The sequence below is a fragment of the Heterodontus francisci genome, chromosome 39, assembly GCF_036365525.1.
Source record: "Heterodontus francisci isolate sHetFra1 chromosome 39, sHetFra1.hap1, whole genome shotgun sequence".
NCBI lineage: Eukaryota > Metazoa > Chordata > Chondrichthyes > Heterodontiformes > Heterodontidae > Heterodontus > Heterodontus francisci.
The window spans coordinates 42,298,490-42,365,339 of NC_090409.1; the positions used below are offsets into that span (position 1 = coordinate 42,298,490).

Consider the following 66,850-nt stretch of genomic DNA (forward strand, 5'->3'; position numbering starts at 1 on the left):
CAGTACCAGACAGGAGTGAATCATTACCCTTTACCCACTGTGTGTACTGTACATGTACAGGAGCTGACACTGAGACACACACACACAGACCGTACAGTACCAGACGGGAGTGAATCATTACCCTTTACCCACTGTGTGTACTGTACATGTACAGGAGCTGACACTGAGACACACACACACAGACCGTACAGTACCAGACAGGAGTGAATCATTACCCTTTGCCCACTGTGTGTACTGTACATGTACAGGAGCTGACACTGAGACACACACACACACACAGACCGTACAGTACCAGACAGGAGTGAATCATTACCCTTTACCCACTGTGTGTACTGTACATGTACAGGAGCTGACACTGAGACACACACACACAGACCGTACAGTACCAGACGGGAGTGAATCATTACCCTTTACCCACTGTGTGTACTGTACATGTACAGGAGCTGACACTGAGACACACACACACACACAGACCGTACAGTACCAGACAGGAGTGAATCATTACCCTTTACCCACTGTGTGTACTGTACATGTACGGGAGCTGACACTGAGACACACACACACAGACCGTACAGTACCAGACGGGAGTGAATCATTACCCTTTACCCACTGTGTGCATTGCACATGTACAGGAGCTGACACTGAGACACACACACACACACAGACCGTACAGTACCAGACAGGAGTGAATCATTACCCTTTACCCACTGTGTGTACTGTACATGTACAGGAGCTGACACTGAGACACACAGACACACACAGACCGTACAGTACCAGACAGGAGTGAATCATTACCCTTTACCCACTGTGTGCACTGTACATGTACAGGAGCTGACACTGAGACACACACACACACACAGATCGTACAGTACCAGACAGGAGTGAATCATTACCCTTTACCCACTGTGTGTACTGTACATGTACAGGAGCTGACACTGAGACACACACACACACACAGACCGTACAGTACCAGACAGGAGTGAATCATTACCCTTTACCCACTGTGTGTACTGTACATGTACAGGAGCTGACACTGAGACACACACACACAGACCGTACAGTACCAGACGGGAGTGAATCATTACCCTTTACCCACTGTGTGTACTGTACATGTACAGGAGCTGACACTGAGACACACACACACAGACCGTACAGTACCAGACAGGAGTGAATCATTACCCTTTGCCCACTGTGTGTACTGTACATGTACAGGAGCTGACACTGAGACACACACACACACACAGACCGTACAGTACCAGACAGGAGTGAATCATTACCCTTTACCCACTGTGTGTACTGTACATGTACAGGAGCTGACACTGAGACACACACACACAGACCGTACAGTACCAGACGGGAGTGAATCATTACCCTTTACCCACTGTGTGTACTGTACATGTACAGGAGCTGACACTGAGACACACACACACACAGACCGTACAGTACCAGACAGGAGTGAATCATTACCCTTTACCCACTGTGTGTACTGTACATGTACAGGAGCTGACACTGAGACACACACACACACGGACCGTACAGTACCAGACGGGAGTGAATCATTACCTTTTACCCACTGTGTGTACTGTACATGTACAGGAGCTGACACTGAGACACACACACACAGACCGTACAGTACCAGACAGGAGTGAATCATTACCCTTTACCCACTGTGTGTCCTGTACATGTACAGGAGCTGACACTGAGACACACACACACAGACCGTACAGTACCAGACAGGATTGAATCATTACCCTTTACCCACTGTGTGTACTGTACATGTACAGGAGCTGACACTGAGACACACACACACAGACCGTACAGTACCAGACGGGAGTGAATCATTACCCTTTACCCACTGTGTGTACTGTACATGTACAGGAGCTGACACTGAGACACACACACACAGACCGTACAGTACCAGACGGGAGTGAATCATTACCCTTTACCCACTGTGTGTACTGTACATGTACAGGAGCTGACACTGAGACACACACACACAGACCGTACAGTACCAGACAGGAGTGAATCATTACCCTTTACCCACTGTGTGTCCTGTACATGTACAGGAGCTGACACTGAGACACACACACACAGACCGTACAGTACCAGACGGGAGTGAATCATTACTCTTTACCCACTGTGTGTACTGTACATGTACAGGAGCTGACACTGAGACACACACACACAGACCGTACAGTACCAGACAGGAGTGAATCATTACCCTTTACCCACTGTGTGTACTGCACATGTACAGGAGCTGACACTGAGACACGCACGCACACGGACCGTACAGTACCAGACAGGAGTGAATCATTACCCTTTACCCACTGTGTGTACTGTACATGTACAGGAGCTGACACTGAGACACACACACACACAGACCGTACAGTACCAGACGGGAGTGAATCATTACCCTTTACCCACTGTGTGCATTGCACATGTACAGGAGCTGACACTGAGACACACACACACACACGGACCGTACAGTACCAGACGGGAGTGAATCATTACCCTTTACCCACTGTGTGCACTGTACATGTACAGGAGCTGACACTGAGACACACATACACACAGACCGTACAGTACCAGACGGGAGTGAATCATTACCCTTTACCCACTGTGTGCATTGCACATGTACAGGAGCTGACACTGAGACACACACACACACACACGGACCGTACAGTACCAGACGGGATTGAATCATTACCCTTTACCCATTGTGTGTACTGTACATGGACAGGAGCTGACACTGAGACACACACACACAGACCGTACAGTACCAGACGGGAGTGAATCATTACTCTTTACCCACTGTGTGTACTGTACATGGACAGGAGCTGACACTGAGACACACACACACAGACCGTACAGTACCAGACGGGAGTGAATCATTCCCTTTACCCACTGTGTGTACTGTACATGTACAGGAGCTGACACTGAGACACAGACACACAGACCGTACAGTACCAGACGGGAGTGAATCATTCCCTTTTACCCACTGTGTGTACTGTACATGTACAGGATCTGTCACTGAGACACACACACACAGACCGTACAGTACAAGACAGGAGTGAATCATTCCCCATTACCCACTGTGTGTACTGTACATGTACAGGAGCTGACACTGAGACACACACACACACACACACAGACTGTACAGTACCAGACAGGAGTGAATCATTACCCTTTTACCCATTGCGTGTACTGTACATGTACAGGAGCTGACACTGAGACACACACACACACACAAACTGTACAGTACCAGACAGGAGTGAATCATTCCCTTTACCCACTGTGTGTACTGTACATGTACAGGAGCTGACACTGAGACACACACACGGACCGTACAGTACCAGACGAGAGTGAATCATTACCCTTTACCCACTGTGTGTACTGTACATGTACAGGAGCTGACACTGAGACACACACACGGACCGTACAGTACCAGACGGGAGTGAATCATTGCCCTTTACCCACTGTGTGTACTGTACATGTACAGGAGCTGACACTGAGACACACACACACACACACGGACCGTACAGTACCAGACGGGAGTGAATCATTACCCTTTACCCACTGTGTGTACTGTACATGTACAGGAGCTGACACTGAGACACACACACACACACAGACTGTGCAGTACCAGACAGGAGTGAATCATTACCGTTTACCCACTGTGTGTACTGTGCATGTACAGGAGCTGACACTGAGACACACACACACACAGACCGTACAGTACCAGACGGGAGTGAATCATTACCCTTTACCCACTGTGTGTACTGTACATGTCCAGGAGCTGACACTGAGACACACACACACACGGACCGTACAGTATCAGACAGGAGTGAATCATTACCCTTTACCCACTGTGTGTACTGTACATGTACAGGAGCTGACACTGAGACACACACACACACGGACCGTACAGTACCAGACGGGAATGAATCATTACCCTTTACCCACTGTGTGTACTGTGCATGTACAGGAGCTGATACTGAGACACACACACACAGACACACACAGACACACAGACACACACACCATAGTATTTCTCATTAAGCCACCCTTATGGGCGGCACAGTGGCGCAGTGGTTAGCACTGCAGCCTCACAGCTCCAGGGACCCGGGTTCAATTCCGGGTACTGCCTGTGTGGAGTTTGCAAGTTCTCCCTGTGTCTGCGTGGGTTTTCTCCGGGTGCTCCGGTTTCCTCCCACAAGCCAAAAGACTTGCAGGTTGATAGGTAAATTGGCCATTGTAAATTGCCCCGAGTGTAGGTAGGTGGTAGGGGAATATAGGGACAGGTGGGGATGTGGTAGGAATATGGGATTAATGTAGGATTAGTATAAATGGTTGGTTGATGGTCGGCACAGACTGGGTGGGCCGAAGGGCCTGTTTCAGTGCTGTATCTCTCTATGACTCATGGTGTGTGGTCGCAGGCATGTGATGGGCAGTTAGATTTTGATGAGAATGTGGTCTGTTTTTTTTTTTTTGGCTCTTTTGCCCCAAGACCAGCTGCTCTGGACTGCCTGTGGTTACTGCAGTGAAAACATGCTACTCGGTAATAAAGCTGAATTCACAGAAAAATTAAACATTGGATGCGTGTCTGAAATTAGGTCACAAAACAACACTCTGGGTGTGATTTTCTCCTTCCTGTAAACTGGTGTCCAGTCACACCACAGGAAGTGGCAGCAGTTCACAGACCAAGCACAGTTACTCTCTCAGATGGGCAAGTCAGTTCCCAACAGGCCAGGCACAGAGAGGGAGTGCGAGGGCGGCAGAGAGAGAGACACAGAGGGTGAGAAGGGAGGGCGGGCGGAGAGACAGAGAGGAAGGAGGGGGTTGGAGAGAGAGATAGAGAGAGAGAGAGAGAGGGAGGGGTGGAGAGAGAGAGAGGGGGCAGGAGGGCGTGGAAAGAGAGATAGAAAGGGAGCGATGAAGTGGGTGGAGAGATAGGGGGGATAGAGAGAGGGAGGATACAGAGCTGGGCGCCAGAGAGATAGGGCAGAGAGAGAGACAGATGGGGAGAGGGGAACTGAGACAGATAGAGAAGATAGAGGGATGGGAGAGAGAGAGAATGACAGTCAGATAGATTGATAGAGAGGGGAGAGAGAAGGACAGAGAGTCAGATAGAGACGGGAAGAGACAGAGAGGGAGAGACTGAGAGAGGAAGGAGATAGAGATTGGGGAGAGAAAGACGGGAGATGGGAGACAGAGAGAGGGCACAGAAAAAGAGAACATAAAAACATCCGAGATAAGACGAGGCCATTCAGCCCCTTGAGCCTGCTCACCCCCCCATCCAATAAGATCATGGCTGATTGTCCACCTCAACTCCACTTCCCCACCCTATCCCTCGATTCCCTCAATCTCTCAATCTCAGTCTTTAATATACTCAATGACTGAGTATCCACAGCTCTCTGGGGTAGAGAATCGCAAAGATTCCCAACCCTCTGAGTGAAGACATTTCTCCTCATCTCAGTCCCAAACTCCAGAGAATATCAGTTCATTCCAGGAAGTGAAGAAGGGAGGGTCGAGATAGAGGGAGAGAGAGAGAGGGAGAGGACGGGGAAGTGAAGACAATTCTCAAATAAAGATTCCAGTGAAACATATGGGATCCAGCAGTGTTTAACTTAAAACGAAGGATGGTAAAAGAGTTTAATGATCAGGAATGCAAGCATTAATCCGCAGAGACCACCAACAAGGTAACAACAAAGAAAATTAACAATATCATTTGCATAAGATAACGCATCACCAGGAGTGAGTTACACACAGGAAACGCATCACCAGGAGAGCGTTACACACAGGATAACGCATCACCAGGAGTGAGTTACACACAGGAAACGCATCACCAGGAGTGAGTTACAGACAGGAAACGCATCACCAGGAGTGAGTTACACACAGGATAATGCATCACCAGGAGTGAGTTACACACAGGATAACGCATCACCAGGAGTGAGTTACACACAGGATAACGCATCACCAGGAGTGAGTTACACACAGGAAACGCATCACCACGAGTGAGTTACACACAGGATAACGCATCACCAGGAGTGAGTTACACACAGGAAACGCATCACCACGAGTGAGTTACACACAGGATAACGCATCACCAGGAGTGAGTTACACACAGGATAACGCATCACCAGGATTGAGTTACACACAGGATAACGCATCACCAGGAGTGAGTTACACACAGGAAACGCATCACCACGAGTGAGTTACTCACAGGATAACGCATCACCAGGGGTGAGATACACACAGGAAACGCATCACCAGGAGTGAGTTACACACAGGATAACGCATCACCAGGAGTGAGTTACACACAGGAACCACATCACCAGGAGTGAGTTACACACAGGATAACGCATCACCAGGAGTGAGTTACTCACAGGATAACGCATCACCAGGAGTGAGTTACTCACAGGATAACGCATCACCAGGAGTGAGTTACACACAGGATAACGCATCACCAGGAGTGAGTTACACACAGGATAACGCATCACCAGGAGTGAGTTACACACAGGATAACGCATCACCAGGAGTGAGTTACACGCAGGATAACGCATCACCAGGAGTGAGTTACACACAGGATAACGCATCACCAGAATTGAGTTACACACAGGATAACGCATCACCAGGATTGAGTTACACACAGGATAACGCATCACCAGGAGTGAGTTACACACAGGATAACGCATCACCAGGAGTGAGTTACACACAGGATAACGCATCACCAGGAGTGAGTTACACACAGGATAACGCATCACCAGGATTGAGTTACACACAGGATAACGCATCACCAGGAGTGAGTTACACACAGGAAACACATCACCACGAGTGAGTTACACACAGGATAACGCATCACCAGGAGTGAGTTACACACAGGAAACACATCACCACGAGTGAGTTACACACAGGATAACGCATCACCAGGATTGAGTTACACACAGGAAACACATCACCACGAGTGAGTTACACACAGGATAACGCATCACCAGGAGTGAGTTACACACAGGATAACGCATCACCACGAGTGAGTTACACACAGGATAACACATCACCACGAGTGAGTTACACACAGGATAACGCATCACCAGGAGTGAGTTACACACAGGATAATGCATCACCAGGAGTGAGTTACACACAGGATAATGCATCACCAGGATTGAGTTACACACAGGATAACGCATCACCAGGAGTGAGTTACACACAGGAAACACATCACCACGAGTGAGTTACACACAGGATAACGCATCACCACGAGTGAGTTACACACAGGATAATGCATCACCAGGATTGAGTTACACACAGGATAACGCATCACCAGGAGTGAGTTACACACAGGAAACACATCACCACGAGTGAGTTACACACAGGATAACGCATCACCAGGATTGAGTTACACACAGGAAACACATCACCACAAGTGAGTTACACACAGGATAACGCATCACCAGGAGTGAGTTACACACAGGATAACACATCACCACGAGTGAGTTACACACAGGATAACGCATCACCACGAGTGAGTTACACACAGGATAACGCATCACCACGAGTGAGTTACACACAGGATAATGCATCACCAGGAGTGAGTTACACACAGGAAACACATCACCAGGAGGGAGTTACACACAGGAAACGCATCACCAGGAGTGAGATACACACAGGATAGATAACGCATCACCAGGAGTGAGTTACATACAGGAAACGCATCACCAGGGGTGAGATACACACAGGAAACGCATCACCAGGAGTGAGATACACACAGGATAATGCATCACCAGGAGTGAGTTACACACAGGAAACGCATCACCAGGAGTGAGTTACATACAGGAAACGCATCACCAGGAGTGAGATACACACAGGAAACGCATCACCAGGAGTGAGTTACACACAGGAAACGCATCACCAGGGGTGAGATACACACAGGATAGATAACGCATCACCAGGGGTGAGATACACACAGGATAGATAACGCATCACCAGGAGTGAGTTACACACAGGAAACGCATCACCAGGAGTGAGTTGCACACAGGATAGATAACGCATCACCAGGGGTGAGTTACACACAGGAAACGCATCACCAGGAGTGAGTTGCACACAGGAAATGCATCACCAGGAGTGAGTTGCACACAGGATAGATAACGCATCACCAGGGGTGAGTTACACACAGGAAACGCATCACCAGGAGTGAGTTGCACACAGGAAACGCATCACCAGGAGTGAGTTACACACAGGATAGATAACGCATCACCAGGGGTGAGTTACACACAGGAAACGCATCACCAGGAGTGAGTTGCACACAGGAAACGCATCACCAGGATTGAGTTACACACAGGAAACGCATCACCAGGATTGAGTTACACACAGGATAGATAACGCATCACCAGGGGTGAGTTACACACAGGAAACGCATCACAAGGGGTGAGTTACACACAGGATAACGCATCACCAGGATTGAGTTACACACAGGAAACGCATCACCAGGAGTGAGTTGCACACAGGAAACGCATCACCAGGATTGAGTTACACACAGGATAGATAACGCATCACCAGGGGTGAGCTACACACAGGAAACGCATCACCAGGATTGAGTTACACACAGGAAACGCAACACCAGGATTGAGTTACACACAGGATAGATAGCGCATCACAAGGGGTGAGTTACACACAGGATAGATAACGCATCACCAGGATTGAGTTACACACAGGAAACGCATCACCAGGATTGAGTTACACACAGGAAACGCATCACCAGGATTGAGTTACACACAGGAAACGCATCACCAGGAATGAGTTACACACAGGATAGATAACGCATCACCAGGGGTGAGTTACATACAGGAAACGCATCACCAGGGGTGAGTTACACACAGGAAACGCATCACCAGGAGTGAGTTGCACACAGGATAGATAACGCATCACCGGGGGTGAGTTATACGCAGGAAATGCATCACCAGGGGTGAGTTATACGCAGGAAATGCATCACCGGGGGTGAGTTATACGCAGGATGTAGTTACGGACCTGGTGAAATTTGTATCTTCACCATCCTGCTGCAGATATTGGGGTCAAGGAGGGAGGACATGATCTTAAAGGAGACTAAAATACCAGGAACAGGTGAAAGCAGCAGCAATGTAAACTGCTGGATGGGCTGACAGGGGGGGACAGACAGTTGGGAGATCAGTGTCCAGACAAGGTGATGGAGAGAATCCCAGTCGGCCTGAGAGTATCGCCTTATTTCTGGCCGGGCCTCAGCTCACTGTAGACCCCACGCTCGGGCCCACGTAGTTCCTGCGAGGAAGGAAACACAGGTCACAGAAACGCAACATACGTACGAACATACAAACATATGAATTAGGAGCAGGAACAGGCCATTCGACCCCTCGAGCCTGCTGCACCTTTGAATAGGTTCATGGCTGATCTGATTGGAACATCAACTCCACATTCCCGCTTACCCCCGATAACCTTTCACCCCCTTGTTATCAAGATTCAAAGATCACACCCACACACAGCATGTCACAATCAGCCTGCATTTCCCAGAGTTATTCCCCCCGCCCTCGGATCACAGCAAGATCCCACAAACAGCAATGTGATAATGACCCAGATCATCTGTTTTTTTTTAACTGATGTCGGTTGAGGGATAAATATTGTCCCCAGGACACCGGGGAGAACTCCCCCCCACCGCTCTTCTTCCAAATAGTAGCCGTGGGATCTTTTACACCCACTGGAGAGGGCAGACGGGGGCCTCGGTTTAATGTCTCATCTGAAAGACGGCACCTCCGACAGTGCAGCACTCCCTCAGTACTGACCCTCCGTCCGACAGTGCAGCACTCCCTCAGTACTGACCCTCTGACAGTGCGGCACTCCCTCAGTACAGACCCTCCGACAGTGCGGCGCTCCCTCAGTACTGACCCTCCGACAATGCAGCACTCCCTCAGTACAGACCCTCCGACAGTGCGGCGCTCCCTCAGTACTGACCCTCCGACAGTGCGGCACTCCCTCAGTACTGACCCTCCGCCAGTGCGGCATTCCCTCAGCACTGACCCTACGACAGTGCAGCACTCCCTCAGTACTGACCCTCCGACAGTGCAGCACTCCCTCAGTACTGACCCTCCGACAATGCAGCACTCCCTCAGTACAGACCCTCCGACAGTGCAGCACTCCCTCAGTACTGACTCTCCGACAATGCAGCACTCTCTCAGTACAGACCCTCCGACAGTGCGGCACTCCCTCAGTACTGACCCTCCAACAATGCAGCACTCCCTCAGTACAGACCCTCCGACAGTGCGGCACTCCCTCAGTACTGACCCTTCAACAGTGCGGCACTCCCTCAGTACTGATCCTCCGACAGTGCGGCACTCCCTCAGTACTGACCCTCCGACAATGCAGCACTCCCTCAGTACTGACCCTCCAACAGTGCAGCATTCCCTCAGTACTGACCCATTTCGGAGACATGGGTAGAGCAGGGACAGGAATGGATGTTGCAGGTTCCGGGATTTAGATGTTTCAGTAAGAACAGAGAAGATGGTAAAAGAGGGGGGGGGTGTGGCATTGTTAATCAAGGAGAGCATTACAGCGGCAGAAAGGACGTTTGAGGACTCGTCTATTGAGGTAGTATGGGCCGAGGTTAGAAACAGGAGAGGAGAGGCCACGCTGTTGGGAGGTTTCTTTCGACCTCCGAATAGTTCCAGAGAATAGTTCCAGAGATGTAGAGGAAAGGATAGCGAAGATGATTCTCGACAGGAGCGAGAGTAACAGGGTAGTGGTTATGGGGGACTTTAACTTTCCAAATATTGACTGGAAATACTATGGTTCGAGTACTTTAGATGGGTCAGTTTTTGTCCAGTGTGTGCAGGAGGGTTTTCTGACACAGTATGTGGACAGGCCAACCAGGGGCGATGCCACATTGGATTTGGTACTGGGAAATGAACCCGGCCAGGTGTTAGATTTAGATGTAGGTGAGCACTTTGGTGATAGTGATCACAATTCGGTTAGGTTTACCTCAGCGTTGGGCAGGGACAGGTATATACCGCAGGGCAAGAATTATAGCTGGGGGAAAGGAAATTATGATGCGATTAGGCAAGATTTAGGATGCGTAGGATGGGGAAGGAAACTGCAGGGGATGGGCACAATCGAAATGTGGAGCTTATTCAAGGAGCAGCTACTGCGTGTCCTTGATAAGTATGTACCTGTCAGGCAGGGAGGAAGTTGTCGAGCGAGGGAGCCGTGGTTTACTAAAGAAGTTGAAGCGCTTGTCAAGAGGAAGAAGAAGGCTTATGTTTGGATGAGACGTGAAGGCTCAGTTAGGGCGCTTGAGAGTTACAAGCTAGCCAGGAAGGATCTAAAGGAAGAGCTAAGAAGAGCGAGGAGAGGACACGAGAAGTCATTGGCGGATAGGATCAAGGAAAACCCTAAGGCTTTCTATAGGTATATCAGGAATAAAAGAATCAAGGATAGTAGTGGGAAGTTGTGTGTGGAATCAGAGGAGATAGGGGAAGCGTTAAATGAATATTTTTCGTCAGTATTTACAGTAGAGAAAGAAAATGTTGTTGAGAATACTGAGATTCAGGCTACTAGGCTTGATGGGATTGAGGTTCACAAGGAGGAGGTGTTAGCAATTTTGGAAAGTGTGAAAATAGATAAGACCCCTGGGCCAGATGGGATTTATCCTAGGATTCTCTGGGAAGCTAGGGAGGAGATTGCAGAGCCTTTGTCCTTGATCTTTATGTCGTCATTGTCGACAGGAATAGTGCCGGAAGACTGGAGTATAGCAAATGTTGTCCCCTTGTTCAAGAAGGGGAGTAGAGACAGCCCTGGTAATTATAGACCTGTGAGCCTCACTTCGGTTGTGGGTAAAATGTTGGAAAAGGTTATAAGAGACAGGATTTATAATCATCTTGAAAAGAATAAGTTCATTAGCGATAGTCAGCACGGTTTTGTGTCGGGTAGGTCGTGCCTCACAAACCTTATTGAGTTTTTTGAGAAGGTGACCAAACAGGTGGATGAGGGTAAAGCCGTGGATGTGGTGTATATGGATTTCAGTAAGGCGTTTGATAAGGTTCCCCACGGTAGGCTATTGCAGAAAATACGGAAGTATGGGGTTGAAGGTGATTTAGTGCTTTGGATCAGAAATTGGCTAGCTGAAAGAAGACAGAGGGTGGTGGTTGATGGCAAATGTTCATCCTGGAGTTTAGTTACTAGTGGTGTACCGCAAGGATCTGTTTTGGGGCCACTGCTGTTTGTCATTTTTATAAATGACCTGGAAGAGGGTGTAGAAGGGTGGGTTAGTAAATTTGCGGATGACACGAAGGTCGGTGGAGTTGTGGATAGTGCCGAAGGATGTTGTAGGTTACAGAGGGACATAGATAGGCTGCAGAGCTGGGCCGAGAGATGACAAATGGAGTTTAATGCGGAAAAGTGTGAGGTGATTCACTTTGGAAGGAGTAACAGGATTGCAGAATACTGGGTTAATGGGAAGATTCTTGGTAGTGTAGATGAACAGAGAGATCTTGGTGTCCAGGTACATAAATCCCTGAAAGTTGCTACCCAGGTTAATAGGGCTGTTAAGAAGGCATATGGTGTGTTAGCTTTTATTAGTAGGGGGATCGAGTTTCGGAGCCACGAGGTCATGCTGCAACTGTACAAAACTCTGGTGAGGCCGCACCTTGAGTATTGCGTGCAGTTCTGGTCACCGCATTATAGGAAAGATGTGGAAGCTTTGGAAAGGGTGCAGAGGAGATTTACTAGGATGTTGCCTGGTATGGAGGGAAGGTCTTACGAGGAAAGGCTGAAGGACTTGAGGTTGTTTTCGTTAGAGAGAAGGAGGAGGAGAGGTGACTTAATAGAGACATATAAGATAATCAGAGGGTTAGATAGGGTGGATAGTGAGAGTCTTTTTCCTCGGATGGAGATGGCAAACACGAGGGGACATAGCTTTAAGTTGAGGGGTGATAGATATAGGACAGATGTTAGAGGTTGTTTCTTTACTCAGAGAGTAGTAGGGGCGTGGAACGCCCTGCCTGCAACAGTAGTAGACTCGCCAACTTTAAGGGCATTTAAGTGGTCATTGGATAGACCTATGGATGAAAATGGAATAGTGTAGGTCAGATGGTTTTACAGGTCGGCGCAACATCGAGGGCCGAAGGGCCTGTACTGCGCTGTAATGTTCTATGTTCTATGACCCTGTGACAGTGCGGCACTCCCTCAGTACTGACCCTCCAACAGTGTGGCACTCCCTCAGTACTGACCCTCCGACTGTGCGGCACTCCCTCAGTACTGACCCTCCGACTGTGCGGCACTCCCTCAGTACTGACCCTCCGACAGTGCGGCACTCCCTCAGTACTGACCCTGTGACAGTGCAGCACTCGCTCAGTACTGACCCTGTGACAGTGCAGCACTCGCTCAGTACTGACCCTGTGACAGTGCAGCACTTGCTCAGTACTGACCCTGTGACAGTGCAGCACTCGCTCAGTACTGACCCTGTGACAGTGCAGCACTCCCTCAGTACTGACCCTGTGACAGTGCAGCACTACCTCAGTCCTGACCCTGTGACAGTGCAGCACTCCCTCAGTACTGACCCTGTGACAGTGCAGCACTCCCTCAGTACTGACCCTGTGACAGTGCAGCACTACCTCAGTCCTGAGCCTGTGACAGTGCAGCACTCCCTCAGTAATGACCCTGTGACAGTGCAGCACTACCTCAGTCCTGAGCCTGTGACAGTGCAGCACTCGCTCAGTACTGACCCTCTGACAAAGCGGCACTCCCTCAGTACTGACCCTGTGACAGTGCAGCACTCTCTCAGTACTGACCCCATGAAAGTGCAGCACTCCCTCAGTACTGACCCTGTGACAGTGCAGCACTACCTCAGTCCTGACCCTGTGACAGTGCAGCACTCCCTCAGTACTGACCCTGTGACAGTGCGGCACTCCCTCAGTACTGACCGTGTGACAGTGCAGCACTCCCTCAGTACTGACCCCATGAAAGTGCAGCACTCCCTCAGTACTGACCCCCTGAAAGTGTTGGGGCAGGAGGAGGTTTCAGAGATAGGGAGGTTTGTAGGGACTGGAGGAGGTTACAGAGATAGGGAGGGTTGTTGGGGCAGGAGGAGGTTACAGAGATAGGGAGGTTTGTAGGGACTGGAGGAGGTTACAGAGATAGGGAGGGTTGTTGGGGCTGGAGGAGGTTACAGAGATAGGGAGGTTTGTAGGGAATGGAGGAGGTTACATAGATAGGGAGGGTTGTTTGGGCTGGAGGAGGTTACAGAGATAGGGAGGATTGTAGGGACTGGAGGAGGTTACAGAGATAGGGAGGGTTGTAGGGGCAGGAGGAGGTTACAGAGATAGGGAGGTTTGTAGGGACTGGAGGAGGTTACAGAGATGGGGAGGGTTGTTGGGGCAGGAGGAGGTTACAGAGATAGGGAGGTTTGTAGGGACTGGAGGAATTTGCAGAGATAGGGAGGTTTGCAGGGAATGGAGGCGGTTACATAGATAGGGAGGGTTGTTGGGGCTGGAGGAGGTTTCAGAGATAGGGAGAGTTGTAGTGGCTGGAGGAGGTTACAGAGATAGGGTTGGTTGTAGGGGCTGGAGGATGTTACAGAGATAGGGAGGGTTGTATGGACTGGAGTACGTTACAGAGCTAGGGAGGTTTGGAGGGACTGGAGGAGGTTACAGAGATAGGGAGGTTAGTAGGGGCTGGAGGAGGTTACAGAGATAGGGAGGGCTGTCGGGGCTGGAGGGAGGTAAAAGAGATAGGGAGGGTTGTAGGGGCTGGAGGAGGTTACAGAGATAGGGAGGGTTAAAGAGGCTGGAGGAGGTTACAGAGTTAGGGAGGGTTGTAGGGGTTGGTGGAGGTTACAGAGATAGGGAGGGTTGTAGGAGCTGGAGGGGGTTACCTAGATAGGGATGTTTGTCGGGAATGGAGGAGGTTACATAGATAGGGAGGGTTGTATGGACTGGAGTACGTTATAGAGATAGGGAGGTTTGTAGGGACTGGAGGAGGCTACAGAGATAGGGAGGTTTGTAGGGGCTGGAGGAGGTTACAGAGATAGGGAGGGCTGTAGGGGCTGGAGAAGGTTACAGAGATAGGGAGTGTTGTAGGGACTGGAGGGAGGTTACAGAGATAGGGAGGGATGTAGGGGCTGGAGGAGGTTGCAGAGATAGGGAGGGTGATAGGGGCTGGAGGAGGTTATAGAGATAGGGAGGGTTGTCGGGGTTGGTGGAGGTTACAGAGATAGGGAGGGTTGTAGGAGCTGGAGGGGGTTACATAGATAGGGAGGGTTCCTGGGTCTGGAGGAGTTTACAGAGATAGGGAGGTTTGTAGGGACTGGAGGAGGTTACAGAGATAGGGAGGTTTGTAGGGGCTGGAGGAGGTTACAGAGATAGGGAGTGCTGTTGGGGCTGGAGGAGTTTACAGAGATAGGGAGGTTTGTAGGGACTGGAGGAGGTTACTGAGAGAGGGAGGGTTGTTGTGGCTGGAGGAGGTTTCAGAGAAAGGGAGGGTTGTAGTGGCTGGAGGAGGTTACAGAGATCGGGAGGGTTCTAGTGGCTGGAGGAGGTTACAGAGATAGGGATGGTTGTAGGGGCTGGAGGAGGTTACAGAGATAGGGAGGGTTGTAGGGGCTGGAGTATGTTACAGAAATATGGAGGGTTGTAGGGGTTGGAGGAGGTTACAGAGATAGGGAGGGTTGTTGGGGCTGGAGGAGGTTACAGAGATAGGGAGGGTTGTAGGGACTGGAGGAGGTTACAGAGATAGGGAGGGTTGTTGGGGCTGGAGGAGTTTTCAGAGATAGGCTGGGTTGTAGTGGCTGGAGGAGGTTACAGAAGTAGGGAGGGTTGTAGAGGCTGGAGGAGTTTTCAGAGATTGGGAGGGTTGTCGGGGCTGGAGGATGTTACAGAGACAGGGAGGGTGTAGGGGCTGGAGGATGTTACAGAGATAGGGAGGTTTGTAGGGGCAGGGGGAGGTTACAGAGATAGGGAGGGTGTAGGGGCTGAAGGATGTTACATAGATAGGGAGGGTTGTCGGGGCAGGGGTAGGTTACAGAGATAGGGAGGGTTGTAGGGGCTGGAGAAGGTTACTGAGATAGGGAGGGTTGTAGGGGCTGCGGGAGGTTGCAGAGATAGGGAGGGCTGTTGGGACTGGAGGAGGTTACAGAGATAGGGAGGGCAGTAGGGGCTGGGGGAGGTTACAGAGATAGGGAGGGTAATAGGGGCTGGAGGAGGTTACAGAGATAGGGAGGGTTGTTGGGGCTGGAGGAGGTGACAGTGATAGGGAGGTTTGTCGGGGCTGGAGGAGGTTACAGAGATAGGGAGGGTTGTAGGGGCTGGAGGGGGTTACATATAAATAGAGGGTTGTAGGGGCTGGAGGAGTTGACAGAGATAGGGAGGTTTGTAGGGGCTTGTGGAGGTTACAGAGATAGTGAGGGTTGTAGGAGCTGGAGGCGGTTACATAGATAGGGAAGGTTGCAGGGGCTGGAGGAGTTTACAGAGATAGGGAGGTTTGTAGGGACTGGAGTTCGTTACAGAGATAGGGAGGGTTGTAGGGACTGGAGGAGGTTACAGAGATATGGAGGTTTGTCGGGGCTGGAGGAGGTTACAGAGATAGGGAGGGTTGTCAGGGCTGGAGAAGGTTACAGAGATAGGGAGGGTTGTCGGGGCTGGAGGTGGTTACAGAGATAGGGAGGTTTGTAGTGACTGGAGTTCGTTAGAGAGATAAGGAGGGTTGTAGGGACTGGAGGAGGTTACAGAGATATGGAGGTTTGTCGGGGCTGGAGGAGGTTACAGAGATAGGGAGGGTTGTCAGGGCTGGAGAAGGTTACAGAGATAGGGAGGGTTGTCGGGGCTGGAGGTGGTTACAGAGATAGGGAGGGTTGTAGTGGCTGGAGGAGGTTACAGAGATAGGGAGGGATGTCGGGGCTGGAGGAGGTTACAGAGATAGGGAGGGTTGTCGGGGCTGGGGGAGGTTACAGAGATAGGGAGGGTTGTAGGAGCTGGAGGAGGTTACAGAGATAGGGAGGGCTGTAGGGGCTGGAGGGGGTGACAGAGATAGGGAGTGTTGTAGGGACTGGAGGAGTTTAGAGAGATAGGGAGGTTTATCGGGACTGGAGGAGGTTACTGAGATAGGGAGGGTTGTTGCGGCTGGAGGAGGTTTCAGAGATAGGGAGGGTTGTAGGGGCTGGAGGAGGTTACAGAGATAGGGAGGGTTCTAGTGCCTGGAGGAGGTTACAGAGATAGGGAGGGTTGTAGGAGCTGGAGGGGGTGACATGGATAGGGAGGGTTGCAGGGGCTGGAGGATTTTGCAGAGATGAGGAGGTTTGTTGGGACTGGAGGAGGTTACAGAGATAGGGAGGGTTGTAAGGGCTGGAGGAGGTCACAGAGACAGGGAGGTTTGTAGGGACTGGAGCATGTTAAAGAGATAGGGAGGGTTGTTGGGGTTGGAGGAGGTTACAGAGGGAGGGTTGTAGGGACTGGAGGAGGTTACAGAGATAGGGAAGGTTGTTGGGGCTGGAGGAGGTTTCAGATATAGGGAGGGTTGTCAGGACTGGAGGAGGTTACAGAGATAGGGAGGGTTGTAGTGGCTGGAGGAGGTTACAGAGATAGGGATGATGTAGGGGCTGGAGGAGGTTACAGAGATAGGGAGGGTTGTCGGGGCTAGGGGAGATTACAGAGATAAGGAGTGTTGCAGGGGCTGGAGGAGGTTACTGAGATAGGGAGGGTTGTAGTGGCTGGAGGAGGCTACAGAGATAGGGAGGGTTGTAGGGACTGGAGGAGGTTAAGGAGATAGGGAGGGTTGTTGGGGCTGGAGGAGGTTACAGAGATAGGGAGGGTGTAGTGGCTGAAGGATGTTACATAGATAGGGAGGTTTGTAGGGGCAGGGGGAGGTTACAGAGATAGGGAGGTTTGTCGGGTCTGCGGGAGTTTACAGAGATAGGGAGGGCTGTTGGGACTGGAGGAGGTTACAGAGATAGGGAGGGCTGTAGGGGCTGGGGGAGGTTACAGAGATAGGGAGGGTTGTAGGGGCAGGGGTAGGTTACAGAGATAGGGAGGGTTGTAGGGGCTGGAGGAGGTTACAGAGATAGGGAGGTTTGTAGGGACTGGAGGAGGCTACAGAGATAGGGAGGGATGTTGGGGCTGGAGGAGGTTTCAGAGATAGGGAGGTTTGTCCGGGCTGGAGGAGGTTACAGAGATACGGAGGGTTGTAGGGGCTGGAGGAGCTTACAGAGATAGTGAGGGTTGTAGGGGCTGGAGGGGGTTACATATAAATAGAGGGTTGTAGGGGCTGGAGGAGTTTGCAGAGATAGGGAGGTTTGTAGGGACTGGTGTTCGTTACAGAGATAGGGAGGGTTTTAGGAGCTGGAGGGGGTTACATAGATAGGGAAGGTTGCAGGGGCTGGAGGAGTTTACAGAGATAGGGAGGTTTGTAGGGACTGGAGTTCGTTACAGAGATAGGGAGGGATGTAGGGGCTGGAGGAGGTTACAGAGATAGGGAGGGTTGTTGGGACTGGAGGAGGTTACAGAGATAGGGAGGGTTGTCGGGACTGGAGGAGGTTACAGAGATAGGGAGGGTTGTCGGGGCTGGAGGAGGTTACAGAGATAGGGAGGGTTGTAGTGGCTGGAGGCGGTTACATAGATAGGGAGGGATGTAGGGGCTGGAGGAGGTTACAGAGATAGGGAGGGTTGTCGGGGCTGTGGGAGGTTACAGAGATAGGGAGGGTTGTGGTGGCTGGAGGAGATTACAGAGATAGGGAGGGATGTACGGGCTGGAGGAGGTTACAGAGATAGGGAGGGATGTAGGGGCTGGAGGAGGTTACAGAGATAGGGAGGGTTGTCGGGGCTGTGGGAGGTTACAGAGATAGGGAGGGTTGTGGTGGCTGGAGGCGATTACAGAGATAGGGAGGGATGTACGGGCTGGAGGAGGTTACAGAGATAGGGAGTGTTGCAGGGGCTGGAGGAGGTTACTGAGATAGGGATGGTTGTAGTGGCTGGAGGAGGTTACAGAGATAGGGAGGTTTGTAGGGGCTGGAGGAGGTTACAGAGATAGGGAGGGTTATAGGGACTGGAGGAGGTTACAGAGATAGGGAGGGTTGTCGGGGCTGGAGGAGGTTACAGAAATAGGGAGGGTTGTAGTGGCTGAAGGAGGTTACAGAAATAGGGAGGGTTGTCGGGGCTGGAGGAGGTTACAGAGATAGGGAGGGTTGGAGGGGCTGGCGGAGGTTACAGAGATAGGGAGGGTTGTTGGGGCTGGAGGAGGTTACAGAGATAGGGAGGGTTGGGGGGGCTGGCGGAGGTTACAGAGATAGGGAGGGTTGTTGGGGCTGGAAGCGGTTACAGAGATACGGAGGGTTGTAGGGGCTGGAGGAGGTTACAGAGATAGGGAGGGTTGTAAGGGCTGGAGGAGGTCACAGAGATAGGGAGGTTTGTAGGGACTGGAGCATGTTACAGAGATAGGGAGGGTTGTTGGGGTTGGAGGAGGTTACAGAGGGAGGGTTGTAGGGACTGGAGGAGGTTACAGAGATAGGGAAGGTTGTTGGGGCTGGAGGAGGTTTCAGATATAGGGAGGGTTGTCAGGACTGGAGGAGGTTACAGAGATAGGGAGGGTTGTAGTGGCTGGAGGAGGTTACAGAGATAGGGATGATGTAGGGGCTGGAGGAGGTTACAGAGATAGGGAGGGTTGTCGGGGCTAGGGGAGATTACAGAGATAGCGAGGGATGTACGGGCTGGAGGAGGTTACAGAGATAAGGAGTGTTGCAGGGGCTGGAGGAGGTTACTGAGATAGGGAGGGTTGTAGTGGCTGGAGGAGGCTACAGAGATAGGGAGGGTTGTAGGGACTGGAGGTGGTTAAGGAGATAGGGAGGGTTGTTGGGGCTGGAGGAGGTTACAGAGATAGGGAGGGTTGGAGGGGCTGGAGGAGGTTACAGAGATAGGGAGGGTGTAGTGGCTGAAGGATGTTACATCGATAGGGAGGGTTGTAGGGGCAGGGGGAGGTTACAGAGATAGGGAGGTTTGTCGGGTCTGCGGGAGTTTACAGAGATAGGGAGGGCTGTTGGGACTGGAGGAGGTTACAGAGATAGGGAGGGCTGTAGGGGCTGGGGGAGGTTACAGAGATAGGGAGGGTTGTAGGGGCAGGGGTAGGTTACAGAGATAGGGAGGGTTGTAGGGGCTGGAGGAGGTTACAGAGATAGGGAGGTTTGTAGGGACTGGAGGAGGCTACAGAGATAGGGAGGGATGTTGGGGCTGGAGGAGGTTTCAGAGATACGGAGGGTTGTAGGGACTGGAGTTCGTTGCAGAGATAGGGAGGGATGTAGGGGCTGGAGGAGGTTACAGAGATAGGGAGGGTTGTCGGGACTGGAGGAGGTTACTGAGATAGTGAGGGTTGTAGGGGCTGGAGGGGGTTACATATAAATAGAGGGTTGTAGGGGCTGGAGGAGTTTGCAGAGATAGGGAGGTTTGTAGGGACTGGTGTTCGTTACAGAGATAGGGAGGGTTTTAGGAGCTGGAGGGGGTTACATAGATAGGGAAGGTTGCAGGGGCTGGAGGAGTTTACAGAGATAGGGAGGTTTGTAGGGACTGGAGTTCGTTACAGAGATAGGGAGGGATGTAGGGGCTGGAGGAGGTTACAGAGATATGGAGGTTTGTCGGGGCTGGAGGAGGTTACAGAGATAGGGAGGGTTGTCGGGACTGGAGGAGGTTACAGAGATAGGGAGGGTTGTCGGGGATGGAGGAGGTTACAGAGATAGGGAGGGTTGTAGTGGCTGGAGGCGGTTACATAGATAGGGAGGGGTGTAGGGGCTGGAGGAGGTTACAGAGATAGGGAGGGTTGTCGGGGCTGTGGGAGGTTACAGAGATAGGGAGGGTTGTGGTGGCTGGAGGAGATTACAGAGATAGGGAGGGATGTACGGGCTGGAGGAGGTTACAGAGATAGGGAGGGATGTAGGGGCTGGAGGAGGTTACAGAGATAGGGAGGGTTGTAGGGGCTGGAGGAGGTTACAGAGATAGGGAGGGTTGTCGGGGCTGTGGGAGGTTACAGAGATAGGGAGGGTTGTGGTGGCTGGAGGCGATTACAGAGATAGGGAGGGATGTACGGGCTGGAGGTGTTTACAGAGATAGGGAGGTTTGTAGGGGCTGGAGGTGGTTACAGAGATAGGGAGGGCTGTTGGGGCTGGAGGTGTTTACAGAGATAGGGAGGATTGTAGGGGCTGGAGGTGGTTACAGAGATAGGGAGGGCTGTTGGGGCTGGAGGAGGTTACAGAGATAGGGCGGTTTGTAGGGGCTGGACGTGGTTACAGAGATAGGGAGGGCTGTTGGGGCTGGAGGTGTTTCCAGAGATAGGGAGGTTTGTAGGGACTGGAGGAGGTTACTGAGATAGGGTCGGTTGTTGCGGCTGGAGGAGGTTTCAGAGATAGGGAGGGTTGTAGTGGCTGGAGGAGGTTACATAGATAGGGAGGGTTGCAGGGGCTGGAGGATTTTACAGAGATGAGGAGGTTTGTAGGGACTGGAGGAGGTTACAGAGATAGGGAGGGTTGTAAGGGCTGGAGGAGGTCTCAGAGATAGGGAGGTTTATAGGGACTGGAGCATGTTACAGAGATAGGGAGGCCTGTTGAGGCTGGAGGAGTTTACAGAGATAGGGAGGTTAGTAGGGACTGGAGCAGGTTACTGAGATAGGGAGGGTTGTTGGGGCTGGGGGAGGTTACAGAGGGAGGGTTGTAGGGACTGGTGGAGGTTACAGAGATAGGGAGGGTTGTTGGGTTTGGAGGAGGTTTCAGATATAGGGAGGGTTGTAGGGACTGGAGGAGGTTACAGATATATGGAGGGTTGTCGGGGCTGGAGGAGGTTACAGAGATAGGGAGGGTTGTCGGGACTGGAGTAGGTTACAGAGATAGGGAGGGTTGTAGTGGCTGGAGGCGGTTACATAGATAGGGAGGGATGTAGGGGCTGGAGGAGGTTACAGAGATAGGGAGGGTTGTCGGGGCTACGGGAGATTACAGAGATAGGGAGGGATGTACGGGCTGGAGGAGGTTACAGAGATAAGGAGTGTTGCAGGGGCTGGAGGAGGTTACTGAGATAGGGAGGGTTGTAGTGGCTGGAGGAGGCTACAGAGATAGGGAGGGTTGTAGGGACTGGAGGTGGTTAAGGAGATAGGGAGGGTTGTAGGGGCTGGAGGAGTTTACTGAAATAGGGAGGTTTGTTGCGGCTGGCGGAGGTTGCAGAGATAGAGAGGGTTGTTGGGGTTGGAGGAGGTTACAGAGATAGGGAGGGTTGGAGGGGCTGGAGGAGGTTACAGAGATAGGGAGGGTGTAGTGGCTGAAGGATGTTACATCGATAGGGAGGGTTGTAGGGGCAGGGGGAGGTTACAGAGATAGGGAGGTTTGTCGGGTCTGCGGGAGTTTACAGAGATAGGGAGGGCTGTTGGGACTGGAGGAGGTTACAGAGATAGGGAGGGCTGTAGGAGCTGGGGGAGGTTACAGAGATAGGGAGGGTTGTAGGGGCAGGGGTAGGTTACAGAGATAGGGAGGGTTGTAGGGGCTGGAGGAGGTTACAGAGATAGGGAGGTTTGTAGGGACTGGAGGAGGCTACAGAGATAGGGAGGGATGTTGGGGCTGGAGGAGGTTTCAGAGATACGGAGGGTTGTAGGGACTGGAGTTCGTTACAGAGATAGGGAGGGATGTAGGGGCTGGAGGAGGTTACAGAGATAGGGAGGGTTGTTGGGACTGGAGGAGGTTACAGAGATATGGAGGTTTGTCGGGGCTGGAGGAGGTTACAGAGATAGGGAGGGTTGTCGGGACTGGAGGAGGTTACAGAGATAGTGAGGGTTGTAGGGGCTGGAGGGGGTTACACATAAATAGAGGGTTGTAGGGGCTGGAGGAGTTTGCAGAGATAGGGAGGTTTGTAGGGACTGGTGTTCGTTACAGAGATAGGGAGGGTTTTAGGAGCTGGAGGGGGTTACATAGATAGGGAAGGTTGCAGGGGCTGGAGGAGTTTACAGAGATAGGGAGGTTTGTAGGGACTGGAGTTCGTTACAGAGATAGGGAGGGATGTAGGGGCTGGAGGAGGTTACAGAGATAGGGAGGGTTGTTGGGACTGGAGGAGGTTACAGAGATATGGAGGTTTGTCGGGGCTGGAGGAGGTTACAGAGATAGGGAGGGTTGTCGGGACTGGAGGAGGTTACAGAGATAGGGAGGGTTGTCGGGGCTGGAGGAGGTTACAGAGATAGGGAGGGTTGTAGTGGCTGGAGGCGGTTACATAGATAGGGAGGGGTGTAGGGGCTGGAGGAGGTTACAGAGATAGGGAGGGTTGTCGGGGCTGTGGGAGGTTACAGAGATAGGGAGGGTTGTGGTGGCTGGAGGAGATTACAGAGATAGGGAGGGATGTACGGGCTGGAGGAGGTTACAGAGATAGGGAGGGATGTAGGGGCTGGAAGCGGTTACAGAGATACGGAGGGTTGTAGTGGCTGGAGGAGGTTACAGAGATAGGGAGGGTTGTAGGGGCTGGAGGAGTATACAGTGATAGGGAGGGTTGTTGTGGCTGGAGGAGGTTACAGTGATAGGGAGGGTTGCAGGGGCTTGAGGAGGTTACAGAAACAGGGAGGGTTGTAGGGGTTGGAGGAGGTTACAGAGATAGGGAGGGTTGTTGTGGCTGGAGGAGGTTACAGAGATAGGGAGGGTTGTAGGGGCTGGAGGAGGTTACAGAGATAGGGAGGGTTGTAGGGGCTGGAGGAGGTTACAGTGATAGGGAGGGATGTAGGGGCTGGAGGAGGTTACAGAGATAGGGAGGGTTGTCGGGGCTGGAGGAGTTTACAGAGATAGGGAGGGTTGTAGGGGCTGAAGGAAGTTACAGAGATAGGGAGGGTTGTTGTGGCTGGAGGAGGTTACAGAGATAGGGAGGGTTGTAGGGACTGGAGGAGGTTACAGAGATAGGGAGTGTTGTAGGGGCTGGAGGAGGTTACAGAAATAGGGAGGGTTGTAGGGGCTGAAGAAGGTTACAGAAATAGGGAGGGTTATAGAGGCTGGAGGAGGTTACAGAGATAGGGAGGGCTGTAGGGGCTGCGGGAGGTTACAGAGATAGGGAGGGCTTTTGGGACTGGAGGAGGTTACAGAGATAGGCAGTGTTGTAGGTGCTGGAGGAGGTTTACAGAGATAGGGAGGGATGTAGGGGCTGGAGGAGGTTACAGAGATAGGGAGGGAGTTAGGGGCTGGAGGAGGTTACAGACATAGGGAGGGTTATAGAGGCTGGAGGAGGTTGCTGAGATAGGGAGGGTTGTCGTGGCTGGAGGAGGTTCAGAGATATGGAGGTTTGTCGGGGCTGGAGGAGGTTACAGAGATAGGAAGGGATGTAGGGGTTGGAGGAGGTTACAGAGATAGGGAGGGATGTAGGGGCTGGAGGAGGTTACAGAGATAGGGAGGGTTGTAGGGGCTGGAGGAGGTTACAGAGATAGGGAGGGTTGTAGGGGCTGGAGGAGGTTACAGAGACAGGGAGGGTTGTAGGGGCTGAAGGAAGTTACAGAGATCGGGAGGGTTGTAGTGGCTGGAGGAGGTTACAGAGATAGGGAGGGTTGTAGGGTCTGGAGGAGGTTACAGAGACAGGGAGGGTTGTAGGGGCTGGAGGAGGTTACAGAGATAGGAAGGGATGTAGGGGTTGGAGGAGGTTACAGAGATAGGGAGGGATGTAGGGGCTGGAGGAGGTTACAGAGATAGGGAGGGTTGTCGGGGCTGGAGGAGGTTACAGAGATAGGGAGGGTTGTCGGGGCTGGAGGAGTTTACAGAGATAGGGAGGGTTGTTGTGGCTGGAGGAGGTTACAGAGATAGGGTGGGTTGTCGGGGCTGGAGGTGTTTACGGAGATAGGGAGGGTTGTAGGGGCTGGAGGAGGTTACAGAGATAGGGAGTGTTGTAGGGCCTGGAGGAGGTTACAGAGATAGGCAGTGTAGTAGGGGCTGGAGGAGGTTCCAGAGATAGGGAGTGTTGTCGGGACTGGAGGATGTTACAGAGATAGGGAGATTTGTAGAGGCTGGAGGAGGTTACAGAGATAGGGAGGGATGTAGGGGCTGGAGGAGGTTACAGTGATAGGAAGGTTGTAGAGGCTGGAGGAGGTTACAGTGATAGGGAGGGATGTCGGGGTTGGAGGAGGTTACAGAGATAGGGAGGGTTGTAGGGGCTGGAGGAGGTTACAGTGATAGGGAGGGATGTAGGGGCTGGAGGAGGTTACAGAGATAGGGAGGGTTGTAGGGGCTGGAGGAGGTTACAGTGATAGGGAGGGATGTAGGGGCTGGAGGAGGTTACAGAGATAGGGAGGGTTGTAGGGGCTGAAGGAAGTTACAGAGATAGGGAGGGTTGTTGTGGCTGGAGGAGGTTACAGAGATAGGGTGGGTTGTCGGGGCTGGAGGTGTTTACAGAGATAGGGAGGGTTGCAGTGGCTGAAGGAAGTTACAGAGATCGGGAGGGTTGTAGGGGCTGGAGGAGGTTACAGAGATAGGGAGGGTTGTAGGGGCTGGAGGAGGTTACAGAGACAGGGAGGGTATTAGGGGTTGATGGAGGTTACAGAGATAGGGAGTGTTGTCGGGCCTGGAGGAGGTTACAGAGATAGGCAGTGTAGTAGGGGCTGGAGGAGGTTACAGAGATAGGGAGTGTTGTCGGGACTGGAGGATGTTACAGAGATAGGGAGATTTGTAGAGGCTGGAGGAGGTTACAGAGATAGGGAGGGATGTAGGGGCTGGAGGAGGTTACAGTGATAGGAAGGTTGTAGAGGCTGGAGGAGGTTACAGTGATAGGGAGGGATGTCGGGGTTGGAGCAGTTTACAGAGATAGGGAGGGTTGTAGGGGCTGGAAGCGGTTACAGATATAGGGAGGGTTGTTGGGGCTGGAGGAGGTTCCAGATCTAGGGAGGGTTGTAGGGGCTGGAGGAGGTTACAGAGATAGGGAGGTTTGTCGTGACTGGAGGAGGTTACAGAAATAGGGATGGTTGTAGGGGCTGGAGAAGGTTACAGAGGTAGGGAGGGTTGTCGGGGCTGGAGTAGGTTACAGAGATAGGCAGGGTTGTGGGGGCTGGAGGAGGTACAGAGATAGGGAGGGTTGTCGGGGCTGGAGGAGGTACAGAGATAGGGAGGGTTGTAGGGGCTGGAGGAGGTACAGAGATAGGCAGGATTGTGGGGGCTGGAGGAGGTTACAGAGATAGGCAGGGTTGTGGGGGCTGGAGGAGGTTACAGTGATCGGGAGGGTTGTTGGCGCTGGAGGAGGTACAGAGATAGGGAGGGTTTGCGGGGCTGGGGGAAGTTACAGAGATAGGGAGGGTTGTCGGGGCTGGAGGAGGTTACAGTGATAGGGAGGGTTGCTGGCGCTGGAGGAGGTTACAGTGATCGGGAGGGTTGTTGGCGCTGGAGGAGGTACAGAGATAGGGAGGGTTTGCGGGGCTGGGGGAAGTTACAGAGATAGGGAGGGTTGTCGGGGCTGGAGGAGGTTACAGTGATAGGGAGGGTTGTTGGCGCTGGAGGAGGTACAGAGATAGGGAGGGTTTTCGGGGCTGGGGGAAGTTACAGAGATCGGGAGGGTTGTCGGGGCTGGAGGAGGTTACAGTGATAGGGAGGGTTGTTGGCGCTGGAGGAGGTACAGAGATAGGGAGGGTTGTGGGGGCTGGAGGAGGTACAGAGATAGGGAGGGTTGTCGGGGCTGGAGGAGGTTACAGTGATAGGGAGGGTTGTTGGCGCTGGAGGAGGTACAGAGATAGGGAGGGTTTTCGGGGCTGGGGGAAGTTACAGAGATCGGGAGGGTTGTCGGGGCTGGAGGAGGTTACAGTGATAGGGAGGGTTGTCGGGGCTGGAGGAGGTTACAGTGATCGGGAGGGTTGTTGGCGCTGGAGGAGGTACAGAGATAGGGAGGGTTTGCGGGGCTGGGGGAAGTTACAGAGATAGGGAGGGTTGTCGGGGCTGGAGGAGGTTACAGTGATAGGGAGGGTTGTTGGCGCTGGAGGAGGTTACAGTGATCGGGAGGGTTGTTGGCGCTGGAGGAGGTACAGAGATAGGGAGGGTTTGCGGGGCTGGGGGAAGTTACAGAGATAGGGAGGGTTGTCGGGGCTGGAGGAGGTTACAGTGATAGGGAGGGTTGTTGGCGCTGGAGGAGGTACAGAGATAGGGAGGGTTTTCGGGGCTGGGGGAAGTTACAGAGATCGGGAGGGTTGTCGGGGCTGGAGGAGGTTACAGTGATAGGGAGGGTTGTTGGCGCTGGAGGAGGTACAGAGATAGGGAGGGTTGTGGGGGCTGGAGGAGGTACAGAGATAGGGAGGGTTGTCGGGGCTGGAGGAGGTTACAGTGATAGGGAGGGTTGTTGGCGCTGGAGGAGGTACAGAGATAGGGAGGGTTTTCGGGGCTGGGGGAAGTTACAGAGATCGGGAGGGTTGTCGGGGCTGGAGGAGGTTACAGTGATAGGGAGGGTTGTCGGGGCTGGAGGAGGTTACAGTGATAGGGAGGGTTGTTGGCGCTGGAGGAGGTACAGAGATAGGGAGGGTTGTTGGCGCTGGAGGAGGTACAGAGATAGGGAGGGTTGTCGGGGCTGGAGGAAGTTACAGAGATAGGGAGGCGTTGGAAGCAATGGAGGGATTTGATATGATGTGGGAGAAGCAGAATTTTCGATGAACTGATGTTTACAGAGGATTCATGTTGATAGACGAGCCAGGAGAGAAGCATATTGGTGAGGTGTGAGTTGCGTTTATTAATACTCACCTCGTAGGGGGACTCTGTTTCTGGTTTCTTGTCCATTGGCAGGGCAAACCCATCACCTAGGAGAGAGAAATTAGATGAAATCTCTCACTCTCCTTTTCTACCTCTCTATCTTTCACTCTAACTCTGTCTTCCTTGTGTGTGTCATTCTCAGTACTTCCCTTGTAATCTCCATCCCACTCCATTTCTAAACCCTCTCTATTACTCTCTCTCCATCCCTACCTCTCTCTCTCTCCCATTGACCCTCTGTATCTTCGTCTCTCTGTCTCTCGCTCTCTATTACTCTCTCTTCATCCCACTCTCCCTCATTCGCCCTCCCTATCTCTCATTTTTTTCTCTCCCTCTGCCTCTCACTCTATCACATTCTCGCCTTTCATTTTTTCCTCTCCCTCATTGTCTTTCATTCTCTCTTTCTCACATTGAGTCTTTCATTCACTGCGTCACTATCTCAGTTTTCCTCTAAGTTCATTAGGCTGTCTCCCACTCGCTAACTTTCATTTTGTGTCTCTCTCCCTCAAGCTTTCCCCTTAACCTCTTTACGGCAACATCAAAGGGGCATTTTTCAGATTCTCCCTCATTAACTTTGTAACTGGCTTACTTCATCCTGAAGTCTGGTCCACTGGGATTGTTTACAGTGGGAGTGAACGGGAAGGGGTTTGGGTCCACTGAGATTGTGTACATTGGGAGTGAATGGGAAGGGGTTTGGGTCCATTGGGATTGTTTAGAGTGGGAGTGAACGGGAAGGGGTTTGGGTCCACTGAGATTGTGTACAGTGGGAGTGAACGGGAAGGGGTTTGGGTCCATTGGGACTGTGTACAGTGGGAGTGAACGGGAAGGGGTTTGGGTCCACTGAGATTGTGTACAGTGGGAGTGAACGGGAAGGGGTTTGGGTCCACTGGGATTGTTTACAGTGGGAGTGAATGTGAAGGGGTTTGTGTCCAGTGGGATTGTGTATAGTGGGAGTGTATGGGAAGGGGTTTGGGTGCATTGGGATTGTTTACAGTGGGAGTGAACGGGAAGGGGTTTGGGTCCACTGAGATTGTGTACAGTGGGAGTGAACGGGAAGGGGTTTGGGTCCACTGGGATTGTTTACAGTGGGAGTGAATGTGAAGGGGTTTGTGTCCAGTGGGATTGTGTATAGTGGGAGTGTATGGGAAGGGGTTTGGGTGCATTGGGATTGTTTACAGTGGGAGTGAACGGGAAGGGGTTTGGGTCCACTGAGATTGTGTACATTGGGAGTGAATAGGAAGGGTTTTGGGTCCATTGGGATTGTTTAGAGTGGGAGTGAACGGGAAGGGGTTTGGGTCCATTGGGATTGTGTACAGTGGGAGTGAACGGGAAGGGGTTTGGGTCCACTGAGATTGTTAACATTGGGAGTGAATGGGAAGGGGTTTGGGTCCATTGGGATTGTTTACAGTGGGAGTGAACGGGAAGGGGTTTGGGTCCACTGAGATTGTGTACATTGGGAGTGAATAGGAAGGGGTTTGGGTCCATTGGGATTGTTTAGAGTGGGAGTGAATGGGAAGGGGTTTGGGTCCATTGGGATTGTTTAGAGTGGGAGTGAACGGGAAGGGTTTTGGGTCCATTGGGATTGTGTACAGTGGGAGTGAATGGGAAGGGGTTTGGGTCCATTGGGATTGTTTAGAGTGGGAGTGAACGGGAAGGGGTTTGGGTCCACTGAGATTGTTAACATTGGGAGTGAATGGGAAGGGGTTTGGGTCCATTGGGATTGTTTACAGTGGGAGTGAACGGGAAGGGGTTTGGGTCCACTGAGATTGTGTACATTGGGAGTGAATAGGAAGGGTTTTGGGTCCATTGGGATTGTTTAGAGTGGGAGTGAACGGGAAGGGGTTTGGGTCCATTGGGATTGTGTACAGTGGGAGTGAACGGGAAGGGGTTTGGGTCCATTTGGATTGTGTGCAGTGGGAGTGAATGGGAAGGGGTTTGGGTCCATTGGGATTGTGCACAGTGGGAGTGAACGGGAAGGGGTTTGGGTCCATTGGGATTGTTCACAGTGGGAGTGAATGGGAAGGGGTTTGTGTCCACTGGGATTGTTCACAGTCAGAGTGAATGGGAAGGGGTTTCTGTCCACTGGGATTGTGTACAGTGGGAGTGAATGGGAAGGGGTTTGTGTCCACTGGGATTGTTCACAGTCAGAGTGAATGGGAAGGGGTTTCTGTCCATTGGGATTGTTTACAGTGGGAGTGAATGGGAAGGGGTTTGTGGCCACAGGGATTGTTTAGAGTGGGAGTTAATGGGAAGGGGTTTGGGTCCATTGGGATTGTGTACAGTGGGAGTGAATGGGAAGGGGTTTGTGTCCATTGGGATGGTGGAGAGTGGGAGTGAATGGGAATGGGTTTGTGTCCATTGGGATGGTGTAGAGTGGGAGTGAATGGGAATGGGTTTGTGTCCACTGGGATTGTGTACAGTGGGAGTGAATGGGAAGGGGTTTGGGTCCATTGGGATTGTTTACAGTGGAAGTGAAAGGGAAGGGGCACTGGGATTGTTTACAGTGGGAGTGAATGGGAAGGGGTTTGTGTCCATTGGGATGGTGTAGAGTGGGAGTGAATGGGAATGGGTTTGTGTCCACTGGGATTGTGTACAGTGGGAGTGAACGGGAAGGGGTTTGTGTCCATTGGGATGGTGTAGAGTGGGAGTGAATGGGAATGGGTTTGTGTCCACTGGGATTGTGTACAGTGGGAGTGAATGGGAAGGGGTTTGTGGCCACTGGGATTGTTTAGAGTGGGAGTGAATGGGAAGGGGTTTGGGTCCATTGGGATTGTTTACAGTGGAAGTGAAAGGGAAGGGGTTTGGGTCCATTGGGATTGTTTACAGTGGAAGTGAAAGGGAAGGGGCACTGGGATTGTTTACAGTGGGAGTGAATGGGAAGGGGTTTGTGTCCACTGGGATTGTTTACAGTGGGAGTGAATGGGAAGAGGTTTGGGTCCACTGAGATTGCGTCCAGTGGGAGTGAACACTAAGGCGTTTGTGTCCATTGGGATTGTGTATAGTGGGAGTGTATGGGAAGGGGTCTAGGTCCATTAGGATTGTGTACAGTGGGAGTGAACGGGAAGGGGTTTGGGTCCACAGGGATTGTGTACAGTGGGAGTGAACGGGAAGGGGTTTGGGTCCAGTGGGATTGTGGACAGTGGGAGTGAATGGGAAGGGGTTTGGGTCCATTGGGATTGTTTACAGTGGGAGTGAACGGGAAGGGGTTTGAGTCCACTCGGATTGTGTACAGTAGGAGTTAACGGGAAGGGATTTGTGTCCATTGGGATTGTGTACAGTGGGAGTTAACGGGAAGGGGTTTGGGTCCATTGGGATTGTGTACAGTGGGAGTGAATGGGAAGGGGTTTGGGTCCATTGGGATTGTGTACAGTGGGAGTGAATGGGAAGGGGTTTGGGTCCGTTGGGATTGTGTACAGTGGGAGTGAACGGGAAGGGGTTTGGGTCCATTGGGATTGTGTACAAAGGGAGTGAACGGGAAGGGGTTTGTGTCCATTGGGATTGTGAACAGTGGGAGTGAATTGGAAGGGGTTTGGGTCCACTGGGATTGTTTACAGTGGGAGTGAATGTGAAGGGGTTTGTGTCCATTGGAATTGTGTATAGTGGGAGTGTATGGGAAGGGGTTTGGGTCCATTGAGATTGTTTAGAGTGGGAGTGAACGGGAAGGGGTTTGGGTTGACTGAGATTGTGTACATTGGGAGTTAATGGGAAGGGGTTTGGGTCCATTGGGATTGTGTACAGTGGGAGTGAACGGGAAGGGGTTTGGGTCCACTGAGATTGTGTACATTGGGAGTGAATGGGAAGGGGTTTTGGGTTCATTGGGATTGTGTACAGTGGGAGTGAATGGGTAGGGGTTTGGGTCCGTTGGGATTGTGTACAGTGGGAGTGAACGGGAAGGGGTTTGGGTCCATTGGGATTGTGTACAAAGGGAGTGAACGGGAAGGGGTTTGTGTCCATTGGGATTGTGTACAGTGGGATTGAACGGGAAGGGGTTTGGGTCCATTGAGATTGTGTGGAGTGGGAGTTAACGGGAAGGGGTTTGGGTCCATTGGTATTGTGTACAGTGGGAGTGAATGGGAAGGGACACCGGGATTGTTAACAGTGGGAGTGAATGGGAAGAGGTTTGTGTCCACTGGGATTGTTTACAGTGGGAGTGAATGTGAAGGGGTTTGGGTCCATTGGGATTGTGTACAGTGGGAGTGAACGGGGAGGGGTTTGGGTCCACTCGGATTGTGTACAGTCGGAGTTAACGGGCAGGGATTTGGGTCCATTGGGATTGTGTACAGTGGGAGTGAACGGGAAGGGGTTTGGGTCCATTGGTATTGTTTACAGTGGGAGTGAATGGGAAGGGACACTGGGATTGTTTACAGTGGGAGTGAATGGGAAGAGGTTTGTGTCCACTGGGATTGTTTACAGTGGGAGTGAATGTGAAGGGGTTTGGGTCCATTGGGATTGTGCACAGTGGGAGTGAACGGGAAGGGGTTTGTGTCCACTGGGATTGTTTACAATGGGAGTGAATGGGAAGAGGTTTGTTTCCACTGGGATTGTTTACAGTGGGAGTGAATGGGAAGAGGTTTGGGTCCACTGGGATTGTTTACAGTGGGAGTGAATGTGAAGGGGTTTGGGTCCATTGGAATTGTGTATAGTGGGAGTGTATGGGAAGGGGTTTGGGTCCATTGGGATTGTTTAGAGTGGGAGTGAACGGGAAGGGGTTTGGGTCCACTGAGATTGTGTACATTGGGAGTGAACGGGGAGGGGTTTGGGTCCATTGGGATTGTTTACAGTGGGAGTGAACGGAAAGGGGTTTGGGTCCACTGAGATTGTGTACATTGGGAGTGAATAGCAAGGGGTTTGGGTCCATTGGGATTGTTTAGAGTGGGAGTGAATGGGAAGGGGTTTGGGTCCATTGGGATTGAGTACAGTGGGAGTGAACGGGAAGGGGTTTGGGTGCATTGGGATTGTTTACAATGGGAGTGAATGGGAAGGGGTTTGGGTCCATTGGGATTGTTTAGAGTGGGAGTGAACGGGACGGGGTTTGGGTCCATTGGGATTGTGTAGAGTGGGAGTGAACGGGAAGGGGTTTGGGTTGACTGAGATTGTGTACATTGGGAGTTAATGGGAAGGGGTTTGGGTCCATTGGGATTGCTTACAGTGGGAGTGAATGGGAAGGGGTTTGGGTCCACTGGGATTGTTCACAGTGGGAGTGAATGGGAAGGGGTTTGTGTCCACTGGGATTGTTCACAGTCAGAGTGAATGGGAAGGGGTTTCTGTCCACTGGGATTGTGTCCAGTGGGAGTGAATGGGAAGGGGTTTGGGTCCATTGGGATTGTTTACAGTGGGAGTGAATGGGAAGGGGTTTGTGTCCACTGGGATTGTGTACAGTGGGAGTGAACGGGAAGGGGTCAGTGTCCACTGGGATTGTGTACAGTGGGAGTGAATGGGAAGGGGTTTGGGTCCATTGGGATTGTTTAGAGTGGGAGTGAACGGGAAGGGGTTTGGGTCCACTGAGATTGTGTACATTGGGAGTGAATGGGAAGGGGTTTGGGTCCATTGGGATTGTTTAGAGTGGGAGTGAACGGGAAGGGGTTTGGGTCCATTGGGATTGCTTACAGTGGGAGTGAATGGGAAAGGGTTTGGGTCCACTGGGATTGTTTACAGTGGGAGTGAATTTGAAGGGGTTTGGGTCCATTGGGATTGTGTACAGTGGGAGTGAACGGGGAGGGGTTTGGGTCCACTCGGAATGTGTACAGTCGGAGTGAATGGGCAGGGATTTGGGTGCATTGGGATTGTGTACAGTGGGAGTGAACGGGAAGGGGTTTGGGTCCATTGGTATTGTTTACATTGGGAGTGAATGGGAAGGGAAACTGGGATTGTTTACAGTGGGAGTGAATGTGAAGGGGTTTGGGTCCATTGGTATTGTGTACAGTGGGAGTGAACGGGAATGGGTTTGTGTCCACTGGGATTGTTTACAATGGGAGTGAATGGGAAGAGGTTTGGGTCCACTGGGATTGTTTACAGTGGGAGTGAATGGGAAGAGGTTTGGGTCCACTGGGATTGTTTACAGTGGGAGTGAATGTGAAGGGGTTTGTGTCCATTGGGATTGTGTACAGTGGGAGTGAATACTAAGGGGTTTGTGTCCATTGGGATTGTGTACAGTGGGAGTGAACGGGAAGGGGTTTGTGTCCATTGGAATTGTGTATAGTGGGAGTGTATGGGAAGGGGTTTGGGTCCATTGGGATTGCGTACAGTGGGAGTGAACGGGAAGGGGTTTGGGTCCATTGGGATTGTGTACAGTGGGAGTGAATGGGAAGGGGTTTGGGTCCATTGGGATTGCGTACAGTGGGAGTGAACGGGAAGGGGTTTGTGTCCAGTGGGATTGTGTACAGTGGGAGTGAACGGGAAGGGGTTTGGGTCCATTGGGATTGTTTACAGTGGGAGTGAACGGGAAGGGGTTTGGGTCCATTGGGATTGCGTACAGTGGGAGTGAATGGGAAGGGGTTTGTGTCCAGTGGGATTGTGTATAGTGGGAGTGTATGGGAAGGGATTTGGGTGCATTGGGATTGTTTACAGTGGGAGTGAATGGGAAGGGGTTTGGGTCCATTGGGATTGTTTACAGTGGGAGTGAATGGGAAGGGGTTTTGGGTTCATTGGGATTGTGTACAGTGGAAGTGATTGGGAAGGGGTTTGGGTCCATTGGGATTGTGTACAGTGGGAGTGAACAGAAAGGGGTTTGGGTCCACTCGGATTGTGTCCAGTGGGAGTGAACGGGAAGGGGTTTGGATCCATTGGGATTGTGTACAGTGGGAGTGAATGGGAAGGGGTTTTGGGTTCATTGGGATTGTGTACAGTGGAAGTGAATGGGAAGGGGTTTGGGTCCATTGGGATTGTGTACAGTGGGAGTGAACGGAAAGAGGTTTGGGTCCACTCGGATTGTGTACAGTCGGAGTTAACGGGCAGGGATTTGGTTCCATTGGGATTGTGTACAGTGGGAGTTAACGGAAAGGGGTTTGGGTCCACTGGGATTGTGTAAAGTGGGAGTGAACGGAAAGGGGTTTGGTTCCACTCGGATTGTGTACAGTGGGAGTGAACGGGAAGGGTTTGGATCCATTGGGATTGTGTAAAGTGGGAGTGTATGGGAAGGGGTTTGGGTCCACTCGGATTGTGTACAGTAGGAGTGAACGGGAAGGGGTTTGGGTCCATTGGGATTGTGTACAGTAGGAGTTAACGGGAAGGGGTTTGGGTCCATTGAGATTGTGTGGAGTGGGAGTTAACGGGAAGGGGTTTGTGTCCATTGGGATTGTGTACAGCGGGAGTGAACGGGAAGGGGTTTGGGTCCATTGGGATTGTGTACAGCGGGAGTTAACGGGAAGGGGTTTGTGTCCATTGGGATTGTGTACAGCGGGAGTGAACGGGAAGGGGTTTGGGTCCATTGGGATTGTGTACAGTGGGAGTGAACGGGAAGGGGTTTGGGTCCATTGGGATTGTGTCCAGTGGGAGTGAATGGGAAGGGGTTTGGGTCCGTTGGGATTTTGTACAGCGGGAGTGAACGGGAAGGGGTTTGGGTCCGTTGGGATTTTGTACAGCGGGAGTGAACGGGAAGGGGTTTGGGTCCATTGGGATTGTGTATAGTAGGAGTTAACGGGAAGGGGTTTGGGTCCATTGGGATTGTGTACAGCGGGTTTGAACGGGAAGGGGTTTGGGTCCATTGGGATTGTGTACAGCGGGATTGAACGGGAAGGGGTTTGGGTCCATTGGGATTGTGTACAGTAGGAGTGAACGGGAAGGGGTTTGTGTCCATTGGGATTGTGTACAGCGGGAGTGAACGGGAAGGGGTTTGGGTCCATTGGGATTGTGTACAGCGGGAGTTAACGGGAAGGGGTTTGTGCCCATTGGGATTGTGTACAGTGGGAGTGAACGGGAAGGGGTTTGGGTCCATTGAGATTGTGTGCAGTGGGAGTGAACGGGAAGGGGTTTGGGTCCGTTGGGATTGTGTACAGCGGGAGTGAACGGGAAGGGGTTTGGGTCCATTGGGATTGTGTACAGTGGGAGTTAACGGGAAGGGGTTTGGGTCCATTGAGATTGTGTGGAGTGGGAGTTAACGGGAAGGGGTTTGGGTCCATTGGGATTGTGTGCAGTGGGAGTTAACGGGAAGGGGTTTGTGCCCATTGGGATTGTGTACAGCGGGAGTGAACGGGAAGGGGTTTGGGTCCATTGGGATTGTGTACAGCGGGAGTGAACGGGAAGGGGTTTGGGTCCATTGGGATTGTGTACAGTGGGAGTGAACGGGAAGGGGTTTGGGTCCATTGGGATTGTGTGCAGTGGGAGTTAACGGGAAGGGGTTTGTGCCCATTGGGATTGTGTACAGCAGGAGTGAACGGGAAGGGGTTTGTGTCCATTGGGATTGTGTACAGTGGGAGTGAACGGGAAAGGGTTTGTGCCCATTGGGATTGTGTACAGCGGGAGTGAACGGGAAGGGGTTTGGGTCCGTTGGGATTGTGTACAGTGGGAGTGAACGGGAAAGGGTTTGGGTCCATTGGGATTGTGTTTCGTAGGAGTTAACGGGAAGTGGTTTGGGTCCATTGGGATTGTGTACAGCGGGAGTGAACGGGAAGGGGTTTGGGTCCATTGGGATTGTGTACAGCGGGATTGAACGGGACGGGGTTTGGGTCCATTGGGATTGTGTACAGTGGGAGTGAACGGGAAGGGGTTTGGGTCCATTGGGATTGTGTACAGCGGGATTGAACGGGACGGGGTTTGGGTCCATTGGGATTGTGTACAGTGGGAGTGAACGGGAAGGGGTTTGGGTCCATTGGGATTGTGTACAGCGGGAGTGCATGGGAAGGGGTTTGGGTCCATTGGGATTGTGTACAGTGGGAGTGAACGGGAAGGGGTTTGGGTCCATTGGGATTGTGTACAGCGGGAGTGAACGGGAAGGGGTTTGAGTCCATTGGGATTGTGTACAGCGGGAGTGAACGGGAAGGGGTTTGGGTCCATTGGGATTGTGTACAGCGGGAGTGAACGGGAAGGGGTTTGGGTCCATTGAGATTGTGTACAGCGGGAGTGAACGGGAAGAGGTTTGGGTCCATTGGGATTGTGTACAGCGGGAGTGAACGGGAAGGGGTTTGGGTCCATTGGGATTGTGTACAGCGGGAGTGAACGGGAAGGGGTTTGGGTCCATTGAGATTGTGTACAGCGGGAGTGAACGGGAAGGGGTTTGTGCCCATTGGGATTGTGTACAGCGGGAGTGAACGGGAAGGGGTTTGGGTCCATTGGGATTGTGTGGAACTCCCCTAATCTTTTTGAAAGTAGTGACATTGGGATCTTTTCTGTCCACCGGAGAGGGAAGTCGGGGACTTCGGTTTAAGGACTGACGATGAAAAGGTTTCATACCACTCTTCCGTTCCTTTGCTGCCCTGCTGGCAAAGTAATAGATTGTCACGGCGATGACGATGGTAATGAGGACATCGCCAATGACGATTCCAGCAATGATGCCAGCGTCAATCCGGTAACAGTCTCCACATCCTGGAGGTTACAATGGCATGTGGTTAGAAGACAGTGTGGGACCCAAGTCTACAGATAAAGTCAGCACAACCTCATTCCAGCACCTCCATATACGAACATACAAATTCAGAGCAGAAGTAGGCCACTCGGCCCCTCGAGCCTGCTCCACCATTCAATATGATCATGGCTGAACGGTTTGTGTTTCGAATTCCGCACTCCCATCTATCCCCTGCCTCACAAGGATGTGTCTACCACCATCGTAAAAATATTCAGTGACCCCGCCTCCACCACCTTCTGAGGCAGAGAGTTCGAGAGTCGCACAACCCTCTGAGAGAAGACATTTCTCCTCATCTCTGTCCTGAAAGGGCGACCCCTAATTTTAAAACCGTGTCCCCTAGTTCTGGACTCCCCCATAAGAGGAAACATCCTCTCCACATCCACCTTGTCAGGACCGTTCAGGATCTTATAAAATTCAATCAAGTCTGCCCTCACTCTTCTAAACTCCAGTGAAAACAAGCCCAGTCTGTCCAACCTTTCCTCATAAGACAACCCGCTCATTCCAGGTATCAATCCAGTAAACGTGTTCTGAACCGCCTCCAACACATTTACATCCATCCTTACATAGGGAGACCAAAACTGCACACAGTATTCGAGATGTGGCCTCACCAATGCCCTGTCTTACTGAAGCATAATATCCTTACTTTTATTTTCAATTCCTCTCTTAACAAAGGAGAGCATTCCATTAGCCTTCTTTATTACTTGCTGTGCCTGCATACTAACCTTTTGTGACTGATGCACTGGAACACCTAGATCCCTCTGCACCTCAGAGTACTGTAGTCGTTCTCTGTTTAAGTAATACTCTGCTTTTTTATTCTTCCTGCCAAAGTGAACAACTTCACATTTTCCCAGGTGATACTTCATCTGCCAGATTTTTTGCCCACACACTCAACCTATATTGGTCTGCAACCTCCTTATGTCCTCTTCACAACGTACTTTCCTACTTATCTTGGTGTCATCTGCAAATTTAGCTAGCATGCCATCGTTCCCCTCATCTAAGTCATTGATATGAATTGTAGAAAGTTGAGGCCCCAGCACAGACCTCTGCGGGACTCTACTATCACACCCTGCCAATCAGAAAAGGATCCATTTATACATACTCTATTCTCTCCCTGCCAGCCAATCTTCTATCCATTCGAATATGTTATTCACAACACCATGAGCTCCTACTTTGCACAATAACCTTTTATGTGGCACCTTGTCAAATGCCTTCTGGAAATCCAAGTACAGTATATCTACGGGCTCCCCTTTATCCACAGGGCATGTTACTCCTTCAAAGAACTCCAATAAATTAGTTAAACACGATTGTAATTGTGATAAATATTGTAATGATATTGATTCTCACCATTCTGTCCATTGGCTGCGCCTGTCAATCAAAGAGCAGAGGTTAACAACAAAATCATCACATCAACACAAACACTTCCAATAACACAGAAAAGAAAGAGGCCAATCAGCCCCTTCTCGAGCCTGTTACACAGGAACAGGAGGAGGCCCATTCAGCCCCTTCTCGAGCCTGTTACACAGGAACAGGAGGAGGCCCATTCAGCCCCTCTCGAGCCTGTTACACAGGAACAGGAGGAGGCCCATTCAGCCCCTTCTCGTGCCTGTTATACAGGAACAGGAGGAGGCCATTCAACCCCTCTCGAGCCTGTTACACAGGAACAGGAGGAGGCCCATTCAGCCCCTCTCGAGTCTGTTACACAGGAACAGGAGGAGGCCCATTCAGCCCCTTCTCGAGTCTGTTACACAGGAACAGGAGGAGGCCCATTCAGCCCCTCTCGAGCCTGTTACACAGGGACAGGAGGAGGCCCATTCAGCCCCCTCTCGAGCCTGTTACACAGGAACAGGAGGAGGCCCATTCAGCCCCTTCTCGAGTCTGTTACACAGGAACAGGAGGAGGCCCATTCAGCCCCTCTCGAGCCTGTTACACAGGGACAGGAGGAGGCCCATTCAGCCCCTCTCACCCCTGTTACACAGGAACAGGAGGAGGCCCATTCAGCCCCTCTCGAGCTTGTTACACAGGAACAGGAGGAGGCCCATTCAGCCCATCTCGAGCCTGTTACACAGGAACAGGAGGAGGCCCATTCAGCCCCTCGATCCTGTTCCTCCATTCAATTACATCATGACTGATCTGTATCTTAACTCCATCTCCCCACCTTGGTTCTGTAACCCTTAATCCCCTCACCCAGTAAAAATCCATCAATCTCAGGTTTGAAATTTCCAATTGACCCCCGGCCTCGACAGCTTTCCAGGGGAGAGAGTTCCAGATTCCCACTCCCCTTTGTGTGAAGAAGTGCTTCCTGACATCACCCCTGAACGGCCTGGCTCTGATTTTAAGGTTCTGCCCCCTTGTTCTGGACTCCCCCCTTCCCCCACCAGAGGAAATAGTTTCTCTCTATCGACCCGATCGAATCCTTTAATCATCTTAAACATTGAGTTTGCCCTTTTTGGCGAGATTAACATCTGTGTGGAATTGTGACACTTGCAGTTTATAACTCAAACAAGATTCCTCTTCATATTACCAAATACTTACCGAAAATAAACAGGCCATTCGGCCCATCTGCTCAGTGCTGGTGTTTCTGCTCCAGGCGAGCCTCCTCCCACCCCCTCTTCATCTCACCCACTCAGCAATATGATGACATCCCATTCTTCGAAACTCCAACGAGTATAGGCCCAACCTGCTCAACCTTTGACAACCCCTTCATCTCAGGGATCAACCAAGTGAACCTTCTCTGAACGGCTTCCAATTCAGGTATATCCTTACTTAAATAAGGAGACCAAAACTGGACTGTCTTCTCTAAGTGTAGTCTCACCAACAGCTAGTTAGCCATTCCTCTATCCATGCTGATATATTGCCCCCCAACACCATGAGCACACATCTGGTGAGGGTTGTAGGGGCTGGAGGAGGTTACAGAGAGAGGGAGGGTTGTAGGGGCTGGAGGAGGTTACATAGATAGGGAGGGTTGTAGGGGCTGGAGGAGGTTACAGAGACAGGGAGGGTTGTAGGGGCTGGAGGAGGTAACAGAGATAGGGAGGGTTGTAGGGGCTGGAGGTGGTTACAGAGATAGGAAGGGTTGTAGGGGCTGGAGGAGGTGACAGAGATGAGGGGGGCGGGGTGGTTGCAGAGGCTGGAGGTGGTTACAGAGATAGAGATTGTTGTAGGGGCTGGAGGAGGTTACAGAGATCTGGGGGGGTTGTAGGGTCTGGAGGAGGTTACAGAGATAGGGAGGGTTGTAGGGACTGGAGGGGGTTACAGAGATAAGGAGGGATGTAGGGACTGGAGGAGGTTACGGAGATAGGTAGGGTTGTAGGGTCTGGAGGAGTTACAGAGATAGGGAGTGTTGTAGGGTCTGGAGGAGGTTACAGAGATAGGGAGTGTTGTAGGGACTGGAGGGGGTTACAGAGATAGGGAGTGTTGTAGGGTCAGGAGGAGGTTACAGAGATAGGGAGTGTTGTAGGGACTGGCGGAGGTGACAGAGATAGGGAGTGTTGTAGGGTCTGGAGGAGGTTACAGAGAGAGGGAGTGTTGTAGGGACTGGAGGGGGTTACAGAGATAGGGAGTGTTGTAGGGTCAGGAGGAGGTTACAGAGATAGGGAGGGTTGTAGGGAGTGGAGGCGGTTACAGAGATGGGGAGGGTTGTCAGGACTGGTGGAGGTTACAGAGATAGGAAGGGTTGTAGGGGCTGGAGGGGTTTACAAAGATAGGGAGGGCTGTAGGGACTGGAGGAGGTTACAGAGATAGGGAGGGATGTATGGACTGGAGGGGGCTACAGAGATAGGGAGTGTTGTAGGGACTGGAGGAGGTGACAGAGATAGGGAGGGTTGTAGGGACTGGAGGAAGTTACAGGGATAGGGAGGGTGGTAGGGACTGCAGGGGGTTACAGAGATAGGGAGGGTGGTAGGGGCTAGAGGGGGTTACAGAGATAGGGAGGGTTGTCGCGACTGGAGGGGGTGACAGAGATGGGGAGGGTTGTAGGGACTGGAGGGGGTTACAGAGATAGGGAGGGTTGGAGGGACTGGAGGGGGTTACAGAGATTGGGAGGGTTATTGGGACTGGAGGAGGTTACAGAGATAGGGAGGGTTGTCGGGACTGGTGGAGGTTACAGAGATAGGGAGCATTGTCGGGGCTGGAGGAGGTTACAGAGATAGGGAGGGTTGTAGGTACTGGAGGGGGTTTCAGAGATAGGGAGTGTTGTAGGGACTGGAGGGGGTTACAGAGATAGGGAGTGTTGTAGGGACTGGAGGTGGTTACAGAGATAGGGAGGGTTGTAGGGACTGGAGGGGGTTACAGAGATAGGGAGTTTTGTAGGTACTGGAGGGGGTTACAGAGATAGGGATGGTTGTAGGGACTGGAGGGGGTTACGGAGATAGGGAGTGTTGCAGAGACTGGAGGGGGTTACAGAGATAGGGAGTGTTGTAGGGACTGGAGGTGGTTACAGAGATAGGGAGTTTTGTAGGTACTGGAGGGGGTTACAGAGATAGGGATGGTTGTAGGGACTGGAGGGGGTTACGGAGATAGGGAGTGTTGCAGGGACTGGAGGGGGTTACGGAGATAGGGAGTGTTGCAGGGACTGGAGGGGGCTACAGAGATAGGGAGTGTTGTAGGTACTGGAGGGGGTTACAGAGATAGGGAGTGTTGTAGGGACTGGAGGGGGTTACAGAGATAGGGAGTGTTGTAGGGACTGGAGGGGGTTACAGAGATAGGGAGTGTTGCAGGGACTGGAGGGGGTTACAGAGATAGGGAGTGTTGTAGGGTCTGGAGGAGGTTACAGAGAGAGGGAGTGTTGTAGGGACTGGAGGGGGTTACAGAGATAGGGAGTGTTGTAGGGTCAGGAGGAGGTTACAGAGATAGGGAGGGTTGTAGGGAGTGGAGGCGGTTACAGAGATGGGGAGGGTTGTCAGGACTGGTGGAGGTTACAGAGATAGGAAGGGTTGTAGGGGCTGGAGGGGTTTACAAAGATAGGGAGGGCTGTAGGGACTGGAGGAGGTTACAGAGATAGGGAGGGATGTATGGACTGGAGGGGGCTACAGAGATAGGGAGTGTTGTAGGGACTGGAGGAGGTGACAGAGATAGGGAGGGTTGTAGGGACTGGAGGAAGTTACAGGGATAGGGAGGGTGGTAGGGGCTAGAGGGGGTTACAGAGATAGGGAGGGTTGTCGCGACTGGAGGGGGTGACAGAGATGGGGAGGGTTGGAGGGACTGGAGGGGGTTACAGAGATAGGGAGGGTTGGAGGGACTGGAGGGGGTTACAGAGATTGGGAGGGTTGTTGGGACTGGAGGAGGTTACAGAGATAGGGAGGGTTGTCGGGACTGGTGGAGGTTACAGAGATAGGGAGCATTGTCGGGGCTGGAGGAGGTTACAGAGATAGGGAGGGTTGTAGGTACTGGAGGGGGTTTCAGAGATAGGGAGTGTTGTAGGGACTGGAGGGGGTTACAGAGATAGGGAGTGTTGTAGGGACTGGAGGTGGTTACAGAGATAGGGAGGGTTGTAGGGACTGGAGGGGGTTACAGAGATAGGGAGTTTTGTAGGTACTGGAGGGGGTTACAGAGATAGGGATGGTTGTAGGGACTGGAGGGGGTTACGGAGATAGGGAGTGTTGCAGAGACTGGAGGGGGTTACAGAGATAGGGAGTGTTGTAGGGACTGGAGGTGGTTACAGAGATAGGGAGTTTTGTAGGTACTGGAGGGGGTTACAGAGATAGGGATGGTTGTAGGGACTGGAGGGGGTTACGGAGATAGGGAGTGTTGCAGGGACTGGAGGGGGTTACGGAGATAGGGAGTGTTGCAGGGACTGGAGGGGGCTACAGAGATAGGGAGTGTTGTAGGTACTGGAGGGGGTTACGGAGATAGGGAGTGTTGCAGGGACTGGAGGGGGCTACAGAGATAGGGAGTGTTGTAGGTACTGGAGGGGGTTACAGAGATAGGGAGTGTTGTAGGGACTGGAGGGGGTTACAGAGATAGGGAGTGTTGTAGGGACTGGAGGGGGTTACAGAGATAGGGAGTGTTGCAGGGACTGGAGGGGGTTACGGAGATAGGGAGTGTTGCAGGGACTGGAGGGGGCTACAGAGATAGGGAGTGTTGTAGGTACTGGAGGGGGTTACAGAGATAGGGAGTGTTGTAGGGACTGGAGGGGGTTACAGAGATAGGGAGTGTTGTAGGGACTGGAGGGGGTTACAGAGATAGGGAGTGTTGCAGGGACTGGAGGGGGTTACAGAGATAGGGAGTGTTGTAGGGACTGGAGGTGGTTACAGAGATAGGGAGGATTGTAGGGACTGGAGGGGGTTACAGAGATAGGGAGTGTTGTCGGGACTGGAGGGGGTTACAGAGATAGGGAGTGTTGTAGGGACTGGAGGGGGTTACGGAGATAGGGAGTGTTGTAGGGACTGGAGGGGGTTACGGAGATAGGTTCGGGGACGGGCGAGGTGCCAATGGAGGAGTTTGAAAACAAGGATGTGAATTTTAAAGTGGAGCTGTTGTCTAACTGGGAGCCAGTGTCGGGTAACAGTGGATGACGAGGGAACTGAGTTCCAATCGGTAATTGAGAGCCCAGAATTGGAGTTCAGCATTGTCCCACTGAAGGGAAAGGGGAAATGTATTGAAAAAGCAGAAGTATCTGGAATCAGTGACAAAATATCCTGTTTGCAACGCAGCATACTGTGAAATCATTTCTCAGTCTCGTTTACTTCCCGATCCTGCTACTTATTTCAGCACAAAATGTGGAACTGTGTACTCGGTAAATATCAGTACAGCGATCAGACTGAATTCAGTCAAAATCACAAACACTGCAATAACAACCTGCACTGAGATAGTGCCAATAACCTTTCTACACAAGGAGCTTTACAGGATCCACATCAGGAGATATTAGGGACAGGCGACCAAAAGCTCAGCCAAAGCGTTCGGTTTTTCAGCAGCGTCTTCAAGGAGGAAAGCCGGGTAGAGAGGGGGCAAGGCCATGGAGGGAATTGAAAACGAGGATGAGAATTTGAAAGTGGAGGTGTTGTCGGACTGGGAGCCAGTGTAGGTCAGCGAGTAACAGGGGGTGACGGGTGAACGGGACTCGGTCAGAGTTAGTACATGGGGAGGGCAGCGGAGATTTGGAACAAGTTTACAAAGGTAAGAATGTGGGAGACCAGCCAGGAGAGCATTGACACAGTCGGGTCTCTCTCGGGGGCTAGACTAGTCCGCTAGTTTTAGTCTCTCCCACAAGGGGAAACATCCTTTCAAGATCCACCCTTTCAGGCCCCTTCAGGAACTTATATGTTTCAATAAGGTAACCCCTCATTCTTCTAAACGCCAATGAATATATCCAACCTGTATAACCTTTCCTCATAAGATAACCCCTTCATCCCCGGAATCAGTCGAGTAAACCTCCTCTGCACTGATTCCAATGCAATTGCATCCTTTCTCAAGTAAGGTGACCAAAACTGTACACAATACTCGAGATGTGGTCTCACCAATACCGTGTATAACTGCAGCAAAACATCTCTACTTTTATATTCCATTCCCCTTACAATGAACAGCAACATTCCATTTGCCTTCTTAATCACTTGCTGTACCTGCATACGGACCTTTTGTGATTCACGCACTAGGACACCCAGATCCCTCGGTATCTCAGAGTCCTGCAATCTCTCTCCATTTCGATAATATGTGACTTTCTATTTTTCCAGCCAAAATGGACAAGTTCACACATTGCACTCCACTTGCCTAATCGTTGCCCACTCACTTAACCTATCTAGAGTTTGGAAGTTTGAGAATTCTCTTCCGCAACTGGTAATCGATGCTGGATCAATTGTTAATTTTACATCTGAGATTGATAGATTTTTGTTAACCAAAGATATTAAAGGATAAGGGACAAAGGCGGGAATCTGGAGTTAGGTCCCAGGTCAGCCACGATCTCATTGAATGGCCTCTTCCTGTTCCTGTGTTACTATGTGTGTGCCCCTCGAGCCTGTTACACAGGAACAGGAGGAGGCCTATTCAGCCCCCTCTCGAGCCTGTTACACAGGAACAGGAGGAGGCCCATTCAGCCCCCTCTCGAGCCTGTTACACAGGAACAGGAGGAGGCCCATTCAGCCCCTCTCGAGCCTGTTACACAGGAACAGGAGGAGGCCCATTCAGCCCCCTCTCGAGTCTGTTACACAGGAACAGGACGAGGCCCATTCAGCCCCTTCTCGAGCCTGTTACACAGGAACAGGAGGAGGCCCATTCAGCCCCCTCTCGAGCCTGTTACACAGGAACAGGAGGAGGCCCATTCGGCCCCTCTCAAGCCTGTTACACAGGAACAGGAGGAGGCCCATTCAGCCCCTCGAGCCTGTTCCACCATGCAATTAGATCATGACTGATCTGCATCTTAACTCCATCTCCCCCCCCCTTAATCCCCTCACCCAGCAAAAATCCATCAATCTCAGGTTTGAAATTTCCAATTGACCTCCGGCCTCGACAGCTTTCCGGGGGAGAGAGTTCCAGATTCGCACTCCCCTTTGTGTGAAGAAGTGCTTCCTGACATCACCCCTGAACGGCCTGGCTCTGATTTTAAGGTTCTGCCCTCTTGTTCTGGACTCCCCCCTCCCCCCACCAGAGGAAATAGTTTCTCTCTATCGACCCGATCGAATCCTTTAATCATCTTAAACCCCTCTCGATTCGATCACCCCCCTTAATCTTCTACACTCGAGGGGAGACAAGCCCAGTCTGTGCAACCCGTCCTCGTAATTTAACCCTTTCAGCCCCGGGATCGTTCTGGTGAATCTGCACTGCACCCCGCCCCCGAGGACAGTATATCCTTCCTGAGAGGCAGGGGACCCAGAACCGAACACAGTGACTGCAGACGGGGTCTGAGCAGAGCTTTATGTATCACTGAAGTATTACTTTCACCTTTATGTATTTCCATCCTGTGGAATGGTCAACACTCCATTTAGCTTTTTAACTATTATTTATTGCTGTCGTCGCACTCCCCATCATTTCTGTACTTGGACCCCGAGATCACTCTGCTCCTTGACAGTTCATTGTTTCTCACCACTTCGAAAATACTCAAATTGATCTTACACAGGTCCCAAACTGAACTACAACTGCTCTATTTTAACCCTCAATCACGAAATCTATCGATCTGTCTCCATGTGTGTATGAGGGACCGGCAACCAAAAGCTCGGTCAGAAAGGTCGGTTTTTAAGGAGCGTCTTGAAGGAGGAGAGAGAGAGAGAGGCGGAGAGGTTTAGGGAGGGAATTCCAGAGCTTAGGGCCCCCAGGCTGCTGAAGGCACGGCCGCCAATGGTGGAGCGATGGGAATCGGGGGATGGGTGAGAGGCCGGAATTGGAGGGAGCGCAGAGATCTGGGAGGGTTGTAGGGGCTGGAGGAGGTTACAGAGATAGGGAGGGTTGTAGGGGCTGGAGGAGGTTACAGAGATAGGGAGGGTTGTAGGTGCTGGAGGAGGTTACAGAGATAGGGAGGGTTGTAGGTACTGGAGGAGGTTACAGAGACAGGGAGGGTTGTAGGGACTGGAGGAGGTTACAGAGATAGGGAGGGTTGTAGGTGCTGGAGGAGGTTACAGGGATAGGGAGGGTTGTAGGGGCTGGAGGAGGTTACAGAGATAGGGAGGGTTGTAGGGGTTGGTGGAGGTTACAGAGATAGGGAGGGTTGTAGGAGCTGGAGGGGGTTACATAGATAGGGGGGGTTGCAGGGGCTGGAGGATTTTACAGAGATGAGGAGGTTTGTAGTGTCTGGAGGAGGTTACAGAGATAGGGTGGGTTGTCAGGGCTGGAGGAGGTTACAGAGATAGGGAGGGTTGTCGGGGCTGGAGGAGGTTACAGAGATAGGGAAGGTTGTAGGGGCTGGAGGATGTAACAGAGATAGGGAGGGATGTAGGGGCTGGAGGAGGTTACAGAGATAGGGAGGCTTGTCGGGGCTGGAGGAGGTTACAGAGATAGGGAGGGTTGTAGGGGCTGGAGGTGGCTACAGCGATAGGGAGGGTTGTAGGGACTGGAGGTGGTTACAGAGATAAGGAGGGTTGTGGGGGCTGGAGGAGGTTACAGAGATAGGGAGGGTTGTCAGGGCTGGAGGAGGTTACAGAGATAGGGAAGGTTGTAGGGGCTGGAGGAGGTTACAGAGATAGGGAGGGTTGTAGGGGCTGGAGGAGGTTACAGAGATAGGGAGGGTTGTCGGGGCTGGAGGATGTAACAGAGATAGGGAGCGATGTAGGGGCTGGAGGAGGTTACAGAGATAGGGAGGGTTGTAGGGGCTGGAGGAGGTTACAGAGATAGGGAGGGATGTAGGGGCTGGAGGAGGTTACAGAGATAGGGAGGGTTGTTGGGGCTGGAGGATGTAACAGAGATAGGGAGGGATGTAGGGGCTGGGGGAGGTTACAGAGATAGGGAGGGTTGTAGGGGCTGGAGGAGGTTACAGAGATAGGGAGGGTTGTAGGGGCTGAAGGAGGTTACAGAGATAGGGAGGGTTGTAGGTGCTGGAGGAGGTTACAGAGATAGGGAGGGTTGTAGGTACTGGAGGAGGTTACAGAGACAGGGAGGGTTGTAGGGACTGGAGGAGGTTACAGAGATAGGGAGGGTTGTAGAGGCTGGAGGAGGTTACAGAGATAGGGAGGGTTGTAGGGGCTGGAGGAGGTTACAGAGATAGGGAGGGTTGTAGGTGCTGGAGGAGGTTACAGAGATAGGGAGGGTTGTAGGTACTGGAGGAGGTTACAGAGACAGGGAGGGTTGTAGGGACTGGAGGAGGTTACAGAGATAGGGAGGGTTGTAGGTGCTGGAGGAGGTTACAGGGATAGGGAGGGTTGTAGGGGCTGGAGGAGGTTACAGAGATAGGGAGGGTTGTAGGGGTTGGTGGAGGTTACAGAGATAGGGAGGGTTGTAGGAGCTGGAGGGGGTTACATAGATAGGGGGGGTTGCAGGGGCTGGAGGATTTTACAGAGATGAGGAGGTTTGTAGTGTCTGGAGGAGGTTACAGAGATAGGGTGGGTTGTCAGGGCTGGAGGAGGTTACAGAGATAGGGAAGGTTGTAGGGGCTGGAGGATGTAACAGAGATAGGGAGGGATGTAGGGGCTGGAGGAGGTTACAGAGATAGGGAGGCTTGTCGGGGCTGGAGGAGGTTACAGAGATAGGGAGGGTTGTAGGGGCTGGAGGTGGCTACAGCGATAGGGAGGGTTGTAGGGACTGGAGGTGGTTACAGAGATAAGGAGGGTTGTGGGGGCTGGAGGAGGTTACAGAGATAGGGAGGGTTGTCAGGGCTGGAGGAGGTTACAGAGATAGGGAGGGTTGTCAGGGCTGGAGGAGGTTACAGAGATAGGGAGGGTTGTCAGGGCTGGAGGAGGTTACAGAGATAGGGAAGGTTGTAGGGGCTGGAGGAGGTTACAGAGATAGGGAGGGTTGTAGGGGCTGGAGGATGTAACAGAGATAGGGAGCGATGTAGGGGTTGGAGGAGGTTACAGAGATAGGGAGGGTTGTAGGGGCTGGAGGAGGTTACAGAGATCGGGAGGGATGTAGGGGCTGGAGGAGGTTACAGAGATAGGGAGGGTTGTTGGGGCTGGAGGATGTAACAGAGATAGGGAGGGATGTAGGGGCTGGGGGAGGTTACAGAGATAGGGAGGGTTGTAGGGGCTGGAGGAGGTTACAGAGATAGGGAGGGTTGTAGGGGCTGGAGGAGGTTACAGAGATAGGGAGGGTTGTAGGTGCTGGAGGAGGTTACAGAGATAGGGAGGGTTGTAGGTACTGGAGGAGGTTACAGAGACAGGGAGGGTTGTAGGGACTGGAGGAGGTTACAGAGATAGGGAGGGTTGTAGGGGCTGGAGGAGTTTACAGAGATAGGGAGGGTTGTAGGGGCTGGAGGAGGTTACAGAGATAGGGAGGGTTGTAGGTGCTGGAGGAGGTTACAGAGATAGGGAGGGTTGTAGGTACTGGAGGAGGTTACAGAGACAGGGAGGGTTGTAGGGACTGGAGGAGGTTACAGAGATAGGGAGGGTTGTAGGTGCTGGAGGAGGTTACAGGGATAGGGAGGGTTGTAGGGGCTGGAGGAGGTTACAGAGATAGGGAGGGTTGTAGGGGTTGGTGGAGGTTACAGAGATAGGGAGGGTTGTAGGAGCTGGAGGGGGTTACATAGATAGGGGGGGTTGCAGGGGCTGGAGGATTTTACAGAGATGAGGAGGTTTGTAGTGTCTGGAGGAGGTTACAGAGATAGGGTGGGTTGTCAGGGCTGGAGGAGGTTACAGAGATAGGGAGGATTGTCGGGGCTGGAGGAGGTTACAGAGATAGGGAAGGTTGTAGGGGCTGGAGGATGTAACAGAGATAGGGAGGGATGTAGGGGCTGGAGGAGGTTACAGAGATAGGGAGGCTTGTCGGGGCTGGAGGAGGTTACAGAGATAGGGAGGGTTGTAGGGGCTGGAGGTGGCTACAGCGATAGGGAGGGTTGTAGGGACTGGAGGTGGTTACAGAGATAAGGAGGGTTGTGGGGGCTGGAGGAGGTTACAGAGATAGGGAGGGTTGTCAGGGCTGGAGGAGGTTACAGAGATAGGGAAGGTTGTAGGGGCTGGAGGATGTAACAGAGATAGGGAGGGATGTAGGGGCTGGGGGAGGTTACAGAGATAGGGAGGGTTGTAGGGGCTGGAGGAGGTTACAGAGATAGGGAGGGTTGTAGGTGCTGGAGGAGGTTACAGAGATAGGGAGGGTTGTAGGTACTGGAGGAGGTTACAGAGACAGGGAGGGTTGTAGGGACTGGAGGAGGTTACAGAGATAGGGAGGGTTGTAGGGGCTGGAGGAGGTTACAGAGATAGGGAGGGTTGTAGGGGCTGGAGGAGGTTACAGAGATAGGGAGGGTTGTAGGTGCTGGAGGAGGTTACAGAGATAGGGAGGGTTGTAGGTACTGGAGGAGGTTACAGAGACAGGGAGGGTTGTAGGGACTGGAGGAGGTTACAGAGATAGGGAGGGTTGTAGGTGCTGGAGGAGGTTACAGGGATAGGGAGGGTTGTAGGGGCTGGAGGAGGTTACAGAGATAGGGAGGGTTGTAGGGGTTGGTGGAGGTTACAGAGATAGGGAGGGTTGTAGGAGCTGGAGGGGGTTACATAGATAGGGGGGGTTGCAGGGGCTGGAGGATTTTACAGAGATGAGGAGGTTTGTAGTGTCTGGAGGAGGTTACAGAGATAGGGTGGGTTGTCAGGGCTGGAGGAGGTTACAGAGATAGGGAGGATTGTCGGGGCTGGAGGAGGTTACAGAGATAGGGAAGGTTGTAGGGGCTGGAGGATGTAACAGAGATAGGGAGGGATGTAGGGGCTGGAGGAGGTTACAGAGATAGGGAGGCTTGTCGGGGCTGGAGGAGGTTACAGAGATAGGGAGGGTTGTAGGGGCTGGAGGTGGCTACAGCGATAGGGAGGGTTGTAGGGACTGGAGGTGGTTACAGAGATAAGGAGGGTTGTGGGGGCTGGAGGAGGTTACAGAGATAGGGAGGGTTGTCAGGGCTGGAGGAGGTTACAGAGATAGGGAAGGTTGTAGGGGCTGGAGGAGGTTACAGAGATAGGGAGGGTTGTAGGGGCTGGAGGATGTAACATAGATAGGGAGCGATGTAGGGGCTGGAGGAGGTTACAGAGATAGGGAGGGTTGTAGGGGCTGGAGGAGGTTACAGAGATAGGGAGGGATGTAGGGGCTGGAGGAGGTTACAGAGATAGGGAGGGTTGTTGGGGCTGGAGGATGTAACAGAGATAGGGAGGGATGTAGGGGCTGGGGGAGGTTACAGAGATAGGGAGGGTTGTAGGGGCTGGAGGTGGTTACAGAGATAGGGAGGGTTGTAGGGGCCGCAGGAGGTTACAGAGATGGGGAGGGTTGTAGGGGCTCGAGGAGGTTACAGAGATAGGGAGGGTTGTAGGGGCTGGAGGAGGTTACAGAGATAGGGAGGGTTGTAGGGGCTGGAGGAGGTTACAGAGATAGGGAGGGTTGTAGGGGCTGGAGGATGTTACAGAGATAGGGAGGGTTGTAGGGGCTGGAGGAGGTTACAGAGATAGGGAGTGTTGTAGGGGCTGGAGGAGGTTACAGAGATAGGGAGGGTTGAGGGGATGGAGGAGGTTACAGAGATAGTGAGGGTTGAGGGGATGGAGGAGGTTACAGAGATAGGGAGGGTTGTAGGGGCTGGAGGAGGTTACAGAGCTAGGGAGGGTTGTCGGGGCTGGAGGAGGTTACAGAGATAGGGAGGGTTGTCGGGGCTGGAGGAGGTTACAGAGATAGGGAGGGTTGAGGGGATGGAGGAGGTTACAGAGATAGGGAGGGTTGAGGGGATGGAGGAGGTTACAGAGATAGTGAGGGTTGAGGGGATGGAGGAGGTTACAGAGATAGGGAGGGTTGTAGGGACTGGAGGAGGTTACAGAGATCGGGAGGGTTGAGGGGATGGAGGAGGTTACAGAGATGGGGAGGATTGTAGAGGCTGGAGGAGGTTACAGAGATAGGGAGGGTTGAGGGGATGGAGGAGGTTACAGAGATAGTGAGGGTTGAGGGGATGGAGGAGGTTACAGAGATAGGGAGGGTTGTAGGGGCTGGAGGAGGTTACAGAGATAGGGAGGGTTGAGGGGATGGAGGAGGTTACAGAGATAGTGAGGGTTGAGGGGATGGAGGAGGTTACATAGATAGGGAGGGGTGTAGGGGCTGGAGGAGGTTACAGAGATAGGGAGGGTTGTCGGGGCTGGAGGAGGTTACAGAGATAGGGAGGGTTGAGGGGATGGAGGAGGTTACAGAGATAGGGAGGGTTGTAGGGGATGGAGGAGGTTACAGAGATAAGGAAGAGGCCTTGGAGGGATTTGAACACAAAGGATAAGAACTTACAATGGAGGCATTTGTTCGGATGGGGGCCACTGTGGGTCAGTGAGTGACAGAACATACATGAACTTTAATGATTACTTACCAAGCAGCAGGCAGGAGAGGAGCAGAGAGAAGGTGGGGATGGTGGGGAGTCCAGTTTTGTCCATGCCAATAACAGATCCTAATTTCCTTGCACTGTAGGCCGGAGGCTCCCACGTTGTTCTGTGATGAATGAAAGGAAAGCTGGATACAGTGGAGAGATCACTGAGGTCAGATAACAGCTGCCTGGGTCTGGGACTGGGGCTGACTCACTGAGTGCTGAAGCGCAGGAGGAAGTGTTTGACTGAAAGAAACTGTTTCTGACGTTGCATTATCCATTTCATCAGAGGTGTTTGTGGTAAATAATCAAAGGCCGGGCAAACGGAGATATCAAGAGACAAAGACACTAAAACACTGGAACACTGAGACATACCAACAGAGGAATTAGGAGCAGGAGTAGGCCACTCGGCCCCTTGAGCCTGCTCCGCCATTCAATAAGTTCATGACTGAACTGATTACTCCACATTTCCACCTATCTCCAATAACTTTTCACCCCTTTGCTTATCAAGAATCTGTCTACCTCTGCCTTAAAAATATTCAAAGACTCTGCTTCCACCGCCTTTTGAGGAAGAGAATTCCAAAGACTCACGACCCTCTGAGAGAAAAAATTTCTCCTCATCTCTGTCTTAAATGGACGACCCCTTATTTTTAAACAGTGACCCCTAGTTCTAGATTCTCCCACAAGGGGAAACATCCTTTCCACATCCACCCTGTCAAGACCCCTCAGGATCTTATATGTTTCAATCAAGTCACCTCTTACTCTTCTAAACTCCAGCAGATACAAGCCTAGCCTGTCCAATCTTTCCTCATAAGACAGCCCGCCCATTCCAGGTTTTAGTCTAGTAAACCTTCTCTGAACAGCCTCCAACACATTTACATCCTTCCTTAAATAAGGAGACCAGTACTGTACACAGTACTCCAGATGTGGTCTCACCAATGTCCTGTATAGCTGAAGCATAACCTCCCTACTTTTATATTCAATTCCTCTCACAATAAACGATAACATTCTATTAGCTTTCCTAATTACTTGCTGTACCTGCATACTAACCTTTTGTAATTCATGCACTCGGACACCCAGATCCCTCTGCATCTCCGAGCTCTGCAATCTCTCACCATTTAGATAATATGCTGCTTTTTTATTCTTCCTGCCAAAGTGGACAATTTCACACTTTCCCACATTATACTCCATTTGCCAGGTCTTTGCCCACTCACTTAACCTATCGATATCCCTTTGTAACCTCTTCATGTCCTCTTTGCAAGTTACTTTCCTATCTATCTTTGTGTCATCAGCAAATTTAGCAACCATACCTTCGGTCCCTTCATCTAAGTCATTTATATAAATTGTAAAAAGTTGAGACCCCAGCACAGATCCCTGTGGCACACCACTCGTTACATCTTGCCAACCACAAAATCACCCATTATTGCCTACTCTCTGTTTCCTGTTAGCTAGCCAATCTTCTATCCATGTCAATATGTTACCCACTACACCATGAGCTTTTATTTTCCACAATAACCTTTGATGTGACACCTTATCAAATGCCTTCTGGAAATCAAAGTACAATACATCCACCAGTTCCTCTTTATCTACAGCACATGTAACTCCCTCAAAGAACTCCAATAAATTGGTTAAACATGATTTCCCTTTCACAAAACCATGTTAACTCTGCCTGATTACCTTGAATTTTTCTAAGTGCCCTGCTATAATGTCTTTAATAAAAGCGTCTAACATTTTCCCTAAGACAGATGTTAAGCTAACTGGCCTGTAGTTTCCTACTTTCTGTCTCCCTCCATTTTTGAATAAAGGAGTTACATTCGCTATTTTCCAATCTAATGGAATGTTCCCCGAATCTAGGGAATTTTGGAAAATTAAAATTAACACATCAACTATCTCACTAGCCATTTCTTTTAACACCCTAGGATGAAGTCCATCAGGACCTGGGGACTTGTCAGCCCGCAGCTCCAACAATTTGTTCAGTACCACTTCCCTGGTGTTTGTAATTTTCTTGAGTTCCTCCCTCCCTTCCATTTCCTGACTTCCAGCTAATACTGGGATGTTACTTGTATCCTCAATAGTGAAGACTGATGCAAAATATCTGTTCAATTCATCTGCCATCTCCTTATTATCCATTATTAATTCCCCAGACTCACTTTCTATAGGACCAATGCTCACTTTGTTAACTCTTTTCTTTCTTAAATATCGATAGAAACTCTGACTATCTGTCTTTATATTTCTAGATAACTTTCTCTCGTACTCTAATTTACCTTCCTTATCAATCTTTTAGTCATTCTTTGCTGTTTTTTATATTCTGTCCAATCTTCTGACCTGTCTCCCATCTTTGTGCAATTATCGGCTTTTTCTTTAAGTTTGATACTATCTTTAACTGTTTTAGTTAACCACAGATGGCAGGTCCCACCCTTGGAATTTTTCTTTCTCATTGAAATGTATCTATTCTGTGTATTCTGAAATATTCCCCTAAATGTCTGCCACTGCATCTCTATTGACCTATCCCTTAACCTGATTTGCCAGTTCACTTTAGCTATCTCTGCTTTCATGCCCTCATAATTGCCCTTATTTAAGTTTCAAATACTAGTCTTGGACACACTCTTCTCTCCTTCAAACTGAATGTAAAATTCAATCATATTATGATTGCTGCTTCCTAGGGGTGCCTTAACTATGAGGTCATCAATTAATCCTATCTTGTTGCACAATACCAGGACTAGTATAGCCTGTTCTCTGGTTGGCTCCAGAACGTATTGTTCTAAGAAATTATCCCCAAAACATTCTATGGACTCATCTAGGCCAACTTTGCCCATCTGATTTGTCCAGTCTATATATAGGTTAAAATCCCCCATAATTATCGCTGTAGCTTTCTGACAAGCTGCCATTATTTCTTCCTTTATACCCCATTCTACAGTGTGGTTAATGTTAGGTGGCCTGTCCACCACTCCCACAAGTGACTTCTTGCCTTTATGATTTCTCATCTTTACCCAAACTGCTTCTACATCCTGGTTTCCTGAACTTAGGTCATCCCTCTCTATTGCGCTAATACTATCATTAATTAACAGAGCTCCCTCTCCACCTTTTCCTAGCTTCCTGTCCTTCCTCAATGTCACGTACCCTTCAATATTCAGGTCCCAATCTATGTTGTCCTGCAGCCATGTCTCTGTAATGACTATCAGATCGTACTTATTTATTTCTATTTGTGCTCTCAGTTCATCTGTTTTGTTTCAAATGCTACATGCATTCAGATACAGAACCTTTAGTTGTCCTTTTATTATTTTTCTAACCTCTAGCCTTACCTGTTGATTTACTCTTAGATTTGTACGCTCTGCCCCTTCCTGTCACAGTCTGTTTATCATTTCCCATATTAATACCTTTCTCTCTTGCCTTGTCTCTACTCCTGATTTACCCCATCTTCCCAAATTTGATCCCTTGCCCCCACTACTCAGTTTAAAACCCTCCCTACTCCCCTAGTTATGCGGCTCGCTAAAACACTGGCCCCAGCATGGTTCAGATGTAGACCATCCCAACGGTACAGCCACCACTTTCCCCAGTACTGGTGCCAGTGCCCCATGAACTGGAACCCACCTCTACCACACCAGTCTTTGAGCCACGCATTAATTTCTCTAATTTTATGTGCCCTCTGCCAATTTTCACGTGGCTCAGGTAGTAATCCAGAGATTACGACCTTTGAGGTTTTGCTTCTTAATTTTGTGCCTAGTTGCTCATACTGACTGTGCAGAACCCTTTCCTTGTCCTGCCGATGTCGTTAGGACCAGGTGAGAAAGGTGTCTCGGGGCCTGTTACTATCTTCACCTAGTCTTATTGGAGCAGGCTTTAATTTTAAACATAGAGTGTTTTGAGCTCCCCCTTTGTGAATCCTTGTTCACAACTTTCCAATTATGAGCACAAACAGGCTTTCTGTGGTTTCAGGAAGAAAGATAAAATTTATTAAACCTTAAACTCTAATGCGGTTAACGCCTCTGGATATATGACCCATGCACGCACGATACATTTCCTTTGTTGGGAGTTCAAATTCAAAAAATCTCCCAGGTTGACCAGCAGGTTAGACATGTGACTAGCTCCTTATATGGAACAGTCTCTCCTGCGAAGGTTGTGGATTGTATCTTAGCAGTCCTTGGAATGCGAGCTCCCCCCACCTTCAATGTCTGGTAATCAAAAGTCCATTGTTGGTTGAAAGAGTCAGGGCATGGCCCTTTGTCCATTGATCTACAATGTTGGTTACCGTGCAAATGTCTTTCTGGTCAGGGGCTTGCAATTATAAGTTTTAACGATCATGTGGCGAAATCATGTGCACCTCAATCTTGGCAGGTGGTGGGGACGGGGGCCGGGGCGGGAGAAGTGGGGGGGGGGGGGTTACCCTGACAATGTCGCTGGGACCTAAATGGACCACGACCACTGGATCCCCCCCCCCCCTTCCACTGTAAGCTCCTCTCCAGCACTGGAACACTGAGACACTGAAACACCGAGACACCAAAATACTGAGACACCAAAAACTGAGACACCAAGACACCAAAACACCGAGACACTGGAACACTGAGACACCAAAATACTGAGACACCAAGACACCAAAACACCGAGAAAACCAAAACACCGAGACACTGGAACACTGAGACACCAAAATACTGAGACACCAAGACACCAAAACAGCGAGACACCAAAACACCGAGACACTGGAACACTGAGACACCAAAATACTGAGACACCAGAATGCTGAGACACCAAGACACCAAAACACAGAGATACCAAAATACTGAGACACCAAGACACCAAAACACCGAGAAACCAAAACACTGAGACACTGGAACACAGAGACACCAAAAGACTGAGACACTGAATCACCGAGACACCAAAACACTGAGACAACAAGACACCAAAACACAGAGAAACCAAAACACCGAGACACTGGAACACTGAGACACCAAAATACTGAGACGCCAAGACACCAAAACACTGAGACACCAAAATACTGAGACACCAAAATAATGAGACACCAAAACATTGAGACACCAAAATACTGAGACACCAAAACACCGAGACACCAAAACACCGAGACACTGGAACACTGAGACAGCAAGACACTGAGAAACCAAAATACTGAGACACCAAAATACTGAGACACCAAAACACCGAGACACCAAAACATTGAGGCACCAAAACACTGAGAAACCGATATACCAAAACACTGAGACACCAAAACACCGAGACACCAAAACACTGAGACACCAAAGCAGTGACAAACCGAGACACCAAAACACTGAGACACCAAAGCACCGAGACACCAAAACACTGAGACACCAAGACTCTGAAACATCAAAACACTGAGACACCAAAACACTGAGACAGCGAGACACCAAAACACTGAGACATCAAAACATTGAGGCACCAAAACACTGAGAAACCGAGACACCAAAACACCGAGACACCAAAACATTGAGACACCAAAACACTGAGAAACCAAGACACCAAAACACCGAGACACCAAAACACTGAGACATCAAAACACTAAGAAACCGAGACACCAAAACACTGAGACACCAAAATACTAAGTAACCAAAACACTGAGACACCAAAACACTGAGACACCAAAACACTGAGAAACCGAGTCACCAAACACTGAGACACCAAAACACTGAGACACCAAAACACTGAGACACCAAAGCACTGAGAAACCGAGACACCAAAACACTGAGACACCAAAGTACCGAGACACCAAAACACTGAGACACCAAAACATTGAGAAACCGAGACACCAAAACACTGAGAATCCAAAACACTGAGACACCAAAACACTGAGACACCTAAACACCGAGACACCAAAACACTGAGGCAGTAAAACACTGAGACACCAAAAGACTGAGAAAGCAAGACACCAAAACATTGTGCCACCAAAACACTGAGAAACCGCGACGCCAAAACACCGAGACACCAAAACACTGAGACACCAAAGCACTGAGACACCAAAACACTACGACACCAAAATACTGAGACACCAAAACACCGAGACACCAAAACACTGAGACAGCAACACATCGAGGCACTGTGTAACTGTAAAACTGACGGTGGCACATCTCTCTCTCTCTCTCTCTCACTGTTTCTCTCTCTCGATCTATTTCTTTCTCGCTGCCCCTATATCTCTCTGTTTCTCTCTTTCTCTTTCTTTGTCTCTCTGGCTCACTATCGCTCTCTCTCTGTCTGTCTGTCTCTCTCTTTCTGTCTCTCTCCCTCTCACTGTCCCACTCTAACTCCCTGTCTCTCTCTGTCCTTCTCTCTCTGTCTCTCTCTCTCCATTTCTTTCTCTCTCTCTGTCTCTGTCTGTGTCTCTCTCCATCTCTCTGTCTCTCTCCCACTCACCGTCCCACTCTAACTCTCTGTCTCTCTGTCCCTCTCTTTCTGTCTGTCTGTCTGTCTCTCTCCCTCTCAGTGTCTTACTCTCTCTCTATCTCACTGTCCCTCTCTCTCCATTTCTTTCTCTCTCTGTCTGTCTCTGTCTGTGTCTCTCTCCCTCTCTCTGTCCCACTCTAACTCTCTGTCTCTCTGTCGCTCTCTCTCTCTCTCTCCCTCTCACTCTGTCTCTCTCCATTTCTTTCTCTCTCTGTCTATCCCTCTCTGTATCTCTCTCTGTCTCTGTCCCTCTCTCTCTGTCTTTCACTCCCTCTCTCTCTCTCTCACACACCCTTTAAGTCCTTCTGTTTTCAGTGAATGGCCACTGTCTGGAAGCCAGCAGTTGACAGTAAGGTTGATGATGGAGTGTTGCAAGGGTTAAAGGCTCAGAATTAGGTGTAGGTAGCAGTGGGGCTGAGATCAGAGGCCGGGAGTTTCCTGTCTCCAGGTAAAATTTGACTTCTCAGTAAAACAGGCGGAAGTGGATTTGTAGCAGAAACCCACAACAGCACATCACTCCATACCACATCTGTCCAGAGGATAGAGCTGTTCATTGGACATGTTTGTCTTCACCCGGGCACAATGATCGGGAAATGGGTCAGCACTGTTAGGACCGAGGTGGGAGGAGTGCACTGTTAATTCAGTCCCGCTCCTCCACGTATCACAACATATATTTAGACATTCCCACTTACCGTATCAATCAATCAGAAACTCAATTTCCCCCCAGAATAAAGCACACCAACTAGGTTTCTTTAATAAACAATAACATTATCAATTTATTATAACAAAGATTTATCAAATAATGAAGCAAAACATACGCACAAATTGAAATACTAAAGTCTCTCATTTATCCTAACCCTCACACACACACAGACACACACAGACACACACACGCACACACAGACACACACACGCACACACACACACACACGCGCGCACACACACACGCACACGAACACACACAGACACACACACGCACACACACACACGCGCGCACACACACACGCACATGAACACACACAGGCGCACACTCATGCACACACAAACACACACACACGCACGCACGCACACACATGAACACACACACACGCACACACATACATACACAACCAGTTAACCGGGAAAAATAAAAAGGATTTTTGTTTCCAGCTGTTACAAAGAAATAGAAGGAATTAAAAAAAACTTAGGACTAAAAAAAGGTCTGGAAATATGTCCATTGTTTTGCTGAGATGTCCCAAAAGTGAATAAGCAGCTGTCAATAGGATCTTCCGAGAACAGTTCTTTCTAGGCGATGTTGATGATCAGTCTGGGTAGGCTTCCAAGAGCTGCAGCACCAACAGTCTTTACAGCGGGAAGCAACAAAAAGGATTTTCTTCGCTCTTAAAGAACAATGTAGCTGTAAAGGTTTCTTCAAATACTGGAGGAAATAGTAAAATTTGATGCAGGGTATCTTTAAAGATGCAGGAATTCTTCAAAGATAGAAAGATATCAGCTGTATTCTCTTGGCAGGCATGCAGAAACTGACTTCTGTCTTTTGGCCAAACACCAACTGGCTTTTTTTAACAGTTCAAAATGAAACTAAAATTGTTCAGCATCAAGCCCTGTGACATCCATAAATGTTGACCTGTCATTCTCTCTTCAACCTAAAACAATCCCTGCTGTTTTTACTTGAAAATAGATGCCTTCCAGTAAGACTTGTTTACTAACCAAACCTACTGCTGACCCTCCCTTTTAAAAAAAAACACACAAAGTTCAGCAATCTCCAGGTGACTCAAAATCCAAAATTCAAATGTAAGTTCTTAAAATATATTTAACAAAATAAACAAAAGCAATCTCATAAAAACACATAAATCAAAACATCAGTTTCCAGCAATCATCTATCTCTCTCTGTTTCTATCTCACACCCCTCCTTCTCTCTTCTCCCTCTTTCCACCTCTCTTCCTCTTACTCCTCTATCTCCACCTCTATTCATCTGTGTGTGTGTGTCTCTCTCTATCCCTCTTTCATCTTTATTACTCTTTTTTCGCTTTATCCCTCTTTCTTTGTTTCTCTCTCTATCTCTCACTCTCTGTCCCTTTCTTCTCTCTCCCCCCTCTCTCTGTTTCTCTTTCTCAGTCTCTTTTTCTATTTCTCGCTCGATCTCGCACTCTGTCAAACTCTCTCTGTTTTCTCTCTAGCTCACTCTCTCCCAGTCTCTCTCTTTCTCTCTCTCTGTCTCATTATCTCCCTATCTGTTTTTGTGTCTGGATTTGGAATGGAACTGAGGGAATTGCTCTTTCAGAGAGCCAGTGCAGACACGATGGGCCGAATGGTCTCCTTCTGCACTGTAATGATTCTGTGATTCTGATATTCAGTTATTGGAGGGGGTATAGAGGACAGCTGCAGTGGTTGTTCTCTGACCTTAAAGACATGATACTTAAGCACAGTTATTTACCTGAGTCCTTTCCACTTGAAAAGACAAAAGGGAGGAGCCATGTGGGAGAATTTCTTTGGAACATAGTAACGGGAGGAGGCCTTTCAGCCCCTCAAGTCTGTTCTAACATTCAATGGGATCACCACTGCGACCAAGCACCATATTCCCAGCTTTTCCCCATATCCGTCAGTACTTTTCCCGATATCCCTCAGTACCTTTTCCCGATATCTCTATGCAGCTTATCCCCATATTCCTCAGTACCATTGCCCCATATCCCTCAGTACCTTTGCCCCATATCCCTCAGTACCTTTGCCCCATATCCTTCAGTATCTTTTCCCCATATCCCTCAGTACCTTGGCTCCATAGCCCTCAGTATCTTTGCCCCATATCCCTCAGTATCTTTACCATATATCCCAGTACCATTGCCCCATATCCCTCAGTACCTTTGCCTCATATCCCTCAGTACCTTTACCATATATCCCAGTACCATTGCCCCATATTCCTCAGTACCTTTGCCCCATATCCCTCACTACATTTGCCCCCATATCCCTCAGTACCTTTCCCCATATCCCACAGTACCTTTGCCTCATATCCCTCAGTATCTTTGCCCCATATACCTCAGTACCTTTACCTCATATCCCTCAGTACCTTTGCCCCATATCTCTCAGTACCTTTTCTCCATATCCCTCAGTACCTTTGCCCCATATATCTCAGTACCTTTTCTCCATATCCCTCAGTATCTTTGCCTCATATCCCTCAGCACCTTTGCCCCATTACCTTTGCCTCACGTCCCTCAGTACCTTTGCCTCACGTCCCTCAGTACCTTTGCATCATGTCATTCAGTAACTTTGCCTCATATCCCTCAGTACATTTGCCCATATCCCTCAGTACCCTTGAGTCATATCCCTCAGTTTTGCCTCACATTCCATTGTGTCTTTGCCCCATATCCCTCAGTAACTTTGTTCCATATTCCTCAGTACATTTTCTCCATATCCCTCAGTACCTTTGCCCTAAATCCGTCAGTAAGTTTTCTCCATATCCCTCAATACATTTGCCCCAAATCCCTCAATATCTTTGCTCCATATCCCTCAGTACCTTTTCTCCATAACCCTCAGTACCTTTGGTCCATATCCCTCAGTACCTTTGCCCCATATATCTCAGTACCTTTTCTCCATATCCCTCAGTACCTTTGCCCCATATATCTCAGTACCTTTGCTCCATATCCCTCAGTACTTTTTCTCCATATCTCACAGTACCTTTGCCCCTTATCCCTCAGTACCTTTGTCCCATATCCCTCAGTACCTTTGCCCCATATCCCTCAGTACCTTTTCTCCATATCCCTCAGTACCTTTGCCCCATATCTCTCAGCACCTTTTCTCCATATCCCTCAGTACCTTTGCCCCATATATCTCAGTACCTTTTCTCCATATCCCTCAGTACCTTTGCCCCATATCCCTCAGTACCTTTGCCCATATCCCTCAGTACATTTTCTCCATATCCCTCAGTACCTTTGCCCCATATCTCTCAGTACCTTTGCTCCATATCCCTCAGTACCTTTGCCCCATATCTCTCAGTACCTTTGCTCCATATCCCTCAGTACCTTTTCTCCATATCTCTCAGTACCTTTGCTCCATATCTCTCAGTACCTTTGCTCCATATCCCTCAGTACCTTTTCTCCATATCTCTCAGTACCTTTTCTCCATATCTCTCAGTACCTTTTCTCCATATCCCTCAGTACCTTTTCTCCATAATCCTCAGTACCTTTGCTCCATATCCCTCAGTACCTTTGCCCCATATCTCTCAGTACCTTTGCTCCATATCTCTCAGTACCTTTTCTCCATATCCCTCAGTACCTTTGCCCCATATCTCTCAGTAACTTTTCTCCATATCCCTCAGTACCTTTGCCCCATATCTCTCAGTACCTTTGCTCCATATCTCTCAGTACCTTTTCTCCATATCCCTCAGTACCTTTGCCCCATATCTCTCAGTAACTTTTCTCCATATCCCTCAGTACCTTTGCCCCTTATCTCTCAGTACCTTTGCTCCATATCTCTCAGTACCTTTGCTCCATATCTCTCAGTACCTTTTCTCCATATCCCTCAGTACCTTTGCTCCATATCTCTCAGTACCTTTGCTCCATATCCCTCAGTTCCTTTTCTCCATAACCCTCAGTACCTTTGGTCCATATCCCTCAGTACCTTTGCTCCATATCTCTCAGTACCTTTGCTCCATATCCCTCAGTTCCTTTTCTCCATAACCCTCAGTACCTTTGGTCCATAACCCTCAGTACCTTTGCTCCATATCCCTCAGTACTTTTTCTCCATATCCCTCAGTACCTTTGCTCCATATCCCTCAGTACTTTTTCTCCATATCCCTCAGTACCTTTGCTCCATATCCCTCAGTACTTTTTCTCCATATCCCTCAGTACCTTTGGTCCATATCCCTCAGCACCTTTGCTCCATATCCCTCAGTACTTTTTCTCCATATCCCTCAGTACCTTTGCTCCATATCCCTCAGTACCTTTGCTCCATATCTCTCAGTACCTTTGCTCCATATCCTTCAGTACTTTTTCTCCATATCCCTCATTACCCTTGCCCCATATCTCTCAGTACCTTAGCTCCATATCTCTCAGTACCTTTTCTCCATATCCCTCAGTACCTTTGCTCCATATCTCTCAGTACCTTTTCTCCATATCCCTCAGTACCTTTGCTCCATATCCCTCAGTACCTTTGCTCCATATCTCTCAGTACCTTTGCTCCATATCCCTCAGTACCTTTTCTCCATATCCCTCAGTACCTTTGCCCCATATCTCTCAGTACCTTTTCTCCATATCCCTCATTACCCTTGCCCCATATCCCTCAGTACCTTTTCTCCATATCCCTCAGTACCTTTGCCTCATCCCCCTCAGTACTTTTGCTCCATATCCCTCAGTACCTTTTCTCCATATCCCTCAGTACCTTTGCCTCATCCCCCTCAGTAATTTTGCTCCATATCCCTCAGTACCTTTGCTCCATATTCCTTAGTATTTTTTCCCCAAATCCCTCATAACCTTGCCCGACATCCCTCATGCTCTTTGCTCCAGATCCCTCAGTACATTTGCCTGATATCCCTCAGTAGATTTGCATCATATCTCACAGTACCTTTGCCCCATATTCCTCAGTGCCCTTGCCCCATATTCCTCATTACCTTTGACTCATATCCCTCACTAACTTTGCCCCATATCCCTCAGTACCTTTGCCTCAGATCCCACAGGATCTTTGCCCCATATCCTTCTGAACATTTGCACCACATCCCTCAGTAATTTTCCCCATATCCCTCAGTATGTTTTCCCCATATCCCTCAGTATGTTTTCCCCATATCCCTCAGCACATTTGCCCCATACAGCTCAGTAACATTTCTCCATATTCTTCAGTACCTTTTCTCCATATCCCTCAGTACCTTTGCCCCATATCTCTCAGTACCTTTCGTCCATATCCCTCAGTACCTTTTCTCCATATCCCTCAGTACCTTTGCCCCATATCTCTCAGTACCTTTCGTCCATATCCCTCAGTACCTTTTCTCCATATCCCTCTGTAGCTTTGCCCCATATCCCTTTGCAGCTTAACCCCATATCTCTCAGTACCTTTGCTCCATATCCCTCAGTACCTTTGCTCCATATCCCTCAGGGCCTTTTCTCCATATCCCTCAGTACCTTTGCTCCATATCCCTCAGTACCTTTTCTCCATATCCCTCAGTACCTTTGCTCCATATCCCTCAGTACCTTTTCTCCATATCTCTCAGTACCTTTTCTCCATATCCCTCAGTACCTTTGCCCCATATCCCTCAGTACCTTTGCTCCATATCTCTCAGTACCTTTTCTCCATATCCCTCAGTACCTTTGCTCCATATCCCTCAGTACCTTTTCTCCATATCCCTCAGTACCTTTTCTCCATATCTCTCAGTACCTTTTCTCCATATCCCTCAGTACCTTTGCCCCATATCCCTCAGTACCTTTTCTCCATATCCCTCAGTACCTTTGCCCCATATCTCTCAGTACCTTTTCTCCATATCCCTCAGTACCTTTTCTCCATATCTCTCAGTACCTTTTCTCCATATCCCTCAGTACCTTTTCTCCATATCTCTCAGTACCTTTTCTCCATATCCCTCAGTACCTTTGCCCCATATCCCTCAGTACCTTTTCTCCATATCTCTCAGTACCTTTTCTCCATATCCCTCAGTACCTTTTCTCCATATCTCTCAGTACCTTTTCTCCATATCCCTCAGTACCTTTTCTCCATATCTCTCAGTACCTTTGCCCCATATCTCTCAGTACCTTTGCTCCATATCCCTCAGTACCTTTGCTCCATATCCGTCATTACCTTTGCCTTATACCCCTCAGTAATTTTGCTCCATATCCCTCAGTACCTTTGCTCCATATTCCTTCGTATTTTTTCCCCAAATCCCTCATAACCTTGCCCGACATCCCTCATGCTCTTTGCTCCAGATCCCTCAGTACATTTGCCCCATATCCCTCAGTACCTTTGCCTCAGATCCCACAGGATCTTTGCCCCATATCCCTCTGAACATTTGCACCACGTCCCTCAGTAATTTTCCCCATATCCCTCAGTATGTTTTCCTCATATCCCTCAGTACATTTGCCCCATACAGCTCAGTAACATTTCTCCATATTCTTCAGTACCTCTTCCCCATATCATTCAGTACCTTTTCCACATATCCCTCAGTACCTTTGCCCCGTATCCCTCAGTACCTTTGCCCCATATCCCTCAGTGCCTTTGTCTGATATCCCTCATTACCTTTACCCCATATCCCTCAGTACCTTTGCCCCATATCCCTCAGTACATTTGCCCCATTACCCTCAGTACCTTTGCCCCATATCCCTCAGTACCTTTGCCCCATTACCCTCAGTACCTTTGCCCCTTATCCCTCAGTACTGTTGCCCCATATCCATTTGTACCCTTTTTCCCATATCCCTCAGTCCCTTTGCCCCATATGCCTCATACCTTTGCCCCATATCACTCAGTACCTTTGCCCCATATCCCTCAGTACGTTTGGCCCATTACCCTCAGTACCTTTGCCCCATATCCCTCAGAACCTTTGCCCCATTACCCTCAGTACCTTTGCCCCATATCCCTCAGTACATTTGCCCCATTACCCTCAGTACCTTTGCCCCATATCCCTCAGTACCTTTGCCCCATTACCCTCAGTACCTTTGCCCCTTATCCCTCAGTACCTTTGCCCCATATCCATTTGTACCCTTTTTCCCATATCCCTCAGTCCCTTTGCCCCATATGCCTCATACCTTTGCCCCATTACCCTCAGTACCTTTGCCCCATAATCCCTCAGTACCTTTGCCCCATTACCCTCAGTACCTTTGCCCCTTATCCCTCAGTTCCGTTGCCCCATATCCATTTGTACCCTTTTTCCCATATCCCTCAGTCCCTTTGCCCCATATCCCTCAGTACATTTGCCCCATTACCCTCAGTACCTTTGCCCCATATCCCTCAGTACCTTTGCCCCATTACCCTCAGTACCTTTGCCCCTTATCCCTCAGTACCGTTGCCCCATATCCATTTGTACCCTTTTTCCCATATCCCTCAGTCCCTTTGCCCCATATGCCTCATACCTTTGCCCCATATCACTCAGTACCTTTGCCCCATATCCCTCAGTACATTTGCCCCATTACCCTCAGTACCTTTGCCCCATATCCCTCAGTACCTTTGCCCCATTACCCTCAGTACCTTTGCCCCATATCCCTCAGTACCTTTGCCCCATATCCCTCAGTACGTTTGCCCCATTACCCTCAGTACCTTTGCCACATATCCCTCAGTACCTTTGCCCCATTACCCTCAGTACCTTTGCCCCATATCCCTCAGTGCCTTTGCCCCATTACCC

The 66,850-nt window shown here is 50.5% G+C and overlaps 1 protein-coding gene across 1 annotated transcript; it reads right to left on the reverse strand.

The window, feature by feature from the left end:
- Positions 1–5,638: 5,638 nt before the first annotated feature.
- On the reverse strand, positions 5,639–52,368 carry LOC137352794 (TYRO protein tyrosine kinase-binding protein-like). Its single transcript, XM_068018622.1, has 5 exons — positions 52,144–52,368; positions 38,607–38,627; positions 37,094–37,225; positions 27,701–27,756; positions 5,639–9,291 (listed from the first exon to the last, which is right to left on the reverse strand). Exons 1-5 carry the CDS (start codon positions 52,205–52,207, stop codon positions 9,235–9,237), a joined length of 330 nt encoding a protein of 109 aa, XP_067874723.1. The 5' UTR covers positions 52,208–52,368; the 3' UTR covers positions 5,639–9,234.
- Between the last annotated feature and the right edge of the window lie 14,482 nt (positions 52,369–66,850).

Bases quoted from the DNA above. Each gene is read 5' to 3' on its own strand.
- LOC137352794 (XM_068018622.1), bottom strand. From the start codon at position 52,207: ATGGACAAAACTGGACTCCCCACCATCCCCACCTTCTCTCTGCTCCTC. The intron at 37,226-38,606 runs GTGAGAATCAAT...TGTAACCTCCAG, and splicing joins CGCAGCCAATGGACAGAATG to GATGTGGAGACTGTTACCGG. The intron at 9,292-27,700 runs GTGAGTATTAAT...CCTTCCTCGCAG, and splicing joins AAACAGAGTCCCCCTACGAG to GAACTACGTGGGCCCGAGCG.